A 72,089-nucleotide genomic window follows, 5' to 3' on the forward strand; every position below is an offset into this window, starting at 1 on the left:
GAATATAGATTGCCTGCCCCTCCAATGGACATCACTTGTCCAAATGATATGCTTCATCTATTTTCATGACGTTTGTGGTCAGCGCAGCCCAACATACCCTGTCATCGCCCACGCCATAATGTTACCTAATGCAGAACCATGAAGATAAACACACATATTCTCTCACAGGGCAAAACGTTTAGTTTCTTTTCACCAATAGGAGAAGAAAACATTTATTTTAAAGAAAACATAGTCTGCAATGTTACAAGAACCCTTATTTTTTCACATAAGGCTCAAAACAGAAGATTATGTCCACAAAGATATTTATATATTTAGCCAATAGAAGTTATAGCTAGCGAACATTGCATGCTTCAAATGTTTTGTATTAAATTCCTCATGAAATGCTGATTGCGTTCAGTGATCGATTAATCCCTTTGTTTCATTTCTTCTTGCTTCCTTTTGTCCTTCGGTTCCATCTACGATTTTTTATTTTGAATGCACAGGGTGTTCCATTATTCAAACGATAAGGAGTCGTTTCACTTTCAAACGCAATCCCTTCACATCAGCTTGTTTTCTCATCATAAACACAGAAAGGTTGCCCCTTATTGCTGCGACCGCTAAATAACATATTGGTCCCTGGCGATTGTGTCACATAATGTTAATCACAGAAGTGCCATTGAATATTATCGTCCAATGTTGATTAAAGAATCCATCAGACAGGAGCTGGACACTATGGCATAAGCAGAACAGTAGAATGTAGCAATGTAAATGACAGAATAGAAGTAAATATATTTCAGTAGCAGTTTTATAATAAATATACACATTAAAATATGCTAGCTCAATTCCAAAATGGCAGCCGGCAGAGGAGGATGTAAATAGGAATCTCTCCCCGTCGGGCTGCGCCAATTAGCATTACAAACTAGCTTTCCAGGTGCTTCAATGCCCCTACATTATAAGAAATAACATGCTCTACAGCCACAGAGGAGCAAGAATCTGATTGATAGGACTCCCACAAGGAAAGGGCTTGAATCAGTAGACTCCGAAACGCAGCTGGAGAAAGAATGGGGCATACGTCGCACTGACAGGCTGGGACACCGGCACCGAGCAGAGGAGAGACAGACTACCCGACGTGAAGTCAAATGCACCATGGCCCTGCTGCGAGGCACCGAGACCAGGGGGAGGAAAGATTCTGCAGTGGAGGGCAGCCGGAGCACATAACATCAAGGACAAAGTTGCACCAGGATGAATAAGGGGAGTAGAAGTGGCCGAGCTGTCAGATTGGGAGGCAAAACCTCGGCAAGAGGTGTAGAGCAATCGTAGTCACCTGAACTCACCCCCCACCAGCTCCAACTAAACTTACACTGAGCGCAAAGAGTAAATGCAGAGTAAAAGAGTAAAGGATAACGGGGAAAGCCAGGGACCGTCTGGTGGCCCCCACAACCTCCGAATCGTAACAGGATCATGGAAAGGCAACCAGAGGTACCAGCGAAGCATGGGCAGCGTACACCATGAAATAACGCAGGACCCTGTGGAGCCCCAGCAGCTTACAGAAATGATAGAGGCACCAGAGGACAAAGAAGCAAGGAACGAGCTTCATGGGGAAAGAAACAACGAAAGCCGACACGGTGGCCAAAGAAAAGCACAAGTACGCAGTGAGTACACCACACACCGAGATACCCTCCATATTCCCACCGAGGCAATGCGGGACAATATGCTACACCAGCAGGCCCAGAATTAAGCTGCAGCCACAAGGAGAACAGCATAAACAGAACGTTAAAGAGTGGACAGCCCATGCAAGCACATGGACAGTGAAGCCAATCCATGACATACCCGCTACAAGCCCAGGGGTGATCCCCTCAACACATAGGGTAACGCAGCAAAGGCCCAACCACAGGGCCCCCACTATTATCACCAGCGACCACTGCCCAAGTAGAAGGACACCAACCAGAATGGGATAAAACAGACACCAGGCAGACTGCGGCAAATGACCTTACAGCAACAGACTAGCAGCACACAGACCCCTGGGGAAGGAGAGACCTAATAGAGAGGAAACGCACACAGCAGGCCACAAAGAGAGGCCAATAAACCCACAATCAGGCCCCCGCACCAAGAGACAATACCACACCACCCAGAAACAATGAAACAGAACCTCACAGAGGTGCTAATAACCCACATGACTACCTACAAGGAAAAAATGGACCAATCGGGAGGAGGTAGAATTGACAGGACATTTATCACTAGCAAAAAGGCCCGAAGGGAAACCACCCTCCCCAATGGAAAGGAACGGGTATAATTCCCAACATAGACCACAATGGCAAGAGGAAAAGACATTGGGCCTCATTCCGGGTTTGGAGCTAACCATGGAGTAATTAGCTCCATGGTTGCCTCCGAAACTGTCCCAAATCCGGCATGGTGAATGGAGTAATTACTGGTCCATTCCAGGGTTGGAGGGACCGGTGATTCCCCATTCACCTTTTGCCCTTCCCCATTCCCATTTCTGCCCCATAGGGCTCAATGGGAATGGGGAAGGAGGTAATTACGGCACCGTAAATTATGGTACCGTAATTACCTTCGAAGTACCTTTGCGGGTCCCGTACTTTACTCCTGCTAAAAGCAGGAGGTAAGGAAGGACCCGCAAAGGGACCTCGGAATACAGAGGTAAGGGATTAACGGCATCGGCACCCTTACCGGTGCCGGTAATTCCTTACCTCCAACCTCGGAATGACCCCCAATGTTTCTTCCCCATCTACGGGTACCCCCTCCCTGCTCCCATCATTCCCACAGCTGGTAGGTGTGCCCTCCCCACCCCTTGACAGCACTGAATCTGCACATTTACCACACTCTGGCTGAGGGCTATGATAAATAGATGATTAGTCAGGGAAAGTTAAGTTCAATGCTGGAAAATGCTATGTAATTTGCTTTTCCAATAAGTCCCATCAACCCCCAACAATAATTTAAATAATCATTGTTTTTTGTATTGCCAACACTTTGAGAATTCGGGAATTACTTTTAATAGTGGGCTTTTATGGGCTGAGAATATTAGTAAGTTTAGAGTAAAGATAAAACAATTAACAAGCAGTCTTTTTAGATTTACAAAGGAACTACACCAATACCTGTTGAATCACTCACGGATAGCCTATAGGGGAAAGAACAAAGCAGTGGGGTCTAATGGCAGCGAATTGTGGGATGTGGGTACTCGTGATGTGCTAGAATATGAAGATAATGCCTTTCGTTCATGCCTCTTAGGTGTACCCCCTCTTTGTCAACACACAATACCCATTTGGAAACCAGACGCACCAACATTTCTTATCTTAAAACCTATTCTATTTTGGTACTCTTTGTGGGATGACCACGATGAGAGCCAAACCAAACTATGTATAAGACACCTGCTCTCAATAGGCAATTATGATAAAGCTTGTTGGCTCTTATTAGAACATCTTTAAGGACAGTTGGCATGGGTCAGAGACTCATTAACCCCAGTTAAATTACTGGAGTGTCAAAGGGACTTCTGAAAAAAACATTCCTGTATCTGACTCTGTGGGGAAACCACAGGGAAGAAGCGAATGTGGCTAAATCCTCAGTGAGGAATTATGTGTCTCCCTCAGCTGTGATGGAACTAGTAAGATATCTTACCATGGTCACACATCCCTAACATTCTTCAGACCAAGGCAAGGTTAAATGTGCTCCCTGTCAATTCACTGATTGGTAAATGTATGGGCCCAATACCTGCAGAGGATTTTGGCTGTTTATGTGGCCCCTAAGAAACAGTCGGACACTTTGTATTAGTCTGCCCACTGTATGATGATTTAAGGAAACACTAATTACTTAACTTCTTCAGGAGATGTGGTATGAGACAGTGGAACTCGCCTTTCTATTGCCTCTGTCTACTTCCAGATGTGAAATGTACATGTTGTCTGCAAACTTTCTGGAAACGCAAACTATCATGCTCTCCGTTGATTTTATGATGTCCAGTTTAGATTGAAATTATTACAGTGTCTGCATTGTGCCATATGCTATATGTTTGGGTTGAACGGGCTTTTTGTATGCTCCTAACTGATAAGGGCCCTGCTAAGGGAACAACAATTTTACAATTTAGGATTTCCTCCCTAATTATTTATTGTGTTGTTTTATGGATTGAATCAATCCTAAATAAACTGTTTTGACTGACTGGCCAAATAATTCCTTTCAACAATAGCTGCACTGCTCAGCCAACAGTGACCAGATATTACAGGACCGCAACGATGAATGACCACCAAAGAGTCTTTAACCAGATAGTCCTGGCATGAAAACATTACAGATTGAGATAAAGAATGTATTGAAGTCCTCAACCTACTGCCAGATGTATTAAGTTCCCATTGGTACAATAACCAATGCATGGAATTACAGCCAGCAAGGGTTCCAGTTATCATTCTCGATGTGCACTTGGTCGCAGATTTACAGTACAATGATCACATAGCCACTGGATTACCCTGCCTTCAGTAAATGTACTTTAATGGCCCACTTTTCTCTTCTGCCTGATCATCACATGACACCTGTGCTGAGGCTGAAGTGCAGTACTTCTGTTCCACAGAATTGTTTGCTAATTTTTCTGAAGACCATCTGCTGTTTATGCACTGCCTCTTTTGTTGGGAACTCTGTTTTAAAATGTTCCCATTGACGGTTTTCTGATCCTTTACTGGTTATTGCTTTCTCATTGAAACGTGTGCCCTGCCTTGCTAAACGCTGAGGGGAAAAAGCATACAACTCCGGCACCTCTACTGCTGGATTATGCCTTTCACTTTGATAGTCAACAACCCTTGCTTTAGTCCTTTGTGCCTCATGTTTAAAATCAATTTAGCATTCAGTATTAAAGTAGGAAGCAACTTGCAGTTTGAATCTCTTTTCAGTCCCATACAGAAATTCAAGCTGCTGGTGGTGCAGCTAGTGATGGGGCTGCTGCTACTTGAGATGAGTCCAGTCATGTCATTCCATGATATCTGATGTCTTTTGAGGTGCAGTATGAGGCAGATGTTGCTCAGGTTGTATTCTTAAAATACTTCAGAAATGTGAAACACACAACAAAATGCATGCCTGTGACGAAATGACTTCTGCCCTCACAACAAACCAAGAGCACCCCCAATCATAATGGTAAAAGAGCCACCGTTAAGAGATATACTTCCTTCATCTTTTGTGGTAACATGAGCCAAGGGAAGGCTATACTCTTACGAGTGGTATAAATGTGAATCAGTATCAAAACCATAAACCGTGAAACAGGCACAAAATGGAACAGGGCGATCATTTATCAAGCAATAATACCTTTTGCTGTGCCTTGGTAGTTGGACAACAGCTAATCTGACTTCTTGTCGCTGTTCAGTGGTTTGATTTTATTGTGGCAGTCGTGGTCGTCCAGTGTCAAGCAGATGTCGAGGCAGGGTTAAACGAAAAGATGCTGCAGTTCAAAGCATTACTCAAGTGATGCAGATCTTGGAGGTCACCAGGTTTTGTTTGGTGATGGAGTTTAAACAGCTGTTGAACTGGTGGTGGGAGGCTCAGGTGAGTCAGTTTGATGTGAGGGCTCAAAGGATGTGGTTCGGATAGAACACCGGGGTCAGTTCAATCGTCTATTGAAGTGGCGATGAAGAGATGGGTGGTTTGAACAATGATTCAAGTAATGCAAGTGCTGCAATGATGTTTTGTTTGAGCCGAGGAAACGAGTTTCAGCTGGTGCAGTGCAGCAGTGTACTGGTTTGAATGCGCGGAAGCGCAGTTTGAAGGTCTTATTTGCCAAACGATGCCATAGGGTACTGGATTTTTACTGGGTTGAACATACTGGAATCACAACTTGCAGTGATTTGACAGTGACATTGAAGGAATCCTGGCTGTTTTTGCTCTCAGGAGCAGTGAGTCCCACTCCAGGGACTCAAGGTGAAGATGGGGCATTTTCTCAGTCTTCCAAACACAGGTTAGGCTGGCACACACATTCAGGGGTCCATCAGCATGGTGAGGTCCTAGACAGTAGTGTGGAGGGCAGAGATCCAGGTCTTTATATAGCAGCAGATTCACCCCAATGGTCTCTGGGGATGGTGTGGTGACAGAGCTTGCCTCTGGACCTGGCTGTCACGGCCACTTTCAAGAGCGCACATGTGACCTCAGCTCTGTGCCACTGGTGTAGCAGATTCTGCAGGAGAAGCTACTGATCCAGCAGGGTACAGGTGTAAACTATGCTTTGGGCATGGAGATTTTGAAAGGGGCAATTGATAAGTGGATTACCCTTTCTGAGCAGGAATTACCTGCATCATTGTATATGTTAGTAAAAGAAAAAGACACAGCGTTTATACCCTCCCCAGATGGCAATTCCTGTAGGTACCTTCATCAATGGTACTCATGTTACCCTTTTTTAATAGATCAATGCCTAACCTTGGAAGCAGAACATTCACAAAGTGAGTGCACTATTGAAGTGACAGCTCATCCATAAGGGTGACAGGCTGCCGACCCACCACCCCTTCTGTACTAAACACACCCTCCCTGTGAAAACACTGAGTGCTCCCTCGGCTGCTTGCTGCATTTGAGGTAGTGTTCCTGGCTGGCTTTACTTTTTAAAGTGAAACTTGGTTTCCCTTTGACAGTATATGTTCCTTGGCGTGCATGTCCAATGGACCATGCAGGGCCGGCAGTGGTTTGCTACCCCGGCCTTGCATGGCCCATTGGTTATGCAGGCTAAAGGCTGGTTAAAGACACAAAATGGTGTAACCAAATACAGGAGGCATTGCCAAAGCCAGAGCCACACTATTGCTTAGGGGCTTCAAAGACCCGGCTACCTCCGCTAAATGCTGGAATAATGAAGAACTGTTCTCATTTAAGTCCATCTCAGAGGCCGACCTTGCAGTGATAATTCAGAACCTTAAACCATCTAACTGTAAGGGTGACGTATGCCCGACACTCACAATAAAAGCCTGCGCCTCCTCTCTGATTCCTACACTCTGCAAGTTTGTCAATGCATCCTTCAGGGGCAGTGTTGTTCCTATATGCATAACACATTCTTGGGTAACTCCTCTATTAAAAAACCCAGATCTCTCTCCTGACGATCCACTGAATTATCGTCCTATCTCCAACTCACCATTTTTGCTTAAAATCCTCGATAGAGTTGCGTACAATCATCTACTAACCTATCTAAGAACTACTGACATCCTAAACAAGAGACAATCTGGTTTTCGGGAAAAACACGGCACTGAGACCGCACTGCTGGATTTAAAATCTAGGCTCCTTCGCCATATGGATCAAGGTAGCCCCTGCATGCTGATGTTGCTGGACCTTTCTGCCGCCTTCGACCTGGTAGACCACTCAGTTTTAGTCTCCAAGTTGAAGGAGGTGGCGGGATTCTAAGCCCTGGCAGCTGCATGGGTTGCCTCTTTTCTCAAAGAGCGCCAATGGCAAGTGAGCAGTAACATCGCAGAAGCTAACCCCATGGATCTGACACCGGGAGTCCCGCAGGGAGCCTGTCTTTCACCAATTTTCTACATCTTTACGGTTCCCTTCCTTGACTTTTTGGACAGTAATGACATAGAGTTCACCAATTACGCTGACGATACTCAGTGTATCATTCCTATTATGGGTATTTTCTCGGTTGATGAAACCAAAATCAGCTGGATATATTTGCTCATCCAAAGTTGGATGTGTGTTAATGGATTGGCCCTTAACACCAACAAGACAGAACTCATGCTTGTGGGCACTGATCCAAAAATTCACAAACTGGAAGACTTATACTCCCAGCTTGTGATTGATAATTGTATCATAATGATTAAGAAAAAAGTTAAGACACTGGGGATTTATTTGGACTGTAATTTGAGCATGAAAGCGCAGGTCAATAATCTGGTGTCCTCATCCTCATAATATCAAACTACTTTCTCATGCACGCCCCTTCCTCTCTCAAACTAGCACAGAGACGTTGGCCCGAGCCATGATTAGCTCTAGGATAGACTACTGTAGTAGTCTTCTGATCGGTCTTCCAGAATGTGAAGTGAATAGACTGCAGGTAGTGCAGAATAATGCTGTCAGGGTTGTTATGGACAAAAAGAGATCAGACCATATCTCCCTGACAAGAAGGGAGCTTCATTGGCTTCCTATTAAGGAACGTATTCTCTTTTGTCTCTTGTCCATCTCCTTCAACTGTTTGAAAAACTCTGGTCCTACCTACCTTAATGACAAATTTAGGCTTAAAACCAGCAACTATAGCCTCAGATACAATGGTCTCCTTCAGCTAATTGTTCCAAATTGCAGATTATCTCAGACAAAGGTTGGAGCCTTTTATTCTGCGGCTCCCATTGCTTGGAACAACCTTGCATTGAAACTCAGAACTGAAAGTTCTAATAGAGTGTTCAGGAAAGGACTTAAAACCTATCTGTTCAATTAACATCTTCCTGTGGTCTCAGTTCATGCCTTCTGGCACTACTTTTATCATCCGTGACCACTTCTTCTGGACGTTCTGTTTGTTTCTGTATGTTGTCAGCGCCCTTAAGCCTTAGGGTCAGTGGATCTGCGCTATATAAATTACAAATAAAATAAATGAGTGAATGCTGTGCATGAATGTGTTTGTGCCCCTGCATTTTTGCCGGGCAGGGGCCGGAGAACTGATTTGCAGTGGAAGAGTTTTATTTTTTGTATTACTTGGTATTAATGATAAAGCAAACATGATAAGTAATATTACCCAGCTAGACTCACCTTCCTTGGCGCAGCCAGTCTAGTCATATATTATAACCATGACATTTTATACTGGGCATCAGAGGGAAAGCAAACATAATAATTACATGTACAGATCTCAATGAACCTTCATTGGTCATGGTCAGAAAGGAAATGGCTGGAATCTGCATCACGCGATGAAGCTGTAGGTCAATCTGGGTTTTGGGTGACATGTTTTACTGACGCTCTTACTTTGGCCACGGCCAGTTTTACGTCTGCTGCTCTTGGCCCATTACACTAAAGCTGTTTATGTGATGCTTCTGCTGCGGCACTCTCCCCGGCTAACTTAAATTTGTTCATTTCCTAAAACAGGCGAAAACAAGCACTGCGGCGCATCAGCATTCCGCACGGCGGCCGCTGAGTTTAGAGCAGTAATCCCATCAGAAACAACAACATGCAAATGTCGCAGGCGCATTTTCAGAGAAAATGATCCAGCCCCCATCTTTATCACTTTGCTTGGACCATGGATAATTAAGCTGGTGTGTAACACCTTGTAGCTGGCGCTTGCATTTTTTTTATCCATTAATTCGTCCTTCTCTCTTGTGCCTGGATATGGAAGCTTATTCCAGGAGTCTGCTTCATTAAAGCGCATTCTGCTCCATTTGATTCGGAGTTTTGAGCTTGTTATTTTGCGGCTGTGTGAAAACATTTTTGATTTTATTTCCTCAAATACAATATTTTCTCCTGGTGTTATGGATTGATCCTATCCTTTCACATTGCTGAAATGGGAGGAATGAGAGGGGTGGGGGCGGAATTAAGAAGAGAGGGAAGGAAGGCACGGCATGCTCCAGTGAGCCCTGCCTATAGTCTATTTGTAATGGCATGACAAGTTCATTCAAACGCACCGGGTTAAGGCCTGCCAGGCCAACCATAGCCTATCGTGTGCTGAATATGCAAGCATACTTGTTTTTTTTTTTGTTTTTTGTGATCTGGGAAATTTGTTCGAAATATTGAGCGTGTACGCATTAACAGGAAACGTCTCTTCTGTAAGGGGGCTTGTGGTGGGCACTGTTCTAATCCATTTTCTTTTTAAAATAATAATTTATAAATCGCATTAAAAAAAATATCTACGAGATCCAAAATAAGTACAGATTTTCTCGAACTAGCACCACAGATGTAAAGACACGTGTTTTCATCTTTCTACCTGCATGTACACAGCGGTTGTCTTCACATGAATCAATGCATACCATGTTGTATTGTGATGTTATGTGGGTGTGGCCACCAGGAAGGTTATTTCACCAAAATGTCTGGCGCAGCGGAAGTGAAACCAATCAGTTTATGGCATCAGTGGAAATAGCGCCACATGTCTTTTGTCCTCATTTGCAAGACAGGGAGTGCTGGGACATAGCCAATAACTTTGGGGAAATCAAGAACATTGGAATCACTGATGTCAAAACCATACAACAAAACCTAAAACAAAGCAATAACAAAAATAGTTTCTTAAGTAGACAAGCGTTTATTTTGATTGCGAACCATATAGTATCTATGGTACTGACTTGATATGCACTGGGTGCAGTTGTTATGCCAACAGCATATCCTGCAAGAACCATCATAGGTGAACAACACCGTCTCCATATGCCAGTGCACCCTTACATGGTTAGGTACTGACTTCTTATGCCAGTTATAGTGTCACAACCGTAGGTACTTCCATCATCATACGGCAATTGTCCTCCCTTTGCACATGTACAGCCTGATCTGCAACTTGAGCCCCTGGTTTTAAGAGACTGCGCCTTAATGCCACGAGGTTGTGTACGTTTGTGGGCATGGATTTCCTCAGTCAACTGTGTTGCCAAAGCTTAAAATATGTCACAGTCATGTATATATAGAAATGAAAAAAGGCACCATTGTATACACTACTACATAGAGTACTACTTCAAAGCGCTGTCAAAAGTGGTATTTTTGGTATCAAATTTAATGATATTCTATGCATTATGTTTGGAATGATGAAGGGCTGAGGTTCCATCATATGGATGTCCACCTATCTATGTAGTGAGCGCTTAACTGACTGCGATATCCCTTCTACTATTGTGGGAATCTTTTATTAAATATTTGTTTTTGTACCCTCCTAAAAACATCTTTCTTTTGGGAAAAATACACACTTTCTAAATCAATATATTCAATATAATACATGCTAGACATGTGAAGTTGTCCCATGTCCGGTTTAAACAGTTTCTCTCGTCCTTGTTTCTCAATTTGCATTCTGCTATATTACAAAATGCACAACTAGAAGTACTAGAATGCAAAGAAAAAAAGAAACACAAGGACATTCCTTTGTAAATGCTGTTAAAACCATTTTCCTAATTCACATACGTGACTAGTGTATTCATTTAATTGTTGTATTGCATTTACCAAATCTATGAAAATAAAGATTACTCCAGCAAAATGTTACAACAGAAACACTACTCTAGATACATTTCACTGAACTCAAGAAGTTCAGGAATATGAGCTTCCTTTATAATCTTGCACATTTTCAACAAGGCAGTATGTTATAGCATTTAGCCTTTCCCGCAATGCAATTGGTGTTTTTCTTAAAAGCAAATGTTAGATCTTGCTATTTTCTGTCGCAACTGAACGGGTTGCTTGTGAGACCCACACATTTTTAACTGAGGCTGACAGTGTCTCTTTTACAAGGGTAGCAAATGAATTATCAGGTGTTGCAAGGAGATTGTCAAGAGTGGCAACTACTAACCCTGACTCCCCCAATGATGTTCATCATTGTTGACCCTGCAATGTTCCTCTACATTTCCTGTTACTATGACACAGTGAATACATTAATGAATTGATCAACTCGCTCAGTATATGCTGGGCCCTCTGTGTCACAGCATTACCAAAAGGCCTTGACAGAGTGAAATTAAACATAATTGAATACATCAATGTTGGAGTAAAAAGGCATAGAAAAAGGAGAGGAGAAAAGAAGAATCTATAATTCAACATTATTCATATTTTCGTTTGCTGTAAGTGTGTAAAATAGAAGGGACTTACTCAAAATGTAAATATAATTGTTAAAGGAATTCAAGGGTACAAGGAAGTGTGCATGGAACATTTGCGGCCTTGACCTCTACATAAGCTTGGACATCTGTCACTGAAGGCTTTGCTTGTAGTATCTGGGATCTCTATGCTCATGATTAGCCCAGTATTTGTTTTGTCTTTTTGGCAGTGGAATGTGTCAAGTTATTCAACTTCTCCAGATGATCATTCATAGATGCTAGCAAACTCTCTCAGTGTAGGACTTGTCACCAGAAGTTCCAAAACTATTATGGCAGTGATGTATCAAGATCAGTGAAAATATTATCTTAAAAATCATTAACTATATACCACTGATGAGATGGCCATATTAGGACAGAGCCTTCTTCTGACCGTGTGTGCTCAGATACCTGTTAACCCCTTTTGCAAGCTCCCTAGGGTCAGTTATATTCTTGTCCAGTAGGTGCTGGTGTAACTCTACTTCACAATGTTTGACGATATTCTCACATGAAACCAAATTATACATGCCCTCAAAAGTGTCAATTTTGTTAACTGTGTCCCCTCCAGTAAGATACTTCAAAGACTGATAAGAAAATGCCTCAAATGTTTGACCCCCTATTTGGCTGTCTAGGGTTTCCTTGGACACCACCACTGGAAACACTTCCCTCTCTTTGGGTCTCAAGCTCCATCTTTCACAACATTACATCTCCCTCTGCTTCTGCTCTGCTGAAGCTTCTGCAGCCTTCTACTTCCACTGTGCTAGAGCAGCAGCTTCCCTTTGCTTCTGCTCATCCAGGGACACCTTCCTATACTCTGGTTAGTACATTCTATCAGCTAGGTCATACCCAGTAAGACTCACTCGGGACATAGGTCCAAGGCTTGCAACATGGTTGAATCAAGGGACCTAACTGATGTATGCAACCTGGAGGACACTTCAGAACTTTGGGTCACCACACAACCAGCCTTCTCTGAGGAATGTTAGGAAGCACCATCACTGTTGTCTCTCCATCTAGTTCTATATCCCTCAAAGAAAGCAGAGGTTGGGTGCTCCATCTCACTTCTGGTAACATGGGAACCTTCTATCCCTCTACCTTCCTCAAAGGTTTAGGGGCTCTTGAGTAGTTTGGCCGTCTTAACCTTACTGCCTTGAGAGAGTCCCCTCTTTTGACATAGCTCAGGCAGTTGGCTTGCTTTAGAGCTTGCTGCAGTGCTCATATCCAGTTCCATGACAGAAAATACACCTGTCCGTGTTTCCAATGTTAACTGCACACACTTTTATTTTGCAAGGCTAAATTGTAGGCTCAGTCTGTCTCAAATCCCACCCAATGCCACCAGTGTAATTAAATGACTTTAGCTCTGCTAGAGTGCAAAGGTCCCGGGTGGTGAGTTGGCATTGGGTCGAATTTGAGTGTGTGCACTGTGCAGATCAAGGTGTCAAGTGTTGGAAGTCGAATGGATCACCATCAGTGCTTTGATGATCGAGCATGATTTGAAACAATGAGTACCACTGGTTTGGGTGGATGTGTTATGCAGTGGTATAGCGGTTCAAGTCGAGCAGGCATTCACATTCCTGATTGTTTGATGCTTGGTTTGATCCAGCTGCTTGAAGTCATCTGCACATGGTGTTGGTGCTCCACCTGGACAGGAGGCAAGCCTCTGCCGGGGTGATGCCACAACAAACAGAAACTGTGGGATCCCCTCCAGTGTTTGGCTACACCCTTGTAGTAAATACTGTAGTACATTCATATGGTAACAATCATGTAACAACAATCAATAGATCATGACTCCTTTGGTAAAAAGGCCTTGTCCTTTATTCACAGTGCTTCATTGCAAGTATTTTGGAGGCAGAATAAGTGGTCATTGCATTTCAGACTGTTTGTCTGTCATCAGGGCTGACTCTACAAGTAGTACAGAAGTGTTCATCATTATGTGTCTCTAATATTTATAGTGCACTATCCTGCTAGCCAATATAATAATGACAATGCATACATGTTTAAAAGCGAAGCAGCAATATTGACCCATAAAACCTATATGGAAAAAGAGATACATATACAATTAGAGACAATGTATATTGTAAATCAACCTAATGTTTCATACTATGTTATCCTCAAAATTTAAACATAACCATATGAACTACCTTGTCCTCTTGAAACACTGTTATCTCTGCAAAGATGCTCACAGGAAAGGATTGCTGAAAGAAAAGATGTAATAGGATGAGCATCAAATACTCAAAAATATCTCAAAATCTGAATTACCCTTACGAAAGAGGGCTGATGCAGTTAACTCAGCCTACTGTATAGGTAGAATTCTTCTCACAGCACAGTTGCAGCAAACCACAGTGTACACCAAAGGATTCTTCTATATATTTGATTTGTAAACCGTGGGTGTACCGTGGGCATGTGACATCATCAGGTGTGATAACTTCACAATGTTTTGACATATTGTTCCTATAATTAATGTGACATGGATAAACTGTCACCTTTGTAACATGTTGGTAAAATATAACAAGGTAAGTGCAGGAATCAGATAGTTCACCTATGAAGTATATTGTTAATAAAAGTATATAAATAAAGAGGCTGAACACACACGTGTCTGATTACTATCATTGTATCCATGATGATATGAAGATAATACTAATACAACATATTTGTGAACAAATTACAAAAATATTCAAGTACAGCTCTGCAATTCCAAAATAATTAGAACATGATGCTGATTTGAAAACAATGAATGCATCTGACTACAAACTAAAATATGTCTGGCATCACCATGCTTCGCATGTTGTTCCTACTCTTGAGTGGCTAAAAAAAGTGCTACTTTGAAAATAGGTATCTAACGTTCATCAGCCTTGATATTGACCAGGCCAAATAGATAAACTAGGAAAGTTAAACATGGTCATAAACATGTAGTGATACGTTGTGTCACCTACATGCAGGTTCATGGTATGAAATGTTCAAAGAAAACTTTTTATGCAAAAAGACAACAATTCAACCTAGTGAGGTACTCTTGCTGTCTGAAAGCTATATGCATACAAGGCTTAAGGTGGAAACATCATAATTCAAAAAGGAGCACTGTGATTTATGATCAAACAATAATCTGTAGAGGGACTACAGCAAAACAGCCTCTAGCATGTGCAATTTAAGTGTATAGCTACATAGTCTTATTGTATTAAAGATCATTTAAGAGATAACATGCAAAGGTAATTTCCTCATTCATACCATCCTGTATCATGCTTCGTAGCATGTTGATCCAGTAGTTCTCTCTTTATTCCAATTCCTTGCTGATGTGCATATTCAGATTTCTATCATCTAGTACTTCTAATATCTGACATCTTCTCTATGAAATTTGATGTTAATTTGTGTTAAAATGTCTAGCTACAGCTGGATTACTAACTCTTATGTTTGAGCGATGTTCATTCCAACATACTTTAGCTTTGTGAGTTGTTTGTCCTACATAGTACTTTATGCAAGGACATTTGATGGCAAATGGAACATTTTTAGAGTCATAATGTGGCAAATTTCCTGAAAATGATCTCTTCTCCACCAGTTGGATGGAATAATGTGTTTCCTTTAATTGTGTTATTGCAATTACAAGAACACATATATGAAAATGTACCTATTCCTGTTGTGTTAGTCCTCTTTTTCGTTGTGCCTTGGGTATTGATCATTAAATAATGCAAGTTACTACTCCTTTCATGTGCAAATACAGGTAAGTCACCAAGGAGGTCACTTTTTCTGTTATCGCACCATAAAATGTTCTAGTTTGTCAAAACTGAGTCTCTATGCAGCCTTTGCTACCAAAAACTAACAGTGATTGAACGTTCTGTTTCTGTTTGTGCAGTGATGAATTTCTTGTTCTAATGGATGTCTTAATGTCAGCTTCCCAAACTTCTTTGGGTGTGTAGCCTCTGTCTAGAAATCTTTTGTGCATCTTTATGAATTCTCTTTTACACTGATTTTCAGTGCTAACAATTTGTTTTACTCTTAGCTATTGACTGTGGAGCAAACTCTTCAAAATAGTGGCAGGGTGAAAACTGAGGCGATTCCATACATTGTTCCTGTCTGTATGTTTGTGGTAAATTGTTGTTTCAAATGATGGTCCTACAGGTTTTATTACTATGTCTAGAAAATGTATGTCTGGTTTCCCAATCTCAATGGTAAACTGATTTATTTCATCAATAGCATTTAGATGATTAAAATAATCAAAAAATGTAACAAGGCAGCCATGCCAGATAATGAATATTTTGTCAATTTAGCACCCCCAATACCTAATGTATGTGTGCCAAACTGGGTGATCTTTGACATAATCATTCTCAAATTTGAACATAAAACTGTTTGCCTATGCTGATGCCATGTTGCTGCCATTGAGGTCCCAGTCATTTGAAGGTACTATTTACCATTATATTAAAAATATGAATTCTGTGAGATGAATTCAGGAAGAAGTGTGATGAAGTCTTTGGCTGCACCTACATTCTCCTCTTGCATTAACATCCATTCAATCTGCTTCGATCCCATCGCATGCCTATCAATGTGTATAGATGAATTACACCTGTAGTGACTAGAATTTCACCATCTTCTAAGCACATGGACTCTAAGATCTTTCGAATGTGGGTTGTGTCCTTGATATAGGTGCTTTGTTTCTGTCAATGGTTGAAGTATAGAATCTATGTATACCCCTAGTGGTTATAGTGTCCCATTGGTTGCTCCAACTATTAGTCTACCTGGTGGCTTTTCTGAGGATTTATGGAGTTTAGGTAAAAGATAAAACAACATTGCTTTGGGGTAGGTTTTAGATAAACATGCTTTAGTTGTATTGTTTACCCAACACATTTCTTCAGTGCAATCAAGTAAGATCCTCAGATTAAGTTTGATGTCACTATCAATTATGGAGTAAGTTTGTCTATCACCTAGTTCATATTCACACTCTTGTTCACGGTCAATTCAAGTCATGATTACAAGTTAGCCCCCCTGCCAGTGGTTCTTATTATGATATCCTCATCTTCGTATAGGGATCTAATAACTCTCAGTTCTCCTTTCATGTCTTTCAAAACAGTCTCATAGAAAATGCCAATGGATGAATAAGCCAAAGTTGGCAAAAACATACTCTTGCTTCTGAGTTCAGGATATCCTTTATCTGAGTCGTCGTCCTCCCTTATGTCAGTGTTTTTAATGTTAGCAAAAAATGATTTCAATTTTAATTTAGGAATTAATTTGAATAGTTCAATTTTTAGTAATGAATAAATTAGTAGTGTAGGTATATTTTTAAGTCCCCTTTGTAAAGTGCTGTATTCTTGAGTAGTTAGTTTCCTATTTGACAAATTCACTGCTAGGTTCTGTTTGTCTGAAAACGTGTTTGTGCTTTGAGGTGCGATTATTTCCACTGTCCCCTCTGTGATCGCTTCCTCTTATTCCTCTCCCTAAAAAAATGCCCTCCTCTCATTCAGATAATTGTGTTAGTTGTTGTATTTATGGTCTGTGAACTTTGAGAACCACTTGGTTGACTTATCTCTGTATTTGTGAAGCTGTGTATTTGCTCAGGCTGCCTATCTGTGGTTTCTGTGTAGTAGTATCATTGTCTGAACTGGAGAATTCAGAGTTACTGCTTTTATGTTTAATAGGTACATCCATGGGCAAAGCTCTGTGTGGAAGCAATTGTAATTGTCACATTTACATTCATGGATCTTTTTAGTTTCCAGTTCATTTTTTTAACTCTCAAGTTTGTTATTGATGTCTTCCAAGTTTTTATCAAGTTCTGGTTTACCTATTTGAGTTGTACGTTCCATCTGTTTGTCTGTTATCTCTCTGGAAATATTGTTCAATTGAAGGGAAAGTTCCTGTATCATGAGTAATATAAGGTCTGGTGAGCACTTATTCAAAATGGCTTCCCAAAATGACAACAAGCCAGTTCGATGATCTGAGCACAGTGTTTCAAAGAACAAGTGAGTATCAATGACAGTACTGGCTGATCCTCCTGGCTCAAAAGCAGGAAACATGACTTGTTTGATCAGTTAAATCCAGTGGAAATAGGGATCCCGGCTTTTCTCACCCTCAGAATGCTATTAGACCCACTGCATTGGACTCTAGAATAAGGTGAGTCCTTTCAGGTTCTGCTCTCTCAGCAAGGGGTATTCCAAGTAGAGTGCCTCTACCTTGGAGCACTCATTATCAACCGTAATGGCTGAGGGCTTTGGAAAGATGAACTCTCCCAAAAGAGGTCCAAATTAAGTATTTCTTAAATTAAGTCCTGTAGGGTCCAAGCGTTAATCAAGAGAAAGAGTGCAAGACCCCCTCTTTTATAGTCAAAAGGCCCCATAACCAGTGGGACCAGGAGGCAGATAGAAAGATTTAATGTGAATGTCATAGGGAGCAGTCATTGAGGAGAGAGTCTATTTAAACGAAGGAGAACTAGCAGGAGATAGGGGAGTAGGTGATATAGGAAGTCAGGAAGATGTGAAAAGTCAGGGTGATGAAAGGCAGCAAAGGTTGCAGTGTCTGAGGGATAGATCCAGGTTTCGGTAAGGGTAATGAGGTCATGAGAAATAAAATGGGAAAGAGGGAAGTCAAAGCTAAAGGAAGTCTTGCTACAGACAGATTGAGCATTCCAAAGAGCAATATAAAGATAGTGAGTTGTAGAAGCATACTGATGTTGAGTGTGTGAAGTAGAGAGGCACTGGGGGCAGATGCGAGAAGAGGATTTGTGACGAAAGGTAGGCTTGGTGGTTTTGTGAATAGAGATGATAGGTTAGGGAGAAGCGGGGTGGTATTGAGGAAAAGAGATGGTAGGGATAGGAATAGGGTTGAAATGGTTTTGAGCAGAGGCCAATGAAGAAGGAAGTAGAAAAGAAAGGAAGAGATAGCAAGAGCAGTGCATGATGAGGGTGGATTTGAGCAAAAATGTAATTGATACTCATAAGCAAGTAGCAGAACACAGCAAAGCAATAGCCCGTAGCTGAAGATGAAAAGAGGCTGGAGGAAAGGCTGCAGGTTCGGACTTTGTGTTTGCCCTTTGCTGCTTCTCCCAGGGCTGCATCAGCTCAAAGCAAGGAGTCAAGTACTCAAAGTGGTGAGAAGCATCCAGTGGCAGGAAGGGTGAGGGCGGACCACCAGCCTCTGACTACAGAGCAGGGCAGGGTGGGAGATATAGTACTGGCTCGGCTGCCCTGTTTTTTGCTTGATGGTGGTGCAGGTGGCTGAGGAGAATGGGCTGGATGGAGGGAGCCATGCTCAGATTAACAGCAGGAGCTGGTGTGGGAGCAAATCCACCTCTGCAGGCAGCCTGCAGCAGAAGGGATGAGTGCCTCTGGGGCTCCTGTTATGAGCTCTAGGTTGCTCTAAGGACAAGTTAAAGCCCCTTTTGGAGATGGAAATATCTTTCAAAGATGACAGTTTTGGGGTCAGAGGTCACATGAGCAGTCCATAGAGCGATCCTGGATGCTTCTTGCAGGTACCTATCCTCTACAGGCATCCCCAGGAAGATGGAATGAGTATGTCTGGTTCTGTTGTTATGAGTTTTGTGCTGCTCTCAGCCAGCTGAGGCCCCTTTTGGTGATAGAATGTCCTTTTAAAGATGTTGATTTTGGGGTCAGGGATCATGAGAACAGTCCCTAGATCGATTCTGGATGCATCTTGTAGGTCCACTGACATCTGCAGGCATCCTCAGGCAGATGGAATGAGTGCCTCTGGTGCTGCTGTTATGAGCTGTATGTTGCTCTCAGCCCAGTTGGAGCCCTTGTTGAAGGTGGGAAGACCTTTCAATGATGGTGGTTTTAGTGTCATTAGTGTCAGAGGTCCCATGAGCAGTCCGTAGATCCATCATGGATGCTTCTTGTAGGTCTCTTTCTACTGCAGGCATCCTCAGGAACATGGAATAAGTATGTCTGGTGCTGTTGTTATTAGGTCAGTGATTCACTCATCCAGTTGAAGCCCCTTTTGGAGGTGGGAAGAACTTTCAAAGATGTGGAATTTGGGGTCAGAGGTCATGTGAGCAGTCTGTAGCTTGATTGTGAATGCTTCATGTAGGACACCTCCCCCTGCAGGCAGCCTCAAGCAGACAAATGAGTGACCCTGGTGTTGTTGTTATGAGCTTTGTGTTGCTCTCAGCCCAGTTGACGCCTTTATTGGAGGTGGACATACCTTTCAAAGATGGTGGTTTTGGGGTCAGAGGACACATAAGCAGTCCCTAGATTGATCCTGGATGCATCTTGTAGGTCCTCTGACTTCTGTGGGCAGCCTCTGGCAGATGGAATGTGTTACCCTGCTGCTAATATGACCTCTGTGTTGCTCTGAACCCAGTTGAAGCCACTTTGGGGATATAAGACCTTTCAAAAATAGTGGTTTTATGGCCGGAGGTCACATGAACAGTCCATAGATCAATCCTGGATGCTTTTCTGTGCCACTAGAGAGCAGGTACTGCAGATCAGGGTAATGATGCAGCAGAGCACATGGGATTACTGTGCATTTGCCATGTAGTTGGATGAAAGGGAGGTGTGGTTAGTAGACCTACCTTTCTGAGGTGAAGTTACCTGCATCATTTTATTTTTACCAAAAATCAAAAAGCTATGGATTCTACCCTATGCCATGGTTGTATTATTTGTTTTAAAGGGATGGGGTATGGGGGGGGGGGGGTACTGAGGGTTGGGGTGGGGGTGTAGATTAGCAGTTGTATTATGCACTAGGTTGTACTTCTGAAGGATTTACTGAATTGCTATCCCCCTACACATGGGCCACGTTGAATATGTTGGCGGACAAACTGAGTGTGTGGCATTTAAATGCACTGGTGCTATTTTACAAAAAGTTAACTTTAGAAACTCTGACTTTCTCCAAGAGATATGCTATTAATTTCACAAAGATTTTACCAGGAGTAACTCTAATTTAATAATGTGAGAGCCCTCGACCGAGAACAGTAATGGCTCAAATAACCGGTTGGACGGGATGCCCTCCCCTCAGAAATGTCTACAATCACGTTTTAGCCCACTGCCCCCTTCACTTAGGAGATATCACATTTATGTAATGTATTTATTTATTTATTTATTTATTTATTTATTTGTTTGTTTGTTTGTTTGTTTGTTTGAACTTTTGTATAGCACACAAAAACCCATAGGTATCTAGGTGCTTATGACTTAAGAGCTTGGTTACAGGCAACACAAATTAAACTTCATCAATGCAACGGTTACAGATCAGGGTCAAGTGCGGTCATGTGGGAATTCACAGGCTTGCAGTCATGACATACAGTATACATAATTGGTAGGGTTTGCACTTATTTACACGAATTTACACAGAGTGATGTATTTTTGCGAGATTAGCAGGCATCTTGTTGGAACAAGATGCTATCAGTCTTGTTTGCATATCAGTCTGGCTCCACCCACAAGGTCAATCCAGCGCCTACATGTATTTAATAGACACATGTTATTCCTACACCCGATAATAAAAGAGTGATTCAGGAGTACATCACTATCAGAAACTTTTTTTTTTTTATCAAAACGTCCCTCTGTATCAATCTGTGAGTTAAAGATGTTCCTGCTAACTGATAACCTTAGTTATGTAAAAATAATGGTTAACTTTTCTCAGGAGCTGCAGGTGGCCAAAGCCAAATACGCTCCATACAATTTTGTTTGAGTAGGAAATGTATATTTTGGCGTCCAGTTGCAATTAAAATTGCTTCTCTTTGTTGTTTTGAACCGTTGAACAGACAATCAAGGGAGGTCAATGAGCAGTATGATACGGGGGCACGTTGCCTCGTATTCCTTTATGCATATCAGCACCGGCTCTTTCAAAGCAGAATTCCTAATCCATTTTTGAAAGAGGTAAATAAAGTAGCTCCATCGGGATGAGAAATAGTTATATGACGAGGGATAACCTGCAAATGCACTGCATATGTTTTCCTTAAGCTGGGTGCTGATGTGCGAGATTGCTCCTCTCCAGAATTTCCTATTAACCTCCATTGAATCTCCATTTCACAAACGGTTTGCATTTACATTACTTTCTGAGACAGTCTGCTAAATAAAGGAAATATGCTCTATGAAGTGAAGAGTAATGTATATTAGGAACAATGTGTCACGCGAAAGCAAGAACAAATAGGACCTGCCACAGAGAGCTCTGTTCCTGGTGCACAATGCAAATGCATGTTAAAGTGCAGATTACCACTTAATAGTAAGCAGCCAGGCTGATCCTATACAACGCTCCAGCAGATGGATATTTTGCATGCTTGAAATACAGAAAATAGCTTGAATTTGAAAGGAATTGATAAGAATAATAAATCTTATATTGCGGACACTGATAATGAATAGTGACGTGTGGCAGCTGCAGAAATCAGTGTGTATAAATCATCATGAACATATTTTTCACAAGGATTCCCTGTATTTTCAGTTTTGAAACTCTGAAATGATTGTTCATTAAGTTGAAGAAATATTTATGGCTTTGGGTGACAAAGACTACTTTGTAGTGTGGAAACAAGCTTTCATCTGCATGTCTAACAAATTATATATTGTCTAACAAATTATTTTTAGGGGCCGAACATATTCGTCCAATTGCTCGAAGTAGAAGGCCAATTACTCAGTTTTGCTGAACCCCTCATTAGCCTTCCGTCCACCCACTCATCCCCCTTGGAGCTATTGCTCACTATGGTCCTCAGGAAGCCGAGTTTGCCCCTATTTTTCTCAAGCATTCAATTTGAACCTCTCAACACCAATATTAAGGCTGGGAAGATAGCACAGCGGCAACGTGCTCGCCTTGGAAATAAGACGACATGGAGCAACACAGGTTCGATCCCGGGGTCCACGCTTAGAAACCTCTGGGTATTAAGCGCGTTATAAAATATATCATAAAGTACCATGTGAAGTGCCTCTCCCTCAGCTCACTTGTCAGCAAAGTCCTGCCTCACCATCAACCCTCTCCTTCACACATCTGTATGGACATCCATTAATCCCCAAGCCATATAGTGAGCGATGTTTCACACCCGGACTGTTTTATACAAGCAAATGACTTCTGATGCCTGATAGCACCACTCATGTGCTTTGCAAACATGTACAGGACGATAGAAACACATGCATAGAACATAGGGGTTAGTGCAGGAAAGGACATCATTATAAAGGCCGAGATGCAGAAGGAACCTCTGACTTTCTTAGAACAAAACTCGACTTTTCTTGCAAGAGGAAGAGGAGATATTCGTAGAAAACAATTAGAGTATGATGGAGACATAAGCAAGGTGCGTGAACTGGGCAACAGTGGCCATCATGAACTGCAGGAAGGTGCCGTGCTTGTCATATAAAGCCAGGCACTTGTGATGTGATGTTTGTATGAAAACATGTAATGAGTGAGGGCCAGATTTGACCATACATCATTGAATCTTGGCCACCAGAGAAGAGGTGGAGTGGCCTCATTCTCTTTACTGATTACCAAAGCAGGCCAGTTGTTTATTTTTATGGTAGTAGTATCGCTGTCTTGTTCTGCTCCAGTTCTCTGGCATGGTCGCTGGGTGTGGGAAGTGAAAAGAACTGCATAAGAGCATAAGAGCTGTCCAAGTCTAGGAAGGGTGAATTAAGTCGTGTGAGTTTCTTGAGACATGTGGAGAGAGTTGTTTAGATAGAAAAAAAATCACTACATTTAGGGTGTTTTCCTGTGCGTTGCCATAGTGCTGATAACCCGGCTTTGACTATTGTTACCGCCACGCCCCCATTAACCTTTGCACCAAAAATAGGGCCTGGCCAGCATGCTATGGTTCATGTGTCAATGCAGGAGACGTCTATGAGACGGAAACAAAATACTGTTGTGAATGATTAAGACGGCAGTTACACAAAAAATCTCTCTTCAGGACTGCATCTTCCAATCGCGCTACCGAAAGGCAAACCTTAAAATGAAAACACATACAGAAACCTGCACTTGGATTAACGGGTGTTAGATCAATGCATACTATGCAGCACTATACAGCTCAAGCTATATATAAAAAAAAAAACATGCGTGTACTGTTGTCTCATTGGCTGAAATGACACTCATGTTAGTAGGGCACGGGAAAACCAGCAGGGTCATGTGACCACTGTTTATGGGGCAGTGCCGTTTGGAGAAAAGTCCAGTTCTCCATGTCCCAAAGTGCGAGGTGACTATAACCCAGGGTCTCCCACTTCAGCTTAAGTGTGATATGCTGAGCGGAATAATGCTAGTATTACATTAAAAAAGAGCATGTGGGGCTTTGATAATGCTGGCCACAGAAATGCCCGTTGATGCTGAATTCTGAATGTACCTCATAGAGGTCGTTTGATAATACGGAATGCATGAGGCACCCACTATTTGCAATTGACATGAGTTGCACAACAGATAAGAGTCACGGGTAACATTCCAACTTTGAGCAGAAAGACCCATGTTCTGGCTTGCTGAACTCGCATACACATTTCCTTTTGTTGCCCGGAGCTTCCTCGACGCTTTGCAACCATTTTCGAAGCCGTCCCTATTCCAGCTGTTCGTCACTGTTGTATGGCTCAGTTTAATGGGCCCTGGCTGGAATATGTGCCTCTGATGGGCCTCTTAAATTCAATACCATATTGTCACATCCATTAGTTCCAACTCAGACATGCTACAGGATGCTAGGCTGCTTTTCTCGATGGAAGCAGTTATATTTTCTACGCCATTTGCTGCATGCTTCATGGCATCCATTGGTGTAGGAGAGCTTGATAAGCCATGACGTCTCCTGCATTTGCTATAACCAGAGGCATAGTATGAGTTCTATCGGGCTGGAGCGTCTTTAAAAATAAACTGTTTACAATATGCTTTCTTTTGCTGTTAATCCTGCCCACATCAAAAATCTACGTCTGGCCAGCAGTGGAGCAAGCATTCAGTATCTTGTGATGCACAGTCGCCATTATGCTCCAGGAATGGGGGCAGCGTCGCCCTCCCTGTGTTTAGAAGGCCATTTGTTAGCGTTCTTGTCACCAGTTTGCATAAGTGAATGATTTTATTGCACGTGAGGAAAAAGGAAAACACACAAGTTATCTTAGCACTTGAACATTTGTCAAACAAAGCTTTTAATAATGGCACCTTTTGGCAGTTTTATGGGTCTCCAACTTCGAAACAGTGCGCAGGTGGTTAAAGCGTTCAATAAATTAAGTGTTTATCAAAAAGGAAATGGCATATCAGGATTTTCCAAAGCATAAGTCGTCGGCACACAGGAGGCCCGTAATGCACTCCAGAAAACGCTTCTCAAACCTTTTCCGTATTGATAAACCTTGCAATCAATCACCAGTAGGTGCTGTGCTTATTGTTCTCCCCAGTTCATCAAGGTAGGCTGATAAAACACCTCTCTAACCAAACCTGCTAGGTGATCATTATGTGGCTTGCAAGCATAAATTATTCAGCGCACTTCTGTGCAGCTCACTTACAGACTTCAGTACTTTTTGCAGTCAGTATCGCTTATTTCTCTAATTCGTTTCTAGGTGCACCATAAGTTATTCCGGGGAGAGAATGCTGCTGCATATTGCAAGGTCGATGTTAATCCGATTGGTAGCCATACATCATATCATATCATAGGAGAACAACCCGGTAAATAGGGAGTCTGCTTTCAGGTGAAAGTTGCAGTGCTGGGTTTGGCTTCTAATGTTCTCAAGGGCACACCGTTTTTGAAATGCGCACACATTCAATTGATTTTTTATGATGTATATTTTTATTTTTAGATAATGCATTTCATTGAAATTGAGTGCACGCACGCGCTTGTCGGCGCCCATAGTCTGTAGGAAGATAACTTGCTCCAGTTTGAGATACAATATGGTAGAATGCTGGGATTACTTATTGCTCATCTTCATTTCTACACCACTCCTCTTTCTTATCCCAGCCCTATGTTGTTGAGAAATTAATCCAGAAAAAAGCCCCTCTGTGCAAGACACCGGTTCATTTCTTTATAAAACGTCCCCCAACTAGACCTTTTCATTACGGGTATGTCCCGAATCCGTCCTCCTCACCCTCCAATCTTTGTTTTAATTTTGGTCTGTCTGACTGACAGACGTGTGTGCAAGTATAGACGAGTTATTGCTGGCTTGTTCATGTCCTTTTTTAGTTGTGGTCATTAGTTGGTGCTTAATTGCCGCTTATAAGCTAAAACTATTGTATTGGAGTATAGCTACAAAGGAGATGTTGTGAGGTGAGGGGGAGCACACAGCTTGTGTGTGTGTGTGTGTTTTTGCTTATTCATCCACTCATTGACTACCCATGCCCTGCTAATCTCTTTGGTCATCACACCCACTAACTGCCCCTCCACACCCAGAGACTATCCTTTTGGGATTTCTTTGCTCCAACTCTATCAAGCAGTAGCATCAAACATTGGCCTGCCAGCTTTATTAGAAAACAGTCTGATTCGCGTTTATGCCTTAATTTTACATGTACACCTACTACTGATGTAACACAAATGTCTTCATCAAGTATGCTTTAAAGCACTTGATTTAGATCTGTTCAGTAGCTTTGAAGGAAATAATCCAATATACCCACTCCTCCCCCTATCCTCTTCCCTCCTTATCCTTATATGTCTCTAGTCTGTCTCCCTGTAAGTCTCCCCCCAAAATCTCTATTTTTCACTACATATAAGTCACTCGCTGCAGACCTGTGATATAATTAATTCTAAACAACATGTTATATTAATGCGGTTTATATCTATTATAGTTCATAGTACATTCGCAAGTGAATTTAACAAATGACTTAGCTTTATAGAAATACTATTACAAAGGATCAAAATCACTTACTATGTCATTTCTTTGCGGTTCTTGTTCTTATTCAAAGTTTGTAACCTGTTGATATCTGTATCAAAATCAATATTTTAACAATAAAAATCATTAAAATGAAAAAAAAAAAACAAGCATTGTCAAAACCATACATTTGCACAAAACGTCCACTATATTCCTAAGTAATCGCACCATGTTCCAGCTGTTGCCATATTAGGGTCAGGCAGAACCAGTATGCACTGCCTGTGAAAGGCTTAATCTATGCCTGCCAAAAGCCAAAACCTTTCACTTCACAAGTGCTTGTTTTAAAAGTCTGCAGATGCCACCTTTAGCTGAGTCATACAGTAAGCCACCTTGCTTTTAGCAGAATCATGTGCATAGAATCTGAGCATAGTCCGGCCTGATCCTAAGGCACCCATCAGTCGCACTCACAAGCCTGTTCAATGTTTCCTTCAGCTGAGGGACTCACAATGCATCCCTCCTATACAGAGTAACATGGCATGTTATCCAAAAACAAACACACAGAGACATAGTAAGGTCTCCTAATGATTATGTCAAATTCCAGTAGTAGCCATGGTAGAAATACAAAAATGTAAGGGATTCCATGATGTAGGAGTGTAAGTCAGAGCAATGGGGTCCTGGCGGGGGGGGGGGGCACAGAGGTAGAGTTATGGCTTGAAAGAATTTAAAATAACAAAGGGATACAATAACACTCAGTTTCATAGATATTACATGAAACGTTTACACATCACATACAAAAGAACCTAATAATATATACATCGTTATAGTATAACGTTGAGCAAAAAGAGCATACATGTAGCTTTATTGTCATCCTTCCGAATGAGTGCCTAGAGTTTCTAGCTTACACATTACTGTGAGCCTAAAATACTTCTTTTTTGCAACTCTACTCTCCAGACTGAAAGAAACGGAGTGAAAGAAAAAGCATACCGTGGCTCCAGTGCTCCCTCTCCCTGCTTGACCAGTATCTCACGTTCTTCAGAATCCAGCCCATGTGACCAGCAGCCACAGAGCCGAATCCCCTGTCTTTTGGCTCCCATGTTCTCAGTCCTTTCAAATGAACAATTTCTGAATGTATTGAAAAATAGAGTTTAGACTGTGCTGGATAGGAGAGCTGCACAAAGTAGAGAACCTTTCATGAAATACAGGCATGGTCGGATTGGGCCATACAATTGTCTAGTGCACCAATGAACAAGTGGCCCACAGTTGCAAATGGCTATTCATTCCTTCTGTGACACTGTTTGAATAGTACTCAAGGGGGGGTTTTTTGATAATATGTGACGCAAATTGTCAATTTGAAAGAATATGTATTCAGCAACACTAGTCAAAACTATTAGACGCATACTGAAGTAACTCATCAAACTGGCCCACATTGGTCAAAACAGTGGCCCACTTAAACCCAAAAAACTGGTCCACACCAGCATTTTGTGTTCTTGGTTCGGCAATGGTCCTATTGCCCTATAAGCCAGTCCGAGCCTGAATACAAGTGAGTCTTGGTCAAGGAAGTGGAGGACTTACAACAGAGTCCCCAATTGGCATTAAGGAATATTTAAAGCAGAAGACCATGGAAGAATTTCACACTTTACAACAGTGTAAACTACAATTTGCTGCTCAGAAGAAACTGTACACATTAGAAGGGGTACAAGTATATCAACATCAAACCCAAGTATTCTAGGAGCTGTCTCTTATAAAAGACATCAAAAACATGATGCAAAGAAGAGTACAGACTCTAACAGAAACATGGTTCCTGTACATGTTATTAGATTATACATCCCAGGTTGTGATCAGTATTGAAAACCAATTCTTATTTTGCCATAATGTTCAACCAAAACCTCAATGGCCTCTGTAGATGTGTCTCCCTCTGAACCAAAAGATCTGAAAGTGGAAGTTGCTCTCAAATGGACATATGCACCTTGCAACTTCACAGTCCGGGCAGACCCATGTTCAATGTGCACCTCTTCATCAGATTAGAAGATTTTAAGGGGCATTGTGCAGCTCCTGAAAATTGAGCTGACTTTGCTGAAAGATAGATGATGATGATGATGATTATTTTTATTATTAGGGTATTTATTGAGCAGAGACCTAGCTTCGGGAAGCAACTTAGTGTTTAACAGTCATCGTGGGAATTGCACAGTGTGGAAAGCAGCAACAGAAGTGAGCAAGGAGCTAACAACGAGGAAGGGCAGGCAATCTGACAGTAAGGGATCCACAAACAACCATGGAAGAAAACAGGGGTAGCAGATCACCAAGTCTCAGGTTGAGAGTCGAGGACATGTGGACCAAGGTGGTTGGGATGGTTTAGTAAGTGCAGTTTCTACCAGGTTTTTCCCTTGGCATTCTCAAGTTTGAGGCAGAAGCTTCATTCTGACCTGTATTTGCTAGGTGACCCAGAAGTCCAATCTTCCTATTTCCCAGAAATATTTTGGGACCGAAGGCAGGACATCTATGAATCAGGCCACAATGGATAGAAAGCTGTTGATTCCGGTCAGGTGCAGATTACACTCATCTACGTGGCAAGCCCAGATATCCATTGTGATCAATAACATTGCAGTCCTCCATCCCCCAAATTAGAGACAAAATGTTGAGGCACAGGAAGCATTATGTAAAATGTGTGCCTGTTACACCTTAACAGCATCCACAACAGTAAGCCTCTGTGAACTTTTCCAAAAATGTCCCAGTCTCCTGCAGATTTCCCTGTCAGATTTTGGTTGGTTTGAGAGTTCTCATGGATTTTCCCTCTGGCCTGAATCTTATTTAAAAGCCACATATCTTCAGTGAAGTTTAGGAGAAGTTCAGGCAGATTTGGAATGATTTGCCATAGAAAGAACATGCACAAAATAAATTAAAAGACTTCAGGAAGGTAGTGAATTGTCAGGGTAAGTTGAATGACGAAGTGAGGCTGGGTGAGGGTGTTAGCAAGAGGAGGTTATGTGTACCTGTGAATGTTATCAAGTCGAGCAGCACATTCATCTCTTCAATAAGCTATCTCAGTAAAATAATCCAACTACTGCAGAGATCTAGGGGTGATCTGCATGTCCCAGATTGGAATCTGGGTAAGAAGAACTCAGACTTTCACTGTTATGAAGTTTATCACATTTTCAAAGTTGAAGCAGGGAACTGTAAGATTGCATGTCAGACCAGCAGAGTCAGTCACCTATCAGGCATGCCTAGGTTGGCTTTTTATCATTCATCGGTGGAGACGTTGTGTATTATTGAGGTTTATAATATTACAATATAGGGCATTCTTAACAGACATGGACCACTGAAGATCCTATAGGGGTATGACAGAGTCAGTCTTGCGTACATGGCATTTCATCTTGCTGAGCTTGCTTCCATGAGGACTACTCTGGTTATTTCATTAATAGAAGGGAGAATCATTGGATGCAGGTAAATACATTCAGAAAGAATAAAGCAGAGTCAGTCACATGCCAAGCATTCATGATGCAGACTATGATGGTCCTCAATTAGACAGGATTGCAATGTTATGAGCTCTTTACCTGGGAAGAAACATAACATATATCTACCATAAGAGGGCAATAGGTGCAGGATGCACACTACAAGATCATGATGCAAATGTATGCAAGGAACAAGCCAGTGCATCATTTGTGCTGTAAGGCAGCCCCTGGAAATATGCAAGCCACCTTTCTGATTAAGCTATACTGTATTTGTTCTCAAATTAATGCAAATCATATAACATGTTCCGTGAACATTTATTATTTGCACTGAATTTAATTAATTTGTCACTAAAAGGTTATTTTTAAATATTAGAGTTTTTTGACAGCTACAAACAAGGAATTCATTTTGCTTTCTATATTAGATTAACAGCCGGGTGCAAACCATTAGACATTTTGACACTTTGCTTTCTTTGAGAGCATCCCCCCGCATTACAGTTTCTGAACGTATGACCTATTCCATTAACTGCATACTTTTCTGCTTTTAACATGTGCTGGTTTGAAAAGGTCTGACCTCATCAACCCAATGTTGACAGAATTGTGTTATCCGCATGAATTATAATGACATTAGCCAAAATCTGTCAACAGATCCCTACAAAGTTCAGCTGAACTCGAATCACCTGATTACACTACAAAACAGGGTGCATTTATTTGCCAAGGCTTACTTCAAATTCCTGACTATCCACAGTATATCATCAATCCATATGGAAATGGAGAAGTGTGAGGCAGACCTCAGACATTCTACCCAGCGTGGGAGTAGTCTGTTTCAGACAGTGGGTGCTTGAAATTATTAACAAGGAATCATCCATCTAGTTTGTAGTAGTTCCTCAAATCCCAAAGCATTTAGAAACTCATGTACCAAAATCTGTCCTAACAAGTGTGGAGCACGCAGGTTTTCATTCTCTCCTTATTCTGGTTTACAAGGATTTTGTTAGGTTTTGATTGGTCTTTGATTTAAAGAAAGTGAATACATTTATCAAGACAGTCTGATTCAGGAAGGAATCAACCCAGTCCTTTGTAATTGGCATAATCCTGAGAGAAGTTAAGGTTGCAACTGATCGTCCGGCAATGTTTTTCAATATCCTGACTGCTAATGCATACCAGAAAGTTCTGTGGTCAAATGCTGCAGGTTCCCAATATTAGTCCCAAGTGTTGCTCTTTGGCATCAGGACAACACAACTCATATTTACCAAATTCCTGACTCGATTGGTTGGCCTTCTATTTGTCAAAGGCTGATATCTGCACCAATACTTTGGTGTTTAGTTCCTCTATGCTACATCATGACATAAGATGGAGCTCAACATACAGATAGTCTGCAATAACATCCCATGGATGCTTAATCAATAAAAAAAAAACATTGCAGGGCCACTAATTTATCAGAGCCCACTTCAATACAATGGGCCTCATTATAAGTTTGGCAGTAGCCATGCCCTTATTAAGGGCATGGCTACTGCCAAACTCGCTACCGCCCCGGCACCCGCGAATGGGCCATTACCGGAATATTACGAGATTAATGGGCTGGTAATTGCCCATTCGCAGGTGCTGGTATGGCGGGGATCGGGAGGCCGAATGGGGGTCGGGAGCATGATTGCACCGGCACTGTTAATAATGGTGCTGGTGCAATCACGAGTTCTGCTCGCAGGTGCCGGTCTGCACGCCTGATCAGACCATACGTGCAGTCCGGCACCGGCAAGCAGAACTCGTAATGTGGCGGAAAGGTAACAACAGCGCTGGTAGCACTACCGGCACTGTTGTTGCCTTTCCGCCACATTCGTAATAAGGCCCAATGTGTGGGAAAATATGTTTCCCTCCTCATCGAAAGCAGAAGTTTCAGTGCCATTTCTAGGCTAATTTTTCATAACCACAAGCACAGACTTGCAAGTGGTTAAAAGCGTAAGGAGAAATGGCAATGTGTCATCACCATACACTGGAAATTAGTACCTCTGAAGCCCTACATTAAGCATGTATTGATCCAGTGGATACTCGACAGTCTAGAATACAAGACTCCCATTCCAATATCTCCAGATCTACTGGTGATCAGAAAGAATGCAAGAAAGACGGGATTTAGGGTTACATCAGTGTCCTCGTTCATTGGCAGTTGTTGGTTGAATGATCTTCAAATGGGACAGCAATGAAAGGATCACTGGCAATTGCAACAACTCCTACAAAGGTCTCATGTCCTCTTCCATACAGTAAATGTTTTTGCCAACAGTTATGTTAAGCGGCATAGGAGGGGGGCACTAAAGTCAGCTCTGTAACAGATCTGGCCCACAAAATGGAACTGCTGGCACAGAGTAGTCTTCTATCACTATGTCCTCTTAAATTCTAAGGAAAGATATTTATCTTCTGGCTCTACCACCATGAACCTTCTATCACCTCAAGAGTTCCATCTGTCAAAGGAGGTAGTCACTCAGCTCTGTCATGTTATGTGGTTCCATGTCTTAAAATTGCAGCAAAAATGGCAGTGAATACAAAATATTGTGGCAAAAATGCTGTGGTTTTGCCACCACAATCATGTAAAGGATGCCACTGACACCCCCGCAACCCCGAGACCAGCATACTATTTAAGGGGAGCGGGGAACACCCCCGCAAGCCCTGCTCCCCTTAAATGGTATAATGGGGTACACCTTTACCGGGTCAAACCAAAGCATTTTTGGCGTGATTCTTTTTACCAAACAACATTTTTGCCGCAATTTTATTACCTGATACCTGTTATGTGTGATCTCTAGATAGATTGGTTTGCATCATTCAGCAACAAGCAACTCTCAGCCAACCACTCAATGATCAGGGACCAACAAACATTGGCAATAGTGAGGTTATTAGCCAAGATCAATTAGGGAGATGGACTTGGCAATACTAGGTGCTCCAAGATAGCAGAGCATGTCTTAGCTCCTTTTATTGATTTCAATTCCTATTGCACTAGAATTGCCAATTGCACTTCTTCCTCATCCTCTCATTCATCGAGCTCTCCCACAGGTTAAACTGCACCTTCCTTTCCTCACCTTCACCCAGAAGCTCAATGTCTCCAGATCTCTGGCGCTCTCCGGGCTGGACTACTGCAACATTCTTTATCTCAATCCCCCTCTTTCCTCCCTACGACCCCTCCAACTAATCCAGAATAGGGCTGCAAGACTGAACCTTGGGCTTCAGCCCTAAAGTCTCTCCAGAAAGTGCAGTGGAAGTGTATCTTGAACATGGCTGTGTACCTAGTGTCACTGTCATTATCATGTGCCAGAGTGAAATGCAAGGAGAAACAGAAAAGCAATCTATAGAAATTTGTCTGGACCCTGAGAAAATTTGGAAAACACAGATTGATGAAAACACATTGGCCCTCATTACGACCCTTGCGGAAATCAACCGACCGGACCGCCATAGCGTAAATAGCGTTTCCGCCATTGCACGATGGAGCAAAGTGCAGCTCATTCCGACCCATCGGGCACGAGCACCACGCCATGGCGGAAGTGCAAAGTCCGCGATGGCGGAAATGACCCCAAAACGGCCCACACCGCCGCCGTACGGCGCCCTAGGTGCAATACCGCCACCCATCTTAGCGGACACCGCAGTGAGCGCCAACCGGAAAGTACGGTGACCGTAAATATACGGAAACGGAAGTAAAAGCATGGTCCCGGAACGGGAAACATCACGCCGTACACCTATAAAACCACAAAATCCACACAACCATAAAAAATACTACCCTGAGACACATCCCAACCCGTCATCCACCCTAGTGAAACCAAGAAAAATGGGAAAAGTAGCGAAGAAAGCGTGCGACCGCAAGCGGCAGGTCCACTTCTCCCGTGAGGAACTCACGGTGCTCACGGAGACCCTCCAGGAGAATGCTGCCGTCGTCTTCTCCACGCAAATGACCAGGACGGCACTTGCGAACAAGAAGGCCATATGGGCCCTGGTGGCACAGCGTGTAAGTGCGGTGGGGACCGCACCCCGCAACCCACAGCAATGCAGAAAGCGATGGGACGACCTGCGGATACGCGTCCGTAGCATACTGTCTGCCAACCGCAACATTGCCACAGCTACCGGGGGAGGATCGGAATCACCCATCAAGTTGACCCCCTGGGAAGAAATCTGTGCCTCCACCATTGGAATGGAGAGCATAGAGGGAGTCGGAGGGATGGAGAAAGGAGTGCAGACATCCGAAGATTCAGGTAGGTGTCCCAAATAAAACAATGCCAAAACCACAATGTCCAATCATGTGAAGTACCACGTGCCCACATAGTGCAACAGGAACACATGTCCAGGAGAACGTCCACATACATAGGCCTGATAGCACACTTTAAAACTCACATCAAATACATAAATAATTAAAAATCCTAAAAACACCCTCTACACGTGCAGCAGGCACACCCTAACTGCAGGCTGCCAAACAACTGCACCCTCACTCCACACACAAATGAAACCACCTCCAAGGCCCAGACCCAAATCACCCTCAGGTACCACCCCAATGCATGTGATACATTGCCATTCCAATTCCCACAGACCCATTAATAACGCTCGCCCTCCTTTACTCCACCACAGGGTCCGATCCAAACGACGAGCTCCAGGACACCCCTACCAGCACACCTGCAAAGAGGGCCAAGACCAACGGCCAAAGACCCTCCACCTCAGCTGCACGGATCAAGACACGGCAGCAGCACAAATCAAGTGACAGCACACAGGAGGGAACTCCAACAGGCACCCCAGCAGCCAGCATGCCCACAACACCACCACCACAGGTCCCCCCAATGGATGCCACAGTAGGCACTGCTTCTGGTGGCAGCAGCACCATAGGTGATACTGCATTAATGGCAGCATGCTCCGACACAGAAAACGGGGATGTCGAAGTTAGATCCATCCATGACCTGTCTCAATCCCCCTGTCTGTTCCATCCCGTACACCATGAGGATACCACGCAGGGGCACCCACAAGACGACGACTGGCCATCCCCCACAAGCCCTGTGGCAAGGCAACATGAGGTGATCAGCCCTCGACCAGTTAATCGTGCAACAGCAGCAACTGGCCACGCTCCTCAAGGACCATGCCGATGAATGTGGGGGCACTAAGGCAGACATAGAAACATCAACTGAGACACTGAGGGCAGAAATGGAGAGAAGTACAGAGACACTAAGGGCACAAATGGAGAGTAGCACCGAGAGCCTGAGAGTACAAATGGAGAGTAGCACCGAGAGCCTGAGAGTACAAATGGAGAGAAGCACCGAGAGCCTGAGGGGGGAACTGCATGCGACGTCCAAAGACGTATGTGCCGAACTTGCCGCAGTGCGCCGTGTGCTCACTGAGCTCTCACAAACCCTTAGGGACATGCATGGACGTGAGCAGGCAGAGACATCATCCGTTGCAAGTTCCGTCCAGGGCAGCCCCCAACGTAGATCTGGGAGGAACCTGCGCTCCACAGGCAGGGGTGCCCCTGATACCCGCAGAGGGGGCTTGCAATAGCGACAGCCCACTGACAATGAGCATCTTTGGACACTGGTGTTCGGGGGGGGAGGTAGGAGGGTGGAGGGGGTGTGTTGGGCTCACTTGGGTGGCGGGTCGATAGGGTGTTTAACATGATATCACATATGCCATAAACAATGCACGATCATGCAATGAGATGTGTGGACATTGATCTTTGTGTACGAGGCCATTATTGGCGTACAGTCCATATTGTGCATGTCCCAGACACACACAGTGCCACGAGTCCCGTGTCCATGTATCAGCCACCAGGCGTGAGTGTTAGAAGCATGCATCTATGAGATGCTGACGAATGTCACGGCCCTCCTGTGCCTCGCAGACTCCTTGAGGTGCTGCCACATCCCCACCCTCATCATGACCATCATCAGGTGCTTGCAGTTCTGCGTCAGGGGGCATGGGCACATTTCTACGTACGCACATGTTGTGGAGCATGACACATGCCATGACCATCTTTGCAACCTTCACATGGCGGTACAGGAGTGCCCCGCCAGACCTGCTGAGGCAGCGGAAACGAGTCTTCAGTAGGCTGAATGCCTGTTCTATGACTACACGGGTATGTGAGTGGGCATGGTTGTAGTCCTCCTCATGCTGGTCCCGTGGGTTCCGGACTGGTGTGAGGAGCCATCTCTTCAGTGGATACCCGGCATCACCTGTATGTGGACAGGAAAGGAATATTGAGGAATGCCATTGCTACGTACGCACCCCCCCACCCCTTCCTGCCAGGTCATTGCCGCATCACATACCCCACATCATCATGCATGAAATGAGACTCACCAAGTAGCCAGGATCTGTTCCCTGTGTGTCGCTCCATGTAGCGTGGTATAGTAGAGTTCCTCAAGACCATAGAATCATGGGTTGATCCAGGGAATCTGGCACAACAATGTCTAATGATCCTGTTGGAGTCACACACCATTTGTACATTCAGGGAATTAAATTGTTTTCGGTTGCGGTACTGGGCCTCCATGGCATGTGGGACGACCAATTCCACATGGGTGCAGTCGATGGCACCAATGCAACCCGGTATGCCGGCAAGTGCATGGAATCCCACTTTTGTGTTTGTAATTTCCTGCTCCGAGCGTGGTAGAGAGATGTAGTTGTCTGCGTGCTTCAGGAGGGCATCGAGCACTTGCAATAGTGTCCGTGAGAACAGTGGCTGTGATATGCCATGCAACTGTCCGACTGTGTGCTGGTAGGTGCCTGTGGCCAGGAAGTGTAGTACAGACACCACCTTCAGTAGGGCTGGGATGGCGGTTGGGCTATCTATCATGCTGACAAGGTCAGCCTGTGTCATGTCCACAATGGCGGTTATGGTGTCCCGGTCCAAACGGTAGAGGGTGTGGATCTGCTTATCAGTGAGGTTGAACGGATGTGCTCGGAGGCGTGGGATTGCGGGCTGCCTGCGTGGTGGTAGTGGCTGTGCTGGCGGCCCTTGCTGGCCCTGCCTTGGCCTCCTCCTCCTCCTGCGTCTCCGCCGTGCGGCTGGTAGTAGTTGGTGTTCGTCTTCTTCTTGAAGTTGGAGTACTTGCAGTGCTATCAGGTCCCCCAGGGCCAACATGGCTAGTCCTGCCGGTAGCATTTCGGAGTGGGTGTGGTTGTGGGAGGAGACTGGGTGTGCAATTTATGTGTTTTCAGGCTGTATGGCCTCCACCTGTGGTGATTCATTCCACCTGTGCAAGCTGCACTCCCCTTTGGGCGAGCACGTCCCGCACACAACGCTGCAATTCGACGAATGGCATCTTGCTATTGCAATCATGTATTTGTACCCGATGGCAGTGTAACATTGGTTGATATGTTCATTCGGCTATGGTCCCATTGTTTCACATACAATCTTTGCAGTCGCGAACAGACTTGTGAAGGGTCAGTGGAACGTAGTACTCGAGTAACGGTGGACTCTCATGCAACACTGTACCGAGCTTCACCGACGGGCGGGGCGTTCCATTTGTGAGTGAAGGCAGTTGCCATTTTCACACACAGCCGCACTAGATGGATTAATTTGTGGTTTCAAGCGGCCACAGATGCCTTTTCGACGTGATGTTGCAAATGAGGAATTCGAAGGGCGGCGCTTTCGGTTTTCAGCTAGCGGCGAGGAGATGCCCACAGGTCTGACTGCAAATATAACGTTCTATTGTTCAATGTCCTTGGGACAGGGGCCATGGCGAGGATGCAATGATTGATATGAATAGTATGGGATGCGCAATAGCGATGTGGGCGATGAGGCCGGACGTTCCCAAATACATGTTACTTCACAACACTGGAATAACGGGCTGGGGCACGGTGGATTTTGCAGGCTGCATAACGCACAGACTCAATGGAAATTTCACATCTTATGTGAGTATGGAAACAGGCGTTTTCATTACGGGATGAGGGAATGATGTATGGATGCATGGACAGATGATTTGATACAGAGTTTGCCATGTACAGGGCTTCTTGGAATCTATCCGCCTCCCCTGCGCTATGTGATGCAGGGCTGCCATAGTGGGGCCATCGTCTATCTGGCCTTGTTGAGCCCTCCCTGTCTCGACGCGCCTTCAGACACTTGTGTCTATGCACGTTACCAATCCCATCTGATGGATTCTGTTTTAACAGATTAACAGACGCATGCACAGGTACACTCGTTTGTGATGGTGTTTTCACCTCGATATAGATAGTTATGATTCGCAAGTGGTTTTTGGGTGGTGATGATCCTTTGGAGTGGGCTAGCATGCATATGGCTGTGGATTTGGTGTGATCATTGAAGTGAGTAATTCAAATGTAGTTCTGATGGCCATACTATTCTTTTTCATTTCATTTGGTTGACAGGTATCTCCTCCCCTTTTGCCACTGCCATCTGTATGCCACTCCTGCAGATGGATTTTACTCCCGACACCTGCTGCTTCGTGTTAATCAGTGGAGCAGCATTACGATCTTATGGGACGATCGCCAATGGGCCACATGCCCTTACGCAGTACTAGTGGCTAGGAGCAACATTTCGGCCTTTCAGCTGGACTAGTGCCTCCCTATTGGAACGGCCCTGCGGTTCTAGGCGCTTCCATGTTGCCTTTTCGTACGGGAATGTAGCCCCTGTGTACCATGAAGGAACAGGGCGTCACACAAGAAGTAGCTGGTCATTTATTGCGGATGCAGCCCACGATAATGAAATATATTTTGGAGTTCATGGCCTAATGGCTGTATGGGCTTGGTGGATTTGTTGTGCATTAAATTTCTATTCTGATATGAACCGTGTAGCGTTCTTCTTTGCGAGTGATGTGGCATATTCCTATTTGGGGAGCGATGTATTGTGAGGAGATCTGCATTGGGTTCCAGCTTCGGAGTATAGTTGCGTGGTACTGTGCTGGGCGCGTTTGCCTACGGAGCCCAGTGAGGTCAGGGATAAGGGCTGCCATTATGACTGTTTTGATGATGTCATGCTCAGGGGCGGGGGATTAGCTTTTGTGTAACAGATGCCGGTCAGCCAGTTGGATTGGTGGAATGATGTGATTATCGGAATATTGCTGGTCACAGGTGCCTGTGTTTGCGTGCGTTTCTTGGTGGGAGACTGCGGTCATGTCTATTTGTATAGCTTCTGTATTCGTGCCATCTGTGCCCTGCAGCTCCCATTGGGCACTCTTGAGATTCATTTGTTCGTTGGCAGGCATGGATGACTTGTACGTTTCACTGGTTGCATTGTGTGACTTCATTGCACCTACGGGGGGTTGTACAATGTGGCCAGGGAGCGGTGTACAAGCACTCAGTAGGGCCGTTTACGGTTGATTCGCGATGCCGTACTTCTCACCATGGCGGAATGGTACTTTCCGCCGTGCTTGATGGCGTTAGGTGCATGTCCGCTAGGGTCGGAATTCGCGTACCGTTGCGCCATGGTGGTAATTACGGTTTGGCATGGCGCGCGCGCGTGCTTGGTGCAGTTAGCGTTGGCGTTCACTACGGTGTCGCTAATGGCATCGTACTTTGCGGTGACGGGTCATGATCGCACCGAGCGCTATTCGATGGCGGTATTGCATTTCTGCCATCGTTTTTCGATTTCCGCCAGGGTCGTAATGAGGCCCATTGTGTTTTGTATCTAAATGAGGAAAATTGCAAACCAAACGTTGCTGCAGAGTCAGATCAGTGAAAATATATTTCAAACATTGCATGGTACACATGGAAGAAGGGCTGGCTTGGATCCTGGTACATGTGAATGGGTATCCAGAAATGATGGAGGCAGTGTTGACGTTAGAGCAAGAAAAGAGTTTCATTAATGAAAGTGTGTTTAAACAAATACTTGACAGAGAGGAAATACCACATTTTAAAACAATAAAATCAACACATATTTGGGCTGGATGACCCTAAATTGGGGCAAAGAATTGTGGGAAGGTGCATGTTTAAGATCACAGTTGGTTCCAAAAGCATTCATCACAATGTTTGGATTGTAAGTGGGACCAAGAATAAGTTCGCATTGGGAAATCACATCATGTAAAGAATGTGTATGATGTTACATTTCTTGAACCAAAAGGTTTGGTCTAGGCTGGGTGGAGCGACACCTGAATTTGAAAATAAAATACAAGCTTATCATTGTGCCCAAATAATGCCATATGCAGTTGAGCTTCAAGTAAAGAAGGATGTCACTATTCCTGCTTTCACCAGACAATTTGCAATAGCATTACAACACAGGAAGGGACATCAGATTGAAGGGCCTGATGCTTGTGTGCGCCTCAATGAATCCATGAGGCAGCAAGGGCTAGAATGCAAATATACACCATTGGTAGAGATTGTGGATGGCCCCATTTGAATACCGGTGAATAACATGGGGGGCCAGGACATTCATTTAGAAGGAAATACAGCATTAGGGATGACCATACAGGAATCCCACTGCACTGTTGATTTAAATAACACAATGATCAGGAATATCCCTGAAAGCTATGCAACTTCACAGGGTGAATTACCTGAGTCATTGGATTCTAAACCAAAGGGGATCTTCAGGATACAGTCTGTTTACCCATACACGCCCAAACATGTGGAATGATGTCATCAGGATAATTACATCCTATTCAAAACAGGTGAATCTGAAAGAGAAAAATAGAAAGGTGAAATGCAGCACATTTAGATGGAGGCTAATGTGCCAAGAAAGGGGTCAGTTGAGGAAGATATTTATGGAGTTGAAAGAGGTTTTTGCCAAAGATGCCTATGACTGTGGGCTGAACGATTTACATGTTGCCACACTACCAGAAGGGTATGGTGGGGAGCCAGTATTTGTGCCACAATATAGGTTACCACTGGTCTGTCTGGAGTCCCTGGTGGAAATAATTAAAATTCTGATATCCAGAGGAATCATCAGGCCTATTCACAGTACTTTGAAGACTCCTATATTAGGTGTGCTAAAGCCCAATGGCCAATGGGACTTGTGTGCAGACTTGAGAGAACTAAATCAGAGGGTACCTGTTTCAAGGTGGCCTCTTCCATTTATTGATCAGGGTCTTGCACAAGTTCAGGGGTCAAAGATATGTACTAATCTGGATCTTACCACTAGGTGCAGGTGTGTGCCATTAGCTAAAGATATTCAAAATGTATTTGCCTTCTTTTTTAACCAATTAACATATGCATGGTCTCTGACCCCGTTTGGCTTTATCAATAGTGTTAATGAGTTTGGGATATTCCTAAGTAAAGCACTCACAGATGTGCTAATCAAAAATGAAGACTTAAAAGGTCACCTAAGGCTGGAGTAAAAGTATCTTTACAGATGCACAGTGATGCAGAAAGAGGGCACACTTTCTTGGGCATGAAGTAACAGCACATGGGTTCAATCCACAAAAGTAGAAGGCAGAGGCTATTCAAAAGCTAAAAGATCCCAGCAATTTGAAAGGCCTAAAATGTTTGTTAGGAATTATGAGTTACTACAAGTATATATTGAGGATTATGCAGAAATCACACAACCATTGACTAAATTACTAAAGCAAGGGGGACCCTGGATATGGGGAAAGGAACCAAGTGAGGCAGTAGCCAAGTGAAAAGGATGGTTGATGAAAGCCCCATGTTTGGTTTATCCAATAAAGAACCAGGATTTTTTCATTGAGATAGGTTTCACAGACCAATGTATGTCAGCAGTCATGTACCAAAAACACAATGTAAATAACAAAACCATTGCATATACCAGTAAGGCATTGTCACAGGTAGAAACTAAATCCAGTGAATGTGAAAAAGCACTTTTGACCACTGTCTGGGCATAACAACATGTCTGCCCTATTATTCAAGGAGAGCGTGCGATTGTTGAAACAAGCCATTAACCTTTACAATTTTTACAGAGCAAAAGAATCAGGTCAGGGAATTTGAACCAGTCAAGAATCACATCATGGACATCAGCATTGCAGGTATTCCCAGTGAAAGTGAGATATGGACAGAATAAAAAAGAGTCCAGTTGCCCAGGGACTGGCAGACTTACATGATTGTGCAGCTATCTGTGCAGCTGAAAACACATAGCTAGAAACACATTTACAGAATTTGAACAATCCCCACACAAGACACTCAACGAAGAAACATGCACGGATCTCCCAACTGTGTATGCAGATGTATATTCACATAAAGACGACGCTAGTTTAGGCCTACTGTATAATCATTTACTTGAATAAGGAGGACTGTAAATGGAAAGAAACACTGAGGGTGTTGCTAAAGAACAAAAAAGAGAATTTGGTTGCAGGATAGACTGATGATTCGGGAATCCATGTCAGGCCAAATTCAATGGGTTGTACCATTGCCATTTTGGGGACTGATGCTACATCATGCCCATGATGCCATGACTGCAAGCCACAGAGGTTCCCAGAGCACTTTGGACATTTTAAAAGAATATGCCTATTGGCCACACGTGTCCCAAGATGTAGACCTAAATACAAGGAATGCTTGGTGTCTGCACAGTTTCAGCCTACTTCCCCAACATGCAGGGCACCATTAATGAAAAGAGGTCTGACATTTCCATTGTCTGATTTGCTAATTGATTTTGTAGGTTCCATGCAAAGGTCAGCATGGGGAAGCAGGTATTTGTTAACATCACTTTTTTATGTTCAAATGGCTGGAATGCATTCCGGCACCGGATTGCAGTGCGCAAACGGCAGCCACATAGCTAGTCAACCATATTTACTCTAGGTTTGGTTTACCTCAAAGGATAGCATCAAACCGTAGGAGTAATTTCACCAGTGCAGTGATGACAAAGATGTGGCAAATTTTGGGAGTAAAAAGGAAACTGCTCATTTCATACCGGCCCTCTTCTTCTGGGGGTGTGGAATATTGCAACAGGTCAATTGTTGATATTTTAAAGACGTTTGTAGCTGAGGCAGGCTCCAGTTCGTGCTAATGGCAATTAGGTCAACACCATCAAGATCCTCTAACCTCAGTGTACACAAGATTCTAACAGGCAGGAAGATGGTTTTGCCACAACATTTACTGTACCGGACCAATTAACAGGTCCTGGTAAATACAGCCACAATTCACAACATGCATTTGGGTTTGTAAAGTGGAATCTGGAAAGAGCCGCTGACAGTGCATAGTCGTACTATGACAGGAAGACATCTGTGAGAGAATAGGAAGTAGGTGACCAGATATATAAGTTTGAATTTGGGAAACGTAAACATAAAAATGCCAAATTCCTCTCATGGGGACATTTCAAATTGTAGATAAGTTTCACCTGTAGTCTACCGGATTGTTGTAAAGGAGGAAGAGTTGATTGTGCAATAATGTGTTCATGGTAACCAAATAAAGCCATTTCACCCGAAGCATGAAGTGAGAAGGCTTGAACAGATTGTAGAAGCCAGTAGGGAGTAAAAGGCATTGTTGTATTCAGGAAATGAACAAGTGTTACCTCAAAGAGATTCACCATAGCAGGCAAGTAGGTATGAATGTAAATATTGATTTAAGTTGATAAATAGGGGTAAAAGAAGGGTACATCAGGTAAGTAACTGTGAGTACATGTTTAAGATTTATGTAAAAAGGAGGGGTGAAAATAGTTGAGTATATAAGTGGAAATGTGAGCAAAAGGTTTGTAAAAACTATATATATTCAGTGAAACAACTTTGTTAAAGGGACGTTGTGGTTAAGTTGCGCTACTAAAAACCTATGAAATTCAGTGAAAAAACTAAGTAAAAAGTAAAACCGAAAACCCCTAAAATTCGCCAGATATGGTGATCTAAGCAACCATAACTCGCGCCACCACTGTGCACTGCTAAGACTAACACCCACGACATCAAAGATGACATCAGAAATGTCATTGATGACATCACTGATGACATCACATGTCTGGCTCACTCTTTCTTCCTTTACTGTCATATCTAGGCCACAGAGCTTTCTTCAGTAACAGTCAGGAACTAAAAATTATAAACGTACTATATTTGTAGACTTATTCTTACAGTAATTCCCTTAGGGTCCAGTCATATCATATGAAGCATATACATATGGGAAGACACAAGCTTGAAAAAACAGCAATCCTTTCTGTGCATGAATATAATCAGTAGACTTATCAGCACTTTCTGGTAGTTCTGTTTTTTTTTTTATTACTGTATTTTCCCTTTATATGCTCATATTTGTATACATTGTACTCACACAACTTTCCTTAGGGTCCAGTCACATCATGTGATACATGTACATAGGGTAAATAGCAGCTTTGAAACAGAGCAATCATTTATTTGCATAAAGATAATCAGTTAGGTTATGAATTGTTAGTCTAATACTTGTGCTTTTTTGCTTACTTCACTTTCCGTGTATATACCCATATTTGTATGTGTTATTGTGTCTTTGTGTTTTGTCTGTAATAATGCAATTATGTTATACGTGGGTTTTATTAGCTACTTATTATGTATTTCACAGTACACAAAACTCTAATAAGAAAACAGTTATCATTTCATTATTCAACATATCAACATTATGATTATTATACCTTCATCATGTATGCTGCACACAATGCCTATGTTTCTGCATAAGTACCTTAGTATACTGGAAAGAACTTCATAATAGAAAGTTATTTATATCAATGCATTGCTTAATTCACTAATTAGCTCTTGATATTTATTCCAATGATCTTTGACACTTGTTTCTCAACATTATAATAAGAATCCATTGTACAGACATTTCATGAAAAGTAAATGCACATGTGATGTCATCAGTGATGTCATCAATGACATTTGTGATGTCATCTTTGATGTCGTGGGTGTTAGTCTTAGCAGTGCACGGTGGTGGTGCGAGTTATGGTTGCTTAGTTTACCATAACTGGCGAATTTCAGGGGGTTTTCGGTTTTACTTCGAACTATAACGTCCCTTTAACAAAGTTTTTTCACTGAATTTCATAGGTTTGTAGTAGCGCAACTTAACCATAACGTCCCTATAACAACGTTTTTTCACTGAATTTCATAGGTTTTTAGTAGCGCAACTTAACAATAATAACTCTAACTTTATGTACATGTAATATGGAACATACTGAACCCCCTCTACTGAATTTGATGTCTGCGAACTCTTTTAATGTCCGCGGACATGTTCGGACAACAGCACCACTACCCAAAAAGTCTGGGAGGGTATGTTTAATTGTTATATCATGACATATCCACATTTTACAAAATCACAAACCAGCACACATACACATTATATGTAGTAATAAATAAGAAGTGTAACCCATATATATAACACACTAACCATTCATTTAAATAAAATACAATATTTTCTAAAATGAAATATACCAAAAGAAGAAAGATAGGCTTCCAACATGATTACCTCACAGAAACTCCACAACTAAGACCACTCAGAACACACCTTACCTGAAATAGTAAGTGTAATGCATTTTACTTAAAAGAATGATATTATGTTTTATTTCTCACAGAAATGTCTAGTACTCTGGAGTGGCTAGAGGAGCATTTCCCACGTGAGGAAATGTCAGAACAAAGTGAATCTAATGGTAGACACCTTACTATATAAACCAATTAACTAATATTATTTAATATACATTTAACATATATATTTTTTTGTACAGACCATACAAAAATTGAAAATGCTAAAGAAAAAGCTGTATTGGATAAGACTCTTGAGCACATAGAAGAAATAATGGACCTACTCTTGGCACATTTTAATAATTTAAAAAACTTTGTGGAGGATCACTTCAAACAAACAAAGACATACCATTGTCCCACATGTACCTGTCCCCCCTCACCATATCCCTGTCAATTATCCCCAAACCCTCTCCATGAACCAAAACGTTTTGATGAGACTTCCATCCCTTCTTCACCTCATATAAATCCTATTGAAACCCCTAATTCTCCTGTTTTTGTTTCAGTTTCTACCTCACATTCTCTGTCATAAATTTAACATACATGTAAAATAAAGAAAAATTATTATATTGTGTCCTAATTCATTTCTTGTTTTTTTTTAAAAAAAGCAGTTCAGGTGTCCGCAGACAGCGTGGGTGTCCAGAATGTCCATAAAGAAATGAAAATGGAGGTGTCCCAAGAACACTATACTTGTCCGTACTGTTCGCTAGTAAGTTGAAACTGTCCTAAGAACACTAGCGGTTTCCTGAAATGTTCGTCAATGGACGAAATGTGGGTGTCCTGAGAACGCTGTCCGTATTTTTCGCTGGCAAGATGCAAGTGTTCTTAGAACATATTATGTGTCCTGGGAAGTTCATAAATAAACAAAATGGGTGTGTCCTAAGGATGCTATGCCTGTCCGTATTGTTTGCAAACAAGTTGAAATTGTTCTAAGAACACAGGCTGTGTCCTAAAATGTTTGTAAAGAAACAAAATGGGGGTGTCCTAAGGACGCTATGCCTGTCCGTATTGTTCGCAAGCAAGTTGAAATTGTTTGAAGAACACAGGCTCTGTCCTAAAATGTTAGTAAAGAAACAAAATGGGAGTGTCCTGAGGACGCAATGCCTGTCCGCATTGTTCGCAGGCAAGTTGAAACTGTTCTACGAACACAGGCTCTGTCCTAAAATGTTTGTAAAGAAACAAAATGGGAGTGTCCTGAGGACGCTATGCCTGTCCGTATTGTTCGCAGACAAGTTGAAACTGTTCTAAGAACACAGGCTGTGTCCTTAAATGTTCATAAAGAAACTAAATGGGAGTGTCCTTAGGACACTATGCCTGTCCGTAATGTTCACAGGCAAGTTGAAACTGTTCTTAGAACACACGCAGTGTCCTGAAATGTTCATCAATGGACGAAATGTGGGTGTCCTGACGACGCTGTCTGTATTGTTCGCTGGCAAGATGAAAGTGTCCTTAGAACATTTTATGTGTCCTGGGATGTTCGTAAATAAACAAAAGGGGGTGTCCTGAGGACGATATGCCTGTCTGTACTGTTCGTAGGCAGGTTGAAACTGTTATAAGAACACAGCAAGTGTTCCGGAATGTTCTTAAATAAAGAAAATGGGGGTGTCCTGAGAACGCTATGCCTGTCCATATTGTTCGCAGACAAGTTGAAACTGTTCTAAGAACAAACACCGGTCCGTAACTGTTAGTTTCACTTGTGACACGCTTTTAATCACTTCAGGTCCCAAATAGTGTCCGTAGAACACCAACGCGCATGCGCAAAATAGTTTCAGTGCATTTGGTGTCCTGCGGACACCCGCTCCCTTCGCAGACATGTTCGCGAAGCTATCATGTGACCGCACCCACGATCAGTGTATGTTCTGATTGTGAACACTGTTCGTGTCTCCGAACAATTTAAAACTACATTTTCAAGTAATCTACATTATTTTAAAACAAAAACTCACCTTAGAAAACATCCCACATAGTAATCCTGAGTTTCTACATACTTTTTGTGACTTTTTGAACCCTTTTTTCTGTTCGATCTGGCGCGGACAACATGCATGTCTGCAAACTGCACACAAGCACCCCTATTAAAGACCACGCCCCAGAGTGCATTCTCATTGCATTTCTGGCTATCCTACAGAGCACAGCGAATTTTGCTGCCAATTTGCAGATTTCCATCGCAAACTTGATGGCTTCCCTGGCTCCACTACTGCCACCTGATGCTGCATCTGCCTCAGCACCACCCCCTTTCCCTCCACCACCACCACCTCCCCAAGGGCCTGAAGAGGGGAACAGGAGTGAGGATGCACAGGAGGAAGAAGAGGATGACGAGAATGAGGTAGTGGAAGTCTCTACTATCAGCACTCGGCGTGAGTCTTGGGTGTGGCGGTTATTTACCATTCATGTTAATGGTCCTAAAGCACGTGCGAACCAAGTCACCTGCAATGAGTGCAAAATGGTACTCAGTCGCGGGAGGCATGATTCATACAGCTTTGGGACAACTACCATGAAGCGACACCTAAAGTCATTCCACTCGGGGGCTGTTCGCAAGGTTGTACCTTGCGAGGAGCGTAGCAGGTTGACTTCCTCTACTTCATCCTCTGTTTCTGATCCTGTCACCACAAGGAACACTCCTGTGGGACAACGTATTCCTCAAGCTGCCTCACAGGCCATACGCAATGCTGATGACATTACCTTTCGATTGTCACAGTTGTGTGTATGTACTGCGACGCAGTACTGTGCAGGGGGGAGAGACTTCATAGTGCTTTTGAGGCTATCGTTTCAGAGCACGAGAAGGTCTGTTCATTACCCAAGTGAAACCCACTCTACATCTTCCTCTCTCAGCTCGCCCTTTCTTATCCCCGTGGTTGGTGTCCCACACTTACCCTCCTTTCCCCTCCTCTCCTAGTGTGTCTTGTATAAAAAAACAAAAAAAAATGTAAAGCAACAAAAATAAAAAAAGGCTCTTTTGAGAGCCGCCTTTTACAGTTAAAAAATAGAAGTGAAAATAAATGAAGCAGGACCCTGTGTATTTTTTAGAAGTTCGCGGACAGTCCACGGACATCTAAAATTTTGGGGTGCTACCTTATCATAATCATTGCAGTTTTATCTGGGAGGAAGTGGTGGCTCTGATAAGAGCCTTTTGGTGGTGTTTATTTGTGTTTGGAAAATTTGAAATGCTCAACACCTACAATAAAATGGATGCTGTAATTCCAAAAAAGGTTGCAATGCATTTTGTACATTTCCCAAAAAATCTGATTGCCAGCATAAGTAAGATGGGCTCCATCTCTGTGAAAAATGTATGTACTACGAAACATAATATTTTCATTGTGAAAAGAGGACATGCCAAAATCTCTTAGAAAGGCACAAACAGCCTTATTGACATTCCGCCTTGCTTTCTCCATTTGTGGACCAAATGAAGAAGAACAAAGCCACATTTGTCTCAGCGCAATCCGTGAAAAATTTTCTTGAGAATTTGGAAACATGTCCATGACCTTCCCAAGTCCTTCTTTCATTGCAAATTGCAAAGAAATTCCAGACACATATCCTAAACTGTTCCCTCCACAATGAATTACAATTATGTCTGGATGTTGCTCTGTCTCCAAAGTAGTACAGAGAGGTAGCAAGTCCAACCACTTCATCCCACGTACTCCATGCCAGTGCACTTCCACATGTGGGAATCCAAGATCTACAGCTACTCCACAGCTTTCTGCATGCACCTTCAACGAATGTATCCATGAGTCTCCCAAAATCCAAACAATCTGTTTTTTGAAACACACAGCCATAGCTATCTGTTCTTCTCTCAGCAAAAAGAGTATCTGAGAAACTCTCTCCTGGCACAACAAACCCACTAAACTTTCCTGACCAATCCCTTTCTCTGCTCATTCTCATTTGCATGGCTCCCCAACCCAAAAATCCCCGGATGTAACACCCGATGTCCGCGGACTACCGCCATGTCCGCGGACATATCGTAACATGAACAGTCCTTCTACCATTTCCTTTTCACTTTCTGTGCCATTCCCTCATTGGATATAGCTAAGAAGTCACATGAACATCCACCAATCACATCCAAGACCTCTAAACTAACTACATCATCATAGATCAGCACTTCAAATGTACTGTTAATGAGTCCAAGTGTCATATCATTGGAGAGCCCCTTCTACCAGAAATACTGTTCAAGTCTCCAAGATTTCTACTTGCAGCTGCATGCATATCCATATGCATGAACACAAACTACAGGTATGCATATTTTCTATATAGTACATTGTTAGGGTTGGCTCTTGTACTTGCATGTGTGCTGAGCCAGGATTGATGTCACCATCAGAATGTAGGCTGTGAGTCTGGAGTGTGAGATTAGAATGTTTGGGGTTGAATGGGTTCTAACCCAGGCAGTTAGATTATGTGAGCTTGGGTGGTGGGAGCCAGTGGGCTCCTGTCCCTTTCCTCTTTATCTCCTAATGACTTGTTGACATCTGATCCTGTAACCTAAGAAGCTAATAAAGTAACGACTATGCGTACCTGGCCTGTGTATCCTGAGTGTCCCTTGGAGTGAACCCTATGACCAAGAGCCGGTCATAACAATTGGCGACTAGGATGGTCCAAGGTATGGTGAAGGAGGACCTTGGAGTGGACACCAAGTGAAGCAAAAGGAGATACAGGTACCTGTGTGATGTCATGTGAGAGAGGAGAAGAGACTCTGCTGCGGGGGGTGCAGGCAAGAGGACAAGTAAATGAAAGGAGAGAGGGAGAGCCCACTGCCCACATAGACTGGTTGCACCCACCACCCAAGGCTGTTTGAGCCAGTCCACCCAGGGCTGGAAGGGACAGCCTGTCAGAGGAGACCCCTGGGAAGAAGGTAGAGTGCCCTCTTTGAGGCCAGGAGTCATTAGAGGCTGTCCAAGAGTCTGGAGAAATGGAAATCACCCAGGGCTGGAAGGGACAGCCTGTCAGAGGAGACCCCTGGGAAGAAGGGAGAGTGCCCTGTTTGAGGCCAGGAGTCATTAGAGGCTGTCCAAGAGTCTGGAGAAATGGAAAGCACCCAGGGCTGTTTGAGTCAGCCACCAAGTACTGCTTTAGTCAGCCCCCAGGGCTGTTGCAGGCGACCACCCAGGGGTGTCAGAAGCATCCTGCCCCATGGAGCCTGGGGCAAGGATGGCCTGTTGGAGTCTGCCAGGAACAGGCCCCCTGGTACATGAGGAGACATTGGCAGGGTTGCATGAGGCTGCCCAAGTGTGCCACCATTTCCTGAGTGACTATGCCAGCATTATTTAAAAAGGGGAAGTGTAATTTCCATGCCAAGTAAGCGTAATTGTGCCTTTTATGCACCTGGAGGCTAAAGGTTTTAATGAGAATAGACGCTATGCTGATTTGGTCTGAGGTGGGGACCATGCAATGAGAAAATGGTTACTGTTTGGGTTTGGGTATGATAGTAGTTTTTGGGGATGATTAGTTTATGCTTGCAGAAGAAATTTTGGAGTTTCATTTAAAAGTAAAATGTCATAATGGATTGAGCAACGATGTGGCAAGTAGTGACTGAAGAGTACTGTTGTGCATTAGTAGTGAATTACCATGAGAAGTATTAGTGAGAATGATGTTGCACTTAGAATAGGAGATGCATTTTATTTTAGAAGTAACCATTTTGAGGCATTGCAGGTTGGTTTTAGAGTTGGCCCCAGTTGGCAACATGGACGTTTAGGTCTCATTTAAAGTTGGTTTCCACATTTGTGTTGTGACAGGGGTTGTGTGTGAGTGGCACATATGAGGTTGATTGAGGTGGACAATCAAAGGGTGTTGATCCTATTATGCTTAGTATAACGTTTTGAGGCATTTTAGCATATTAGGTTACCTGTTTAATGGCGACATGGACTTTTAGAAAATGTGACTTGGATGTACTATGTTTCAATGTTCTGATCATCCTAAGACTATGTTTTGCTTGTGTTTGTGTGGTGTGAGATTTGTGATCTTAAAGCACAATAAGAGTGATGTTGGTCATTAATGGTTACCACAATCTTTGAGTCATTTCAGCATTTAGAGTTGCCCATGTTTTGGCAACATGGACTTTTAGGAAATGAGATCTGCAATTTATAATGTGATTATTGATATGGCATTGCAATGCTTACTATAACCATTTTTGAGGCTTTGTAGGCATGATGTTCTGTTTGTGCGTGTATGGATGTGCAACCCATGATGACTGCCAGAGTGACTGCAGCGCTCCTTAGCAGTTAACATTCTATGCCGGGGTTGTCTGTATTTTGAACATCCTGTGTTTGTGTGTGTGTTGTAGCAGTATGTGAATGTTTTAGTGTTGGTGCATGACCAGTGTTGGGTTTTGAAATCTTTTTTATTGTTTTTTGGAATATGTTTTAATTGATGTACATGACCAGGGTTGGTCAGGGGACTCTGCGGAGTTGGAGGTGTTTGGTGTTTTGAGGCCCTGTGGGGTTAGTGATGTTACTAGTGGTAGGCTAGTATAGAAGCTAGTTGGAACTTTGATTAATTGGTTAGTGACTCTGAGGGGTCCAGAGGTACCTAGTAGGAGACTAGTACCATAAGCTTTGCAAAGCTGTGTTTTTGTGATGATTGGTGGCTCTGAGGAGTTCACATGAAACCTAGTGAAGCTTTTATGTTGTTTTGGATTGTGGCTCTGCGGAGCAGTCCAGAGGCATCTAGCAGGGGACTAGTGCCTGAAGCTGTGTGAAGCTTCTATGTTGTTTTTGAAGGTGTCTAGCTCTGCGGAGTTTACTTGAAGCTGTGTGAAGCTTTGATGTTTTTGGTGACCCTGGAGTTGTTAAGGTCCAGGGATTGCTTGGAATTCTGGAGATGCAAGTTACATTGCATTTAGTGTTTTCTTTTAACTTTAGGTGACTTTTGGAATTGTTCTTGAGTCCGCTCTTGATTAATTTCAGAAGCCTGGCAACGTTTCATCTGCAGCTGTGTTCACTTTGGGGTGTTTATTTGGTTTTGAAGGGCTCATTTGTCTGGCCAACATTTGTAGCGTTATGCTGGTGGTGGTTGTTTAGTGACAGCTGGTTGCGTTTCTTTATTGGTGTGATGAGGTGAGTGACTGGTGATTAGGTGTGTCTGTGTTGCTTGAATTTTGGAAGGGATTTGACAGCGGCATGAGTTGTGACTCTGGTTTCTTGGTGACCCAAGTAGATTGTTGGGTTGTTAGTAAGTATCTTGCGCAGTTATGACAGTACCTGGTTTTTCCCGGTTTTGGGAGTTAGCACTCGGAAGTGGCAGTCCGAGGTTCCTTTGTGGCAGAGAGGAACGGAAGGAGCTTTGTGTTTGGTTGGTCTTGGTAGTGTTGTGGTTTGTTTGCCGAGGTGGGCGGTTAGTGCTCGAAAGTGGCAGTTCGAGGTTCCTTTGTGGCAGGCGGGAACGGAAGGCGATTTGTGATGTTTCGATTGGTTAGGAATGTTAGTTGTGGTGGCTGGGACTGTCATTGGATGTTAGTTACGCCTGTTTGTTCAATCTCTGGGGTTAGCGGGACTCTGCTGAGAGTGAGGTGTGTCTTGCTGTTGTGAAAGTGTGTGTTGTTCTTTATGCAAGAGGAGGAGGTGTTAGGGTTGCTTTCTCTAAGTGTGTGTTTGAGGTGTGTTTGTTTGTTTTAGGAAAGGAGGTGTTAGGGTTGGCTCTTATACTTGCATGTGTGCTGAACCAGGATTGATGTCACCATCAGAATGTAGGCTGTGAGTCTGGAGTGTGAGATTAGAATGTTTGGGGTTGAATGGGTTCTAACCCAGGCAGTTAGATTATGTGAGCCTGGGTGGTGGGAGCCAGTGGGCTCCTGTCCCTTTCCTCTTTATCTCCTAATGACTTGTTGACATCTGATCCTGTAACCTAAGAAGCTAATAAAGTAACGACTATGCGTACCTGGCCTGTGTATCCTGAGTGTCCCTTGGAGTGAACCCTATGACCAAGAGCCGGTCTTAACATACATGTACAATTTTTATAGATTCATATAAACAGATTAACTGACTTTTAACTTGTATAATCTATAAAATTAATTTACTGTCATTTTTTCCATCTCCTAAAATCAACTGTCACTTCCAAACCTATCTGCTATTTAATTTCTTTTTACACACACATTTTCAAAGCATGTTGAACTAACATATTTAAAGTACAATATGAAGAGTTAACATACTCAAACAAAATTGCATGCATACAATATGTTCAAAAATCAAACAACAATACTTGTACAAAAATATAAACATTTATTTACTTATATTTATATACTGCGCAAGCAGCCCATGGGATTGAGCACTGTTACTTACAAGAGCTTAGTTACAGAAATAGTGGTATTCAGTGGTACATTATGAATTCCACAAGGCATACAAATGATATTTTGCTTCGTACAGTTAGTCATTACAATCCAGTTTATGTATTAAGAACATATGATTTCTATTCAACTGGTACAACGCATCTTATGTGAATAAGATAGTTTTCATGATTTTGAGGAAGGCGCTGAGCGTCAATTTCAATTAAAAAAATCAATGTCTAAATTAAAAACAATGCTATATACAAACAAAATTCCTTATTTGTTTCCTTTACAATTGCAGTGAAGACCATTCTCCTGAAAAGAAGCAGCCGAATTTGAAGTACAAATAACAACTAAGAAGAAACCTGCTCATTTCAGAAAGAAAGTAAGTTGAATACCACCATATTATTTGTACTATTATTCAAACACCGTACGGTTAATTAATGCTATTTCTGTGTCTAAAAATAGAGATTGTGCACCATTCTGTCTACAAATCCCCATTTCTTAAACAGAGATTTGCAGGCTGAATGACGCACAATTTCCTAGTTTTCGACACACAAATAACCCAACTCAATCCCTAGAAATGTTGATATTACAGAACAAACAACTGTTTTAATTGTATACCATTAGATTCACTATTTCTACTTCTCCACACCACCAGCTTACTTTCTACTATCATCTGAACCCCAGTTTAGTAGCACATAAATTCAAGAATAGCCATCCCAACTAGTTGTAGTTGCCCAATGCACAATCACAGACTATTACATACATCTTTATTATCTTACTCACACACTCATGCACACAGCACACACACATTAAGAACACCCCAACCCATACCTTCTTTATTTTTTTTCAACAGACCCTAAAGAATGCCTACCAAAAATCAAGTCCGTAGAAAGCAACGCAGAAGCATCCATCTCTAGCAGAATTTGTAAAAAAAAGTTAAAACAAAACAGCTAATACAGTCATTTAGCGAAACAAAACAAGCTTCCAGTACATAAACCTTGCCTCATCTATCAAAATGTAGAACAAACCACAAAACAATTAACAACAAATCAGCTACCACTACAGATAAAACTGTTCCTATATATCTTGATATGGAGCAAGTTAAGCATACCAAAAAAAGTATTTTAGAAAAAATGTTCTGTCACAGAGTCCTGCAAAATCTTATAAAAACAGGAGAGAAATCAAACTCAACCCTTAAAACCTATCGTAGGAAATGAATCTTAGAAGCGTTGATAGACAGTGCAATCCTTCTCAAAAGAAAATTCTTTATTTTAGTGTTAAACAAAATGAAACCACTAAGAAAACTAATGACTAAATTAAAAAAAAGACTTCTCAATAAATGAAATGTCAAAAGAAATAACTTCTTAAGTATCTGTGGGGTTGAATGGAGTCACACTACAAGCACAGAACCATACTTTGATGACGAAGCATACAAACAAAAGCAAACAAATACAATTGCCATACATAGCAGTGGACGAGGTTATGAAAAAGTTAATAATACCATAATGGAACAAGAAATACTGCTTACAAAAAGATCCCCAGAAAACTTAGAATTACCTCTCCATTCAACTGAATCAGAACGTCTAGTATACAAATGGCCATGCACGTCAATGTGTAACATTCCCAAAGAATCTGTCAAGTCTTTACGCCTATTCCTTAATCATTATGTGAAAGGCAAAGACAAAATGAAAATTAAGCTACTGCAAAATATGGATACCTATCCAGTGCGCAAGTACACAGGACTACAAGGACATTCATTGGCCTGCATTTCAGGACCTACTTGCAAAACCACCTTCCATTATATCAAAATGATATCAACACATCATTCAACTATAAGAAATCTAGTCTATAAACTGTACTATGCTAAAAGTCCTGCTTTAGCACTAGCCAATTTAAAAAACATTCTTCTACATCGTACAGCAAAAGACCTACTTGAAGAAATCGACTTCATACAGAAAAAATATTTTGGAAGTTAAACCGACTTACAGAATGAAATAGCTTTAAAGCAAATTAGCAACAATTCTATGCATGGCAAACTTCTACTACATACATATAAAAAAAGAAACACTGAAATTTAAAAGTACATATGCTGAAGTACCAAACCATGTATGTGTATGTTGCCGTAGAACTTTCTATAAAAGTAACACAAAAACTGTAGACCTAACATATAAAATAGAAGACAATGAAGATTCTAAATGGTTTGAATTAGCTTTCTACGTATAGCAGAAAACAAATATGAAATAACTGAACCATTAATACTTTGCAGTTACTGCACTAAAAAACTTGACAACAACCAAACTCCTTCACGTGCTATTACAAATAATTTGGAATTATTTCCACTACCAAAACCCCTACAACAACTCAATTTACATGAGAGCATCATAATTCAAACAGTGCACCCATTTCAAGCAATAATACGCCTTCAACCAAAAACAGCAAAATTACCTCCCTCTGAATTAGTGAAAGGTATTCGGGGAAAAGTAGTGTATTTACCATTAGATCTAAAAGAAAATGTGCACACTCTAGGAGTGCAACGTCCAATGGAGCAATCTTTAATTATCTTAGTAAATGGTGTATCTACAAAAGACAAAAAAAATTGGCAACAACTGGTAGCTTTACATAAAGTTAGACAAGCTTTGCAATATCCAAAAGACAAGAATGAATACTACAAAGAAATTAATATTGAAGAACATTTGAAGGATACCACTGAATTAATTCAAGAGACACAAGAAGCTGGTCAAATCGAGCTCCTAGATTTTGCTACAATATCCAATACTGGAGACCATTATACAATTCACCCATTGCACTCTAATGACACCGTAGAAGATGCACTAGAAACGTACTAAATGTGTCAAACAAAAGGATCACCAATCAGCATATGGGAAAAAAGTATAGAAGCACGTTCTTTTTCTCTACTTTTTCCTACTGGCAGAGGAGGAAGGTACGATGATAGACCTATTCACAAAACAGCATCAGAATATCGCTCATTACGGATTTATTCTGAAGATCCCAGATTTAGACAAAATGTGGAATACATATTCCACCTACTCTTTGAAAGTAAACTAGCAACTTTATGTCACAGAGTTGCACACACATTAAAATCAGGATCCCACTTTCAAAATATGTCAGCTAAGCAATTATTACAAAAAGTGCAACAAAACGATGAGGTTTTATGATAAAATATTACAAATCTATTAGCAAATATGCGTGGCACTAAAGAATACTGGTTTCAACGTCACAGAGATGTACGTTGTATATAAGAAACCTTGGCCCACCCACTTGGTTTGTTACATTAAGTTGTGCAGAATATGCATGGGAAGATTTACATGATTTCCTACGCATATCAAACAAAAACAAACAAACATAGATATACTTACACCTGGAGAACTTTGTTCTCTAGATCCCGTTAATGTTTCAAGATATTTTCACCATCGCTTCATTGCTATGCTACACTTTATTTGTAATAAAACTGCTCCTCCCCTTGGAGAAGTGCAACACTTCTTTTGGGGAAAAGAATACCAAGCCAGAGGAGCACCACATATCCACATGTTTTTTATGGATTAAAGATGCTCCTAAATTTGGTGAAGACAGTGACGCCACTGTTTTACAGTTTATTGAAAGATATGTCACTTGTCAAATTCCATCAGAAGAAACAAATAGTGATCTTCAAGCACAAATTTTACAATTTCAAAGATATAAATGTGGAAAATATTGTCGTCGCAAATGCAAAAACAAAGGGAAATACTACACCAAATGCCGCTTTGGTTTCCCTAGACCGGTTACAAAAACAGGTCAAGTGAACAACTTCATGTCTTCAGTTAGACATAGTGTTAAAGGTAAATCACCTAAAAATACATATTACATAAAAAGGACAGAAGAAGAAAAATATATCAATGATTACAATGCAATCATTGCCCACTTATGGAATGCAAATATATATGTGCAGTACATTGCAGACAATTCCACTGCAGTTGCACGATATGTTACAGCTTACTTAACAAAGCAGAAAAAAACAGGGCTAGAAGGCCTCTGGTTGACCTGTCATCAGACAAAACACTGTCTCAAAACTTATACAGCTTGGGCATAAAAATGCTCTTCCATAGAGAATGTGGCTCCTATGAAGCAGCAGATCATTTAACTGGTACTGCTTTGTATGGAAAATCTGAAAATATAGTATGGGTTAGTCTTGGTCCTTCTAAATCTAGAAAAAGAGTTCTAAAATCATACAAAGATATAGAAACAATAGCCAAACATGATGCCAACAGCCAAGACATTTTAAAAAACAATTTTCTGGACACATACTACCCAAACAGAAATACCACTTTGGAAACCATGTGTCTATAATACATAGCCCGAAACTTCACATACAAAAATAATATTAAACCCTATGAAATAAAAGGTAGATACAGAGTGACAAATTGTGAAGGCTGCTTAGTAAAACTCACCAAACCAAATTTAATTAATCATATCAAATTGTCATTAAAGACTCCTCAACATAAAGAACTATATTTCATGTCCCTGCTGCAGCTCTTTAAACCATGGAGAAAAGAAGAAATACTAGATAACTATGACTCCTATGAAGACGCTTTCAAAGCAAATGAAAGCACTATAACTGATGTAAACTTTACACAGTACAAAACAATGTTCCACAATGAACAGCAACACAAAGAAGAACTGCAGGCCGAACTAGATAAGGACACTCCTGACAGTAACCTTCTGTAACAGGAAGCCAAGAACCACAGGGAGAGCCACTAATAAAAAATGAGGCAGAATTAGCTATGACAGAAGTAGAAAACACCATGTGTCAGTATGAAGATAAAGAAGACTTAACTATACTACAATCAAAACTAAACAATGAACAACATAGCATTTTTGAAGAAGTAACAAAAGAAATTGCACATGGTGTACAACATGAAAACAAAGAATGCACCTGCCAAAATTACAAACCTATACTACTGTACGTCAGTGGTGAAGCTGGTTCTGGCAAAATCATCAGTAAGTTCCTTCAACAATTGACAAACAACAAACTGTCAGCTGTTGTCACTGCGCCCACAGGTTTTGCTGCCTACAACATAGGCGGTGTCACTTTACACCGATTACTACTCCTGCCAGTAGAACACCAAAACAAATTAGACTATTACAAACTTTCTACCAAAGCTGCAATGGAACTACGCAGAGTATTAAAACAAATGAAAATGCTACTAATAGATGAAGTGCGCATGGTCTCCAACCTAATGTTGGCCTTGATTCGCCTCAGATTACAAGAAGTACTCAAAACAAACTACGAAGAGCTCTTTGGAGGAAAACACATTATTTTTTTCGGAGATCTTCTTCAATTGACACCAGTGAAATGTGAGCCTATTTTTAAAACCTTAGGACACAAACTCTGCCGTAGAACTGTTGGCAGCATTGGAAATGTCAACCTTTGGCAACATTTCCAATACAGAGAATTAAAAGAAAACATGTGGCAATCTGCAGATCTCACTTATGCCAACATCTTAAAAAGTATTAGAGTGGGTATATTATCTCAAGAAGCACAAGCAATATTGAAAATTTAGCACAATCATGCACTTTATGGCCATAATGCATGTGCTACAGATGTTATGGAACAATTAGCCCACAAAAATGTCAATTGTATGGCCTTAATGCCAACTCTTGCAAGCTGTTTCAAATTCAATGAAACAATGTTAAAAAAAGAAATGCAACAAATAATTGAAATTAGCACCACAGACAAACTAGACATACATGGTATGACACTACCCATGTATGAACAAGCCACAACAAGACTAAATAGTTTAGAAAATTCAATCTCCAACACAGCTCGATTGGAAAAAATATTAAAATTATCCTTAAATTGCAGAGTAATGCTTAAACGTAACCTTGACGTGGATCAAGGACTAGTTAATGGAGCACTGGGTACAGTTGTTGGCTTTCAAACATACCCACGTGACAACATTCAGTTTGTCAATTTTCTCTTTGACAAACTTTCAGAAGTGAAAAGGATAGGACGCTCAACAGCTTGATTCCTTCTCTTCAAAGACATGTATGTACGAAGAGAACAATTTTCTCTAACTCTTGCATACGCAGTCACCATTCATAAATCACAAGGTCTTACCCTAGACAAAGCATTGATAGACATTGGTAACACAGTCTTTAAAGAAGGCATGAGCTATGTAGCACTATCACGCTTACGTACACTTGACAGTCTATTTCTAATCAACTTTGATGCAAGTAATGTAAACACTAATATTCCTTGCATTTCAGAATACAATAAACTTTGTTCACTATACACCCCCCATCTAAAAACATATCCTATTCCACAAAAAGTAAAATGTTCTAAAAGAAAACTAAATCAAACAGAAATGCAACAGGATGTCACTGGAAATCCTCCAAAGAGATTAAAATAAACTAATATTTCATCAAGTGCCACAATCCAAAAAGAACCTTTTAGGGAAGGTAAACCAGGTACTTCTTCAAAGAGGGAAGACAAACTCCAAAAAAGCACTCAGATACAGAACTACCTGGTCCATTTAAACTTTCAAATGTAATTGGTGTAAGTTGCTACGCAAATGTAGCAATGAATATTCTATTTCAATTACCACCAATAGTTGACAACATTTACTTGCACAGTACAGACCAATTGTGTTTGCAAATGTTAGTACTTCATACAAACGCAACAAACAATCCTGACAACACGTATAGTGTTTATGGAATATGTCATGCATCAGCCCTGGAGATTTGCTTATTGCTGGAAGTACTACTAAGATGGCTGCCCATTTCGTATTACTGGTCTAGTGTATTCCAAGATGGCCGACGAAAGCTATAACCAGCAAGCCGTAGCAACGCACGGTGCGTTGTATTGTTTTCGTTACGTGCCTGTTGGTCGCTTTCAGCATCCAACTTTCCAACTTTTGCTATTTGCTTTCAGCGTCCAGCCTCCCAAACTACTGCGGGTTGCTCCCACGTCCAACCTTCCTACATTCCTTACCCCGACTCCAGGTCTCTTTACTTTCTTACCCTTTTCGGTGCGCTGAGGTTTTCAGGTAAGGTGGTTGGGATCTTTTATTCTATTCTTACTTCACGACGCGTGCTACCAGGCGTGTTCCGTGTATGTGTTATTCTTTCCTTGTTTCCTATTTCAGACGGAATTTTCAGCATACTCTTCACTGTTCGTATTTTTGGCTGATCCCTCGCTCCTGTCCTTTTTTCTACTTCTTCCATTATTTTCCTTTATACTTATCTGCTTTATGGTGCAGAACGTCTTTCCTTTGTTCTTTTGAACCGAGGCTCCGCTCGGAAGTCAACTAGACCACACGATACTAGAGGCTGGGTCCTTGCCTCATCGCAGTTCACTGTGAACGAGCAGAGCCAGGAGTAGGCGTTCCTCTAACGCCTTCGGAGTGCAGCGGTGGAGGCATCTGCCATTCAACTACAGCAGGACTTGCAGTATTTCACGGATTCCTATCCCAAAGACGAACGGAATACTGATTGGGTTTTTTTTGCCGGGAGGCTTTTTTCCCCATTTCTAGGGCATGCTTCTCAGTTATACCTTAGATATGTACTAGTCGGATCACGGAGACTACGAAGGGAGCGCGTTCCCAACCTTCGACAAAAAAAAGAGAAGAAGTCTGCTGAAGGGGAAAGAGGCAAGAAGAAGACTGCAGCCAGGGTGGAAGAGATACCGGAGGAGACAGGTGAGGAGGAGTCGGGGAAAGCGGAGACTAGGCGTGACAGAATAAGACATCAATTGGACTACCGTGCTGGAATGGTGACATTCACTATAAACTCACAGGAAGATCCACAAGAATTTCTAATGTACTTACTACAAGTACTGGAAAACAAAAACATACCTATAAATGAAATCTTCCAGATTTCATACATGTGGAAACATACATGCACTCTCTGCAACAATGTGACACAAGAACAAATCCCCAATGAGTGCTTTCTGTATGCATCAATACCTAATTGTGCATCCATTCCATTTCAGCAACTTGCACAACTTGTACAACATGCATACCATAGTGGATCTACTACCTGCAATTCGGATAATCCCTCCACCTTACTAATACAAACACATAGTAAATACATAATACTAATGCTTCTACGTTACAATGCAGATGGTACCAAAAACAACTGCAAGCTGACTGGATTCACACATGGTCAAGTATCACTTGGTAAGAAAACCTTCACAACAATAGGTGTAATCTACCACACAGGAGCCACAACCAATGCAGGTCACTATACTGCATATATAAAAAAGAATTGTGAATGGTTCGAATGTAATGATAGTACCATTACTCTAAAGTAGAGATTACCTGCAAATCTTACAAACGCTTATTTAATCTTCTTAAATGCTAAATGTATTAACTAAACTGTACTTAAATATTAACTAAACCTTTGTTAGAAAACGATAAACTGTTACAATATGCCAACAGCTATATAACTGCCCCAAGATTCTACAACAACTAAACAGATAAATGAATGCCACTAAATTATATCAAAAATAAACAATTACAATACGCCAACTGGTATCTAACTACCCCAAGATTTTCAATAACCAAACAGATAAATCAATACCACTACATTATAACAAAAAATAGACAGTTAGAATACACCAAATGGTATCTAACTACCCCAAAATTTTACAATATCCAAAAAGATAAATCAATACCACTTCATTATAATTTCTTAAAACCAAGATGTATAACTAAACATTAAACTTCTATTAGAAAAATAAAAACTGTTACAATATGCCAACAGCTATATAACTGCCCCAAGATTCTACAACTAAACAGATAAATGAATACCACTAAATTATATAAAAAAATAAACAGTTAGAATACGCAAACTGGTATCTAACTACCCCAAGATTTAAAATAATCAAATAGATAAATCAATAAAACGACATTATAACAAAAAATAGACAGTTAGAATACGCCAAATGGTATCTAACTAACACAAAATGTTACAATATCCAAACAGATAAATCAATACCACGTCATTATAACAAAAAATAGACTGTCAACAGGTATCTAACTGCTCCAAAAATCTGCAACAAGCCAATATATAGAGCATTAGACAGAAACAACAAGTGAACACTGAAAACAAACAAACAAATAGACTGTAGCATAACACAAAAAGGTTTTCAACTATGCCATATGGACACTTTAATGTCTGCGGACATCATGAGTGTTATTAGAACAGTTTCAACTTTGCTGCCTATAAATTTGATCTTGTCCATGCACCCAAGACTATAGGCCCTGCACACAACTACCACAGCATATCAAACCCATAGTGTCTTATAACTTTGTTGCTTATAAATTTGTTCTAGGATCCAAAAGTGATAAACCTCTATGGGTCTGATGTGCTGTGGTGTTTGTGACCAGGGCATATGGCCATGCTCCCAAGACTCTATGCCCTAGCCACAACCATTGCAGCGTATCACACCCATAGAGTCAAAAATGTTAACTATGCCATATGGACACTTTTGATGTACGCGGGCATCATGAGTGTCCTTAGAACAGTTTCAACTTGCCTACGAACAGTACAGACAGACATAGCATCCTCAGGACACCCTCATTTTGTTTATTTACGAACATCCCAGGACACATAATGTTTTCTAAGAACACTTTGAACGTGCTTGCGAACATGTGTTCTTAGAATAATTTGAAATTGCTTGCGAACAGAACGGACAGGCATACCGTCCTCAGGACTCCCCCATTTTATTTATTGACGAACATCCCAGGACACATGATGTGTTCTTTCAACAGATTCAACTTGCCTGCGAACAAAACTAACAGGCTTACCGTCCTCAGAACACACCCATTTCGTTTATTTTTCGAACATTTCAGGACCCCACCAGTGTTCTTAGAACACTTTAAGCTTGCTTGTGGACAATACGGACAGGCGTAGTGTCCTCAGAATGCCCCGATTTCGTTTGTTTAGAACATTTTAGAACATCCGCGTTGTCTGCGGACAAAGCAAACAACAACAGGGGGGTATACCACCTAAATAAATAAAACATTTAACTCATCTCTTAATCTCCCACCCTCCCCAAACACTTTCACACAACAACGCACTCTACTAAAAAGTATGTTCATCAAAGTTTCACTGCGCTGTCCGCCGACGTCCGCGAATCCAACATGGCGGGCGTTCCTGAAAATCTGACGCGCTTCACGCTCTTCACCATCCAATCAACGAACACGTTGCATGTCCGCAGACATGACGCAAGCCGGTTGGCCAATCAGGACACTGTCCGCGGAGCGAACAGGGAAGTGTGTCCGCGGACCGAACATAGAAAACACTAATTTTTTGGACCTATTTTTTGCTAATTTTATAAAAAACTACTGGATGGATTTTCACCAAATTTGCAAAAGCAGACTTTCGGGACCAAGCCGCTGCTCCTGGTCCAAATTTGGTGAAAATCCATCCAGCGGTTTGGGCTTTAGGCATGAGCAAAGTTTTTTCCCCATTCAGTCCATGGGAAAAAATAAGTTTTGGGACCCTCTTATAACTTTGCCCCCCTGAACCAATCCTCACCAAACTTTGCAAAAATATTCAGAGTGAACCATATACTTTTTTTGCAAAGTTTGGTGAGGATTCGTCCATGGAGAGCGAAGTTATAAGCCACCCAAAAAGGGTTCTTCCTATGGAAAGAGCAACAAACAACCATAACTACACAGCCACTACTGTGGCTGGGCTGTGTAATATGTGTATATATAAATATATAAAAAAGGTAGAAGTGAGTCAAGAGTTCCAGATTGACATTGTTTAGTTTGGTGTCACAGGTTGATGCTGTTTTGAATGGTTGTTAAATCTTTATAGTCAGTAATTCATGTGTTTCTATTGTTTCTTGATTGTAAATGCATTTATTATGTTGTACCTCCATGCTTATTTACAACCACAGATGAAATGAGGTGCAATATTGTATTTTGTGCTTTATCCATGCATTATTTACAGGTGATCATGCAGAAATGTCCTTGATTCAAAAATCATCATTGTACATATTGTATATGTTATATTGTTTAATCCACAGTTTTACTTCAAGTAATCCTCGAAGAAAAAGGGACAATGAATGAGTTTGGTGTGCTTGGTTCTTAATCTGTCTTTTTATCTTTTGATTCAGAGACTAACTTATTACCCCTTCAGAGCTTCTGGAGATGGCAGCCAGATCCTAGGACCTTGGGGTCTGCTGGATGAACAAGAGATCCCTGAATGAACGGAAAATTCCCTGGACCGAGGAGGGGGGAGAAGATGGAGACCCCTGAAGGAAGCCCCTATTGCAGATGATGGAAGCTTGCTATACATTAGGGAAAGTTGTGGCATGGTCATAGGCCTGCTTAAAAATGCAGCGTTAGGCTTTATGATGGCCACCACCAAGTCAAGAGAACTGTGATCTTGCACTTGGTATTATGCATCCTACCTTATTCTTGTTTTGATTCATCCGCATTTTACGAACAGACAGATATTTATTGCGTGATGATCATTTATTTGTAAAGAAAACTCAGACAAAAACAAGATGTAGCTGATCAAAAGAACATAATATGTATATAAGAAAAGAGAAAAACAGAGATAAAGCATAAAGACGATCTCAAAAAAGAAAAACCTAAAACAAAACTATTTGAATTAAAAACAAATATTTTCAAAAACAATCTATTTGAAGATGTTGGATACACATTGCATGGTATTTGATAACATGAGATTTTGTGATTTATTTTTGCGTACAGTATTCTGATTAAGAATTCCATATTTTCCTACAATATGCACATGCACGCATGTGTTTTTGAAATTGTAGCTGGGATTGTTGTTTTTTTCTCCAGAGACACTAAGCCAGGTCATGACAGAAACAAAAAGGGGGAAGTTTATAGGGAGAAAGAGACTATGAATTTCTGCCAGGACAACATTTCATCAAAAAGTCAGTCTCTGACAGCAAGAGTTGTGAGATTCTGGTGTAAGATGCTGATGTGAATCTGGTGTAAGTCAGCTATGTTTACAGAGCAAAAAGAAACTTTGAAACTGGCTTTTCATGGTAGACATACCGGAGCATAGGCCACCACACCATGGTATAGCATGGACTGAGTTGCAATGAAGCATAAGATTAAGAATTATTAACCCCTAACCTACTAATCTGTAATCCTGTGCTAATATTTACATCTCAGCCCATAGCTCATTGGTGCAGAGTGTGGATGCACATTGGCCCAATTCATGAGTTTGCAAAAACAGGCTGTGCAGCATTATTTGAAAAATGCCAAAAGTAAAGCTGCTTCAGCAATGAAGATGTGGAATGTGAAAATCCACATTGCTCAATATTGCTCCTTTGGTCATATTCTTCTGCAAAAAGTCAGCATAGAGAAATGTAACTCTTTGGCATCCGTTTGCTACCCTGAATCACGGTGGAGAGGTGGCAGGCAAAACACGTGTTCTCTGTAACCTTCTAGAGGTTAGACCTATTGTGGGGCAATTCTTACACTTTCTGCAGGAAAACAAACATCCAGGGGCAGACCACAGAAAGAGGCCTTAAAAAGGGAAGTACAGAGAGAGTCAAGGGAATGTCTCACGGAGGACCTGCAGCCTTTGCAGTCTGAAGATCTGGGAAATGTCTTGCTGGGTTTGTCCTACTGCAGAGGAAGGAGGGTGAGCTGTGAGGCAGACAGCCATGCTGAGATCGAGGGCGCAATGAACCTATTCCTCGCTGTGTCTGCTGGTGTGAATGTTCCAAGCATTCTTTCGGTGAGCATAAAGTAAAAGTGAGGTGTGTGTGGCTTTTTACAATACAAATGTGGGTAGCTCATTTCATGTGCTTTTCTTCACCATTCAAGACAAATATTTCAAATATAACTGAAGGCTTTTAGCTGCCAAGACAAATGTCAAGTTTCAAGGCGAAAGATAGCAGAGTTTGGGCCAACTATCACTAAAATGGAGATTGAAGTTCCTTGTGGAAAAAAAACAACTCTTTATCGTGCCGAAGCATTACTATGAAATGTGCTCATAGTTTAGTTTTAACCTGACGAATAGAATCTGTTATCACTGCAAAAGGGAAAATATGAAATAGTGATGTGTGCTTTCATTTCTGTATTGCAGAACATGTCAAAATTAACTCATTGCATTGCACATGTTGTTTTGTATTACTGATAAACCCTAATTGCTTATAAAGTACCTGAAACAAATTAGATCAGCTTTGGTCTATTTATTGCGTGTTCTAGTTACTCATGATGGCATAAAGACAGATAGAAATCTAAGGAGGTATTTGTACTACTGCTGATGGTAAAACGCAAGGTACACCAAAACACTGTGAACTGGGGCAAGTCATAAAGAGCTGATTCCCCATAGTACAGTTTCCAGGTGCCCTGGTAAGTTTAGAAATTGTGCCCCAGTGCGCACCAGGTCTGGTTTTTGGTTTGCTGCTCAGGATCCTAATATAAGAATTATACCAGGTAGTCCTGTGACTCTGGAGCACACAAAATACCCCAACAGTTCTGTAGTGCAGTTGCAATGGTTGATCAGAACCGTGAGGCTAACCAGAATAGACTGGGTCAATGTGTAGTATGTCAAGTTGGAAGATGTCCATGTCTTTGGTTATGATTACTTGTCAGTCTGATGATGTATCCAACTCAGTCACCATTTAATAAGTCATTTTTTTTTTAAATTGCATAATGTTTATTTATTTTTACAAAAGAAGACACTGTGATTATTTGATTGCACCAAAATGCAGTATGCCTATAAAGGATTGCCACTGACATTTCTGAAAAGGTCCATGGGACAATATCTATGAATTCTGCAAAAGTCAAATGATTATGATGTAGGGATCACCTTAAATAGCATGACTACTTTATGGGTTTAATATCATTACATTTTTCATATTATACAACTGTGAATGCAGCATTATGGTTAACTTAACAGCAATCTCTATGTAGAAAAGAAAACTGCTATCCTCTGTAACTGGTGTTCCCATACTTGAATGTTTGCCACATTTGGCACACCACGTACATGGCGAAATCAGTGACTCATACAGATTTGATGAACGCGTCATCATTGGGTACATGCCACAGATGATTACTGAAAACAACATGTTTTAGCTGGGGCTTACAGTAGAGGCTGAATAATGTACTTTTTTACCCAGGATATCTAACAATTGTCTGCATTGATGTTTCATATTTTAGGCATACTGTTGCATACTTTTTGGCCTTCAGCAAAAGTAGTAAACATTGTAAATATTTCAAAAATCTCATCAGCCAAACTCAAGCTATTCCTTTTTAAATGGCAAAACACCTAGTACTATTCCCACAGATGTGCAATAGGCCAAAGGGCCAATAGAAATAAAGGTTATTTTGCCAAAGTGATCAATACTTTTGAAAAGTCTACACCTAACAAGGAACACATGTACAGTAAGATCACTGGGACACATCTGCATTCTGGTCAACAAACATCCGCAATTACAGCAACAAACAAGAACAGTATGTCATGTATGGTCAGAGCAACACAACCAATTCTGGAATTTGCTGCACTGATTAAATCATCCACAGCACACACTCACGCGCACACACATACACAAAAATGTAAGAAAGGAATTACTGTACAAGAAAACAAATCCACACACATAAATTCTGCTTCTACAAGCAAAGGAATGAATTACAGAACACATTTAAAAAACATGCATGCAAACAATAATAGGCAATGCAACATTTTCCCCATGATTAGACAACTTGATGACCAATCACACATCCCAGTCTCTGTGTTAACCACTAAATCGGTAAACACCCTGCTTATACAATCACAAATAGAACCAAATTTCATGCTACTATGAGGTCAATTTAGCCACTGGATCATCAATTCAACACACACCCAAACAGTCATAATTGCTTCTCTTTATTCTCTTTATTTGACAGGATGTCTCACATTTAGAATGATGACGTGAACTCATTGCCATCATCACATTTACTTGCAGATAACATTCAGAGGTCATCGGGAGTAGCAATCTCCCCAAACCAAGCCATTCCATCTCTTCTGGAAAACTATACTTATCAGGAGTATGACTCTCATATGTATCCTCTCTGTCAGACAGAAAACCAGGATTGAATCTGGCAGGTGGTATAAATGTGGGGTCCCTGATCAGGTTTCTGAGCTCAAGAGGGATGTGGGAGAGTATGCTCCTCCCATAGGATGTCTGCACCCATAATATTATGTTAACAGGGAAAAACAACTTCTCCCAAAATACCTCTGAGCTCCAAATGTAATAATAATTATTCATTTGAAGGCAGGACGATGATAGGGAAGACCTGGGTGTCCCACAGGAGAACACCCCGCCCCCACCACCAAAGAGTATGTTCATATGGAATCTGTTTCCTCCACATTTAAAACCCAGAGGGGTAGAAGCACATGAGGCCCTCACCCATCCATCGACAGGATATCTGGAGGGAACTCTCCTTCTATGTCACAATGTGGAGAGACCCACAAGGAGAAGAGCAATTGTCTCTCTCTCCAACAGCAAGCATGATGGAGAGCAAGACTGATGCAGCAACTAAATTATTTGGAATCAGTGAGTAAAACACCCCCACCAAGCCATAGGTAACCAAAATAGTTCTTCAGCCTTCCCACTCCTCAAGGGGACACTCAACACACAGAGTTATCTGATCTAATCAGAAGTGATCCATATCACATTTAAAATAGGAGAAAGCGTCCAGCAATAGGCAGAAAGTAAAAGCAAATGATGCAGACTATTTACTGGGAAGACATTGTAGAATGCAGACCAAGTTGGCTACCCCATTAAAGTACTTCCTCCAAGGACTCAGATCTCAGGAAAAGGTTCCACCAGCCACTGAGCATGTCCAGAACCATCACATAACCATCAGCCACTCAGAGCCTAGACATGTATCCCAGGGTCTATAAAGAGCTATATTCCAGCACAGCAATAAGAGGGATTTTGGGGACTGTGGAAGTGGAGTTTCAAAGCAGAGAAAGACCTGAGGAGAAAGCTGAAATAGAGAAGAGAAGAAGCCAGAACAGTAAGAAGGAGTCTGAGGAGAGGTGGCCAGAGAACAGGATGAAGGAGATTGCAGAGAGGTGGCGAGAGAGCATGATAAATGAATTTTGGAGAGAGGTGGCCAGATAGCAGGGTAGGAACTTAGGGGTGGTGAAGAATAAAAAGCTGGTGACAAGGAAGACCAATTATGGATGAGTGGAGAAGTGTGGAAGTAGTGGAGGAGGGCATTAAGGAAGTAGTTGGATATCATATTAAAGGAGGATATGAGGAGGCCCTTGGTGAGGCAGATCGAGCTGATATTGTTGGAGTAGAGGAGGCATATTCAGTGAAGAAGTTCAAAGAAAAGGCCATTTACGGTCCAAAGAATTATCGAGGGGCTAGATGTGACTCAAGCTTAAGAAGGGTGACCATGCAAAGCATGGATTAATGAGAGTGTGGCAGAGACTTGAGAGAAGAGGAAGCACAAGGAGTTGAAATGAATTGAATTGATATTTATTGTATCACGCTTGTACACAAGTGTTTCAGAGCGTGACAAGGCAAGGGTGGCGAACAAGGAGAACAGAAACAATGATCTTACTAGGCCCTGTGACATTGAAAACGTGCAAGTATATGGGTGAGGGAAAGGGGAAAAGTGCATGGAAGGGGGGAGAAGTGGAAAGTGCGAAGCAAAGGAAAAACAGATAAATAATAAAATAAATAAATAATAAAAGGCGACAAACAGTCGTAGTGCAGCAGCAAGTGGCAAGTGCTGAGTTTAAGGCAGCATACAGGGTATGTCTGATAAGTGCAGGAAAAAGGGTGTGCTGTATGGTTACAGATTGCTGTGCAGGTGGGTGGCAGGATGAGCAGGTACCTGGGCCCAGAAGTCAGAGGGTAGGCCAGGTGAACGGTGCTGAGAGAGAGAAGATGAGCAGGGGAGAGGAGAGGTGAAGGCAGAAGTAAAGAGGAAGGTCTTGAGGTGCTTACGGACCGGAGATGGTTCTTCTGAAGTTTCAGAGTGGCAGGGAGGTTGTTGCAGAGGGAGGCCCCAGCCGAAGACATAGATCTACTCCCTACTAATTTCTGTCATGATTCACCGTTTCCACCTCTTTTGGAATTTATGGTCCATCATTCCTTCCGTGCTCAAACACTGCTTACTACTCCTCCCTGGTTCCTAGATCCATCCCGGGCATTGTCTGTTACTCACCTTACCTTCCTGGAATACTGAACATTTACCTTCTCTCCGAGGCTGGTGTCCGGTCTATACACTGGAGGCAGAGGAAACCCGACCATACCTGTATAAGACCCGAAGAAAGAAGACAACAGAAGACAAACAGGTGAGACAAGGGGCAGAGTGTAACAGTTTGAGACGCCAAAGACTTGATAAAGAATTATGGAGGCTGCTGTCCAGGACCTCATGAGAGGAATGCAAGAATTTACAACAGAGGTTCAGAACCTCAAAGCTGAAAATGCAGCACTAAAATAACTTGTGCTATCCAGAGACTCGGTGTTCCAGGAAAGTGACTTAGTAGGGGGCACAGTGGACACATACGATGGTTCCTATAAGGCACTGTGTTGCTTCCTTGACTCTTGTCTGGTGCATTTTACATTTAAACCCAACTATTTTTCCACACCCAGGGCCAAAATGGGATTTATAATCTCACATCTCTCTGGTTATGCTTTAGCCTGGGCAACTCCCTTGGTGAATGTGGGCGACCCACTCCTGGACAACTATGATGGATTTGTGGCAGCTTTCAAAACCATGTTTGACAACCCTGAATAAGATTACAGTGCTCAGGAAAAGCTGTTGGAGTTCCAACAAAGAAATGAAGAAATGTTGTCTTATGTTTCATGCTTCAAGCAATTGGCTAAGGAGGCAGATTGGTCCCAGGAGGCCTGCTTTACCTTGTTTCATCGAGTATTAAACAAGGAAATCAAGGATGAATTGGCTAGAATAGCCCTTCCAGGTTCTTTCTAGGGTTTGATAGATTTGTCTCTACAAATTGATTTCCGAATCCAAGAGAGAAAGGCAGAGAAAAAAAAGACATGAACAGTTCCACCAAAGATTCCCGTGGATTATCCTAGCCCTAAGGAAACAACCTCTCTGCACCCCTCTGATCCTGAACCCATGCAACTAGGCTCCTTGTGGGGTCAAATCTTTCCTTGAGAAAGGATTTGTAGGATCAACACTGGACTCTGTATGTATTGTGCTTCTGATAAACATCTTGCACCAAATTGTCCGGTAGCTCCACTTAGGCGTTCGGGAAATACCAGCTCCCGATCTTGAACGGAGCCCAGCTTCGGGAGAATGGTACTTTCTCTGCTTCTTCTCCTTCCTTGAACTGTCTTCATCAAAACACCTTGGTGGTTCTACAAGCATTCTTGTCTTCCGCCAATAAGGAGACACATTCCATCCTGGCCCTAGTTGATTGTGGTGCTATGGGAATATTCTTGGACCATGAATGGGCCTTAAAGCAAAACATTGCTCGAGAATCCAAAGAAACAGTCCAGGCAGTCGAAAGGACAGATGGGAAACCACTGTCTTCTGGACCCATAACCCAGCAAACCACAGAACTATTACTCTCAATAAATAACCATCAGGAGATGCTTTGTTTTGATATCATAAAGGCGGCTCATTACCCAATGCTTCTGGGCATGCCATGGCTTCAAAAACACAACCCTATATTAATTGGGCAGCCGGATCCTTATTTCTAGGTTCTGAATTCTGTCTGTCTCATTGTTTATCCCAGAATGTTTTACAGACCATATCCACAGAATCCCGTATCCCTGAACAACCTTCTATATGTGTTTCCAATATTACCCA

The sequence above is a fragment of the Ambystoma mexicanum genome, chromosome 2q (assembly GCF_040938575.1).
Source record: "Ambystoma mexicanum isolate Mex_15411 chromosome 2q, UKY_AmexF1_1, whole genome shotgun sequence".
Classification (NCBI taxonomy): domain Eukaryota; kingdom Metazoa; phylum Chordata; class Amphibia; order Caudata; family Ambystomatidae; genus Ambystoma; species Ambystoma mexicanum.